Source organism: Vicia villosa, linkage group LG5 (assembly GCF_029867415.1).
Source record: "Vicia villosa cultivar HV-30 ecotype Madison, WI linkage group LG5, Vvil1.0, whole genome shotgun sequence".
Taxonomy (NCBI): Eukaryota; Viridiplantae; Streptophyta; class Magnoliopsida; order Fabales; family Fabaceae; genus Vicia; species Vicia villosa.
Window position 1 is genome coordinate 168680375 of NC_081184.1, and position 58529 is coordinate 168738903.

Below are 58529 nucleotides of genomic sequence, written 5' to 3' on the forward strand. Positions count from 1 at the left end.
GCTTTTGAATATACTCTGATGATCATGTATATGAACATATCAATGATTAATACAATCACGTATCCTCTCGATACTGTTTATCTCTAAAGCAGTGTCGTGATTGTTATTATATTAACCGTCAGATGATCTCTCATGCCGACAGTTGACATAATAACCTTTAAAGTTTGATACAAGTGATTATCAACTCACAAATCTATCTCTAGAGTTTGATTGTTGATAGATGAATACCCTTTTGGTCAAGATTTGAAACATATCTCTCAATAGTGTATCAAAACAACATATAACCATGAATACAAAGATATTCACCATATATTAATCACCAACAAGGTTCATATACAAAAGATCAAGCTAAATACATACTCTACAAGCTAACTACCTCTAATCTTGACACATGAGAAGTTTAGCTATCCATAGCTTCAACAACAAACATCAATACAAGACCTCCTAGCATAGAAATTTAAAGATGATGAAGAAAAATGCTTGAGAAATCTTGAATATGGATGGGTTTTTCTTTCTTCTCCTCTTGCCCTAGAGTGTGTGTGTTGTTGGAATGAAAAGATAACAAGATAAGATCCACAAAATATCTCTAAGTGCCTAAAAGTGGCCACTTGAAAAAGTACCGCCGCTTAGCGCCATGACGGCCGCTAAGCGGTCCTCACAAAATATCTGCTTCCACGCTGGAGGCCGCTAAGCGGGATGAGGCCGCTTAGCGGAACTTGCTGAACACAGATTTTCCTCTCGCCACTGTAAAGCGCGCTTAGTGGCCGCTGAGCGGCCCTTGCTGAACAAAACTTCTTCCCTTGGCCTCCAAACTTGCTCCAAATTGCCTCAATACCTCCTAATACTTCCCAAAATGCATAAAACCTACAAAAAGCAAAAGAAAAGCTTAAAATTAATATATTTACTACCAAACTAAATGTTATTTATTTACACGATATCACATCGTAATTAAATGGAAAGAGTTCAGAAAAATTATCAAAATACCACAAAAGTTATCAACAATTATTCACATTTTGGATTCTAACAGATTGTGATGAGTATGTTGCATATGTCTTGTTTGTCGAGTCACATTGCATATGCATACTCTGTGACGGCCTGGATTGGCAAATTAGTGACGAAGGCTTATGCCTTATGCCTCATAATTGGGCAATTGGTGACGGGGGCTGAAGCTTCGATTGGTACCACATGCATATACACGAGTCATGTCCCATATGTCTTATGTGATTCATATTTGTGACGTTTTTGTGACTATATCGTGATTGTATCTCGTGACTTGTTAAATGATGAAGTATGTGAAGATGTGAACTGATGATTTTATGAATAGTATGATGACATCAATATTTGTGAATGCGATTAACTGAATATGTCTGGTGTGACTTATATGTGATGTTTTGTGATTAGCTGTATATGTGATGTTGTGTGATTAATTGTATATGTGATGTTTTGTGACTAGATGAGTGACTTATATGCTATGATGTTTGAGACTAAAATTGTGATTTATACTCGTGATATATCATGACTTGGCTTGCAATGTAAATGACTGATATATATATATATATATATATATATATATATATATATATATATATATATATATATATATATATATAAAATTGATACGAATGTGAAATAGTATGACTTATGATGCAATGAGAAGTATGTAAGATTTGTGAGTTAGTGAAAGTATGAAGTGTATGGCAATATTAATACCTGTGATGTGATAAATATATATGTCTGAATCCTAATATACAATTTATCATACGCTCACTTATATGATTTGATATCTCACCCTTTTCTCTTGTTCGTCGTTGCCTTTATATTGGTAACGTGCAGGTATTCAAGTATGAAGATTTAGTTGCCGTTAATCGAGTCGGTTGTCGCTCTGATATGTAGCACTCGGGGGGGTGATTTATGATGTTTATGCTTTTTGTTGTTTATTGTTTATCTTAGCTGAATAAGATGTTATTGATTCAAAGATTGAGAACTATGATTCCGCCATGTTCTAATAAAAGAAATTACTCTATTTTGAATAGTATTATGTGTTGAGTATTTGTTTAATTGATTAAAGAAAGTGCTATGTATCCGCTAAATGCGATTAAGGGATTTATTTTGTGAATATGTGACGCCTCATTTGTTTATCGAGAAATTTTAAAACTCTGATTCTTAAATATTTACCGGGTAGAAATGGGGTGTTAATTTAGTGGTATCAGAGTAGGTCGGCATGTCCGGCCAACTAATTGTTGTCTATCCCTTGGTACGCGACGAGTGTGTGAACACTGTCGGTACTTGTTTGTTTTGATTTCAGGAATTGGTTTGACGATAAGTGGGGGGAAGCCTTGCTTCTCGAAGGGGTTTCTGTTGTAAGAGATATTATGGTATGCTTTCGACAAGCGTCGGTGCAAGCGTTGTTGAGAGTTTTGGAGGTTATCTGGATTTGAAGTTAAGAATTATTTTGAGAGACGGAATTTAGAGAGCTGCGATGTTCAGCGTGATGGAGGATTGTGAAGTTGTCGATTTGGGTAACCTTTGTGTGAAACGCCGATGTTTGAAAAGTGATAGAGTAATGAAGTTGCAGTGGGCTTTATGTTGGACTCGCATAAGTAACTGTCGGATGTGGTCGATGCCTGGAGTTGTGAATCGCGAGTTCGAGTTGGAAACTCGAGGACGCGCGTAGCTTGTAAAAAGAATTGTTGTCTCCGTGATATCAAGACTGGAATTTCGATGAAAGAATGCATCTCTCGAGTTATAAGGAGTTATGCTAGAGGTTGTTTGGGATGTGTTTAAGTCGAAGAAAGTGAGTTTCGGAGTAGGATCTCTGTAAGCAAGTCGCAGAAAATTCAAATTCATTGTGAAACTTTAAAAATTCATAACTTGAGTTCCGAATATCCGATTTGAGCTCCGTTTGAAGCATCGGAAAGATAATGAGATGAATTGTGAAGTACGAGTATATAAGTAATTTTGGAGATGGAAAGACGTTTGACGATTGTGTGATGCTAAGTGACTACGAAGTAGATTTTGTAATATGCTTTGACGTTGGTGTCTCATTGTAAAAACCCAAGGCGAATCATTGGATTATGACGTTGATCGGAAAAATAGCAAGTGTACTACTTTTTAACCGATGTAGTAATTAAAGTGGAGATTATCCAAGTATCGGTCTCGAGGACTGCTGTGACACTATAAGAGGAAATATGAATTCAATTGAACAAAACAATATCGGGTGTTGGTTTGGGTTGATTGTATTAACTTGAAATGCAAATAATGAAATTAAGCAAAAAGTAAATAGATTAGAAACAAGTATGAGGGAATATGCTAGGGTCGATGTATGAACCGCCTTATGAATCATGTAACCGCTATTTTACGAGAGATTCGTTAATATGCTTAAGTATCAATTCTCGATGTTAGTTTACACTAATTCCTTAGCTGTAAACCTTTTTGATATTAAAAATTCAGTTTTAATTCCTTGACCCCTAATTTGCATATCAATATCTATGTGAATATAACCAAGAAAAATTGATCACTATGGTTAAATCCTTATTCCTAAGTGGTTTACCGACAATGTTATAATTCAAAGAGGCGTTAAGGTGGTTTGTCCGACCTAACCTTAACCGTAAATCATCACAATATTTTCCAATAAAATGAAGTATGAAGAACCTTGAATAAAAACTTAATGCATAAAAACTCTCAATACGTAAATTAGCGGTAAATCAATTCATCACAACATAGTGATCCAGGGACATCTCCCTAACATAAAATTGTTTGGCTACTCATACTGATAAAGGAAATAAAACAAGTATTCGTTGACATTACAAGAATTCAGCGGTTGATATGATCTCCAATTGCGATTGCTCTTGAAGATCTTCTTCCAAAACCCTTGCTCTCTCCTTCATTCACTGTGAATTTCCTTCCAAAGATCAAAGATGCCTCCATCCTCATACGAATTAGGTTTTAGTAGTGTTGATTCAAGTTACAAACATGCGAAAAGTCCACACTACCCTTACTGAAGTCGAGGCTAAAAATTATAGAAATATTCAGAATCTGCTCGCGCCTGCCAACACGGGTCGTGTCCTGTGACACGGGCACCCGTGTTGGCCCTTTGCCCATGTTGTTTTCAGAATTTCCCCCAGGCTTCCTGACACGGGTACCCGTGTCAGGCCACTGCTTTGCATGTTTTCTTTGTTTTCTCCTGCTTCCTGACACGGGCCGTGTCAGGCAACACTGACACCCGTGTCAGGCCTCTGTATGCGCCATATCTTCATTTTTAACTTCGGCTCGCATTTGTTTGGCTCTGCATTCTTCTTACGGTCTTTACCGCTTAAACTTGAAACATAATTACTACCAAAACAAGCATCAAAGCATCTTAAATGGCATGAGTTTTTAACATCAAAGCAAAACACAAAACTTAAACGAAACATTCAAAATAACAATGAAAACTATAAAAGACTGACAATTGTGTTACCGAACTGATGAGATTGATGCCAAGAGATTGATGAAAACGCAATACAAATGGTGACCGATCAGACGTGTTAATGGAATTGAGTGAAAATTCGGAGATGACGCTATTACAAAGTAACGACGGTTTATACTCCACTATGGTTGTCGAATACTAATTGACAAATTGGGGAACTGATCACCCTCAATCCATTGTTAATGGTAGATGACAATCATATTGAATGTTATAGATTTGTCTTGCTATCTTAATAGTAGAGAAAGAGTATTGATGTTACATCGCGAAGGTAGTCGTTCACCAGTTTGTGTAACTTGATAAGAGGAGTGGTTGAGTAAGAGTCAGAAGAAATGAACAATTCGGAGTAGTGAGTTTTGTGCAAGCGAATGTCGCAAGGTGGAGGATTTGGAGGTAATAGGTGAAACAACGATGTGAAAATGAGTATTAAGGAAAGTCTGCGTTGGATTGAAAATTTGTGAACCATACAGTTGACGGAGTTTTAACAAAGCAGTGACTTAAATAAGAATTATCAGAGTTGCGCAGCGGAAGCATTGCGTTGCACTGTTGTTATACGACTTGTAAGAAGTGAAGGACGACATGTCAGAAGACTGTGAAGTAGAGTTATCTTGATGTTTGGATTGATAGACTGTTGGAATAAGTGCCATGAGCCAGGATGCTGCATTGGGTCGTAGATTATTGTGAATCTGGTAAGAATAGTAATGTGTTTGTGTTCTTGTGGAATCGTTGTTGTGCCGAAGAAGTAGTGACTGAAGTGTTACTAAACGCGATCTGGTTATTTGAGAATTGGATACGAGATTTGGTTACAATGGTGTTGTCAAGTAGATTTTCGAGGACAGAAATATTCTAAGTGGGGGAGAGTTGTAACGCCCGCAAATTCGATTATTCTTTTAATCTGGACGTTTGGAGTATTTAGTGAAGTTTTCGTATTTTGGGACGATTTAGTTTGGAGTGATATTTTGATTTAATTGGAGTTATTTATCTTATTGGGCCTAAATTGGTTTGTGGAGAATAATAAGAAGAGTTGTTATATGTTAAGCCCAATTGAAATAATAAAATTAGGGTTTTAGAGATATGAAGGGTAGTGTTATCATTTTGAAAAAAACAAGAGTAGAAGAGAAGGAGGCTATGTCTTGAAGGGGAGAGTAGAAGCTTGGAGATTTTCATCCATGGTGTCAAATTGGAGATGCAATTGGAGACCCATTGAGTTGCTTCAATTGATAAGGTAAGGGTGGGGTTCTCTTCCTATAATGGGGCTTATGAAATTTTGTATGTTGGGGATTAGGGATTTAGGTTAATGCTTCGTTGTGTTAAATTGTTACCGAAACTTGAAATTCTGCTTGTTGTTGTTTGTTGTTGTTTGTTATTGCTTGTGTATACTAAAAATGCTGAACTTGTGTTAATAAACGTGAGACTGGAAATTTATTATTCATGAGTAATGGAAATAAATAAAGGGGGCCAGGACGGTCGGTAAATGCAAGACGTTCGGCATGCTGAGCCTTTCACGGGCGACACTTCTATATACTTTCTTTTGCAACTTATTTCCATTTTGTCTCATGCTTTTCATGCTATCTCATTTATATCATGTTATTTTATTCTCTTTTATAAATGTTTGGTTTCTTGTTCATGCTGGTACTTACACCATGTTATTTCCATTTTTAAGCTACTTCAATTGGATGCTGTTAATTATTATTTGTTGTTCCATATATGTGGGCGTGACAGTTCGTTTTCATGTGCATATTGTTAATAATAAAAACATATATAATGCTACAACATCATGGAAAAGAACCATAGCTATGAGATGATATATATATATATATATATATATATATATATATATATATATATATATATATATATATATATATATATATATATATATATATATATATATATATATATATATATATATATATATAATTAAAACAGTAGAAAATAAGTATGTCACACTTGAAATTATGGAACATAATGCAAAACAGTCCCGTTTGATCGAAATAGCCGAAAGCGGTATAATTAGTTGTTCGGAATTTGATGAAAATTTACGTGATAGCTAAGTTTAATTAGTACATTAACGTGGTGGTGTTATTTTGTCGAAATTGTGATATTAATCGGTCGATTAAATTAATGGTTGAATTAATCTCAATTAGTCTAGTTAATTGAGAAACACTTAGACTTAGATTAATTATTCGGTTTGTTGATAAATAACGGTATCTTGAGAATTTAACCGAACGAATCGAATAACCGATACAGAATAGAATTGTATCCGAACTAACTAGTTGAGCTATGTTTTTGTGACTTGGGAGTATAACTCGAAAATTCGTAAAGTCGCGAATATTAAGGATTTAACCGGAAATTAGATAACCGGTAGTGACGTAGGATGTATTTGATTAATTTGAGAATATTAGGTGAATGATTTTGGTGAGTTGATAGTGGATTAGTGAGTTAATAAATTGACTAATTTATAAAGAATTATGAGACTAATGTGAATTGACTTAATGTGTTGATTTGTTGTAATATACCGAAACATGATGATGACATTGTGATGACTTTGTTAATATTTGAAGCTATATGTTTATCGTGAATTACCGAAGCATGATGATATCGTGATGATTTGGTTACTTTGTGACGATGAAAGATTATTTGTGATGTTGAATTACCTCTGATAATTGGTAATTATCAGTGATGTAGGCGTATGCCTCGCAGTGACGTATGATTGTGATGAGTATTTTGCATATGTCTTGTTTGTCGAGTCACATTGCATATGCATACTCTGTGACGGCCTGGATTGGCAAATTAGTGATGAAGGCTTATGCCTTGTGCCTCAGAATTGGGCAATTGGTGACGCGGGCTGAAGCTTCGATTGGTACCACATGCATATACATGAGTCATGTCCAATATGTCTTATGTGATTCATATTTATAATACGGTGAATTGACTTTTTATATTTAAGCAAGCAATGTTGCGGTGACCAAAAATCGCCACCGACTTTTATTTTATCCAATTTAAAGAAAGGCTAAAAGAACAGAAAAAGACCCTTTAAAGATTTTGAGTTCGGGGGATAGGTTATACAAAGAGAAAGTGTAAGCACCCTTTGTATCCATGGTTATCCATGGGCTCTTGATTGCTTAGCTCACTTTGTTTATTTGTTTGAAAAGTGTAGTGTGTGTATAGAAAAGATTTTTGAATAAGGACTTTAGCTTGTAAAATAAGTGTAGCTTTTTCGAAGGTTTTTGAAAGAGGAAAGTTGAATTTAAACCAGAGCAAGAAATTAATAGCAACTACCCTAAGTTTTTAAAAAATGTTCTTTTAGCTTTTCGGGGTTATCCATACCATAGGAGGGTAGGAAGTCCTTTTATTGGATTTAAAGGGTCATTGGAGTTATCGTTTGCCATAAGACTAACCCTGCCATAAAGAGGGCATGTAGTCTAAGGGAAGGATATAATAGTCATTTGATCTTTTTAGGCAGCAGGCGAGAATACCTTAGCAATGGGGACAAATCATCATTTACCGAGGCAACATCGAGGGACAAAATTGATGATGAATGAATTGAGAGAAACATTTGCTTTAGGTATCCTCGGAATCAAGGGACTTGACTATTTTAAAGGCATAATCAATAAGGCAACAAGGCAACAGTAATAAGGCAACAAAAGAGGCTACCCTAAAGGTGTGTGTGTGGCACAATCAAGTGATTAGATTCATATATTTATCTTATAAGTTACTTATTCTAATTCAATTCAGAGTTGCATTCCCTAGGATTACTAACCACAACAATTAATATTACGGCGAACTAAAAGGCAGAAAAAAAACAAAATCCTACTCTATTACAATAAACACCTGCGGGGAAGGGGAAAGAAAAAAGCAGAAAAATAATAAGGGCAAGAAAAATAAGAGGCAAATTAATGCAAATGCCTCGAGCCTTCATCGAATTCTTGATCAACCCTGAAAAATGAAGAAGAGAAAGGTTAGTGTATTAAAGATCGACAACCCTAATTTATCAAGATAAATCAGGGCTTAAACAATTGGCTTAAATAAATAAAATATGAAAAGTTAATAATTTAATACGACTGAATATAACAATTAAATAATTATTGGATTAAATCCTAATTATTTAATTAATTTAAAAGTATATGTGAAAATTAGTTTTTAATATTAAAAACAATTATTGATAGAATTATAAAAAGTCGAGTTTTCGATAAAAAATAAATGACTATAAAATTATTGTATAAAAAACTAATTTGTAAAAAAAAATAAAACAAAAAAAAGAAATTATAGTAAAAGAAAAAAAGAAAAGAAATAAAAAGCATTCATGTAATTAAAAATAAAAAAATTGAAAAAAAAAACTTAGCTTTTGATTCAGTGTGGCACGCTGGTGGAGGTGCATGGTACTGCTTGCTTCAGGATGCGTTGGATCTGATGGGAGACTCATCTGATGGTTGATGCGTTGAGGGAGCACCACACTAGCATGCGTCTTAAAGCACCAGATCTGCTTGTTTTGAAACCCAAACGTGCACGTAGTCCAACCAATGGAGGGGTGACGCGTGGTTATCTTCAACCTCCCAACCGTTGTTTTAGGTCTGCAAACACCTTTAGCGACGGACACTTCCATGGCTATAGACCTGTAGCTTACGAATACATGCAAATACCAACAAAAATTCTTCGCGAGGCCACTATTGATCAACCAGAAACGATCCTTACATCATAACAAACCATATAATCCAATCAAAACATGTGTATATGCTATGAATCAGAGCAATCGAGTTTGAAAATTTCATGACATACCTTGGCTTATAGGAGAGAATTCTGGGGGGGTTGATGTCGTGCAGTGATCCCAATTGCTTCAGTGATCCTCAAAGAGTGTGTTGCAATGCTTAGAACCCTTTGAATTGCCTCCAAATTCCAAAACCAATTTCAAGATTTTTTTAAAAAAAATGCTCTTGAATAGGGTTTTCCTTGGTCAGAATTTCGTCCCTTTGTCAATTGGTGATGTTGTGCTTATATAATGGAAGGGTTTAGGTCAACAAACTTGGCCAAAATCTCTTTGAATCTTTGATTTGCTCTTGAGAAAATTTGATTGGAAATATGGTTTTAAAAGCTTCCTAAATTGGCCAAATCTCAATATCTTTAAATCAATCTTGGGGAGCACAAAATTATATTGAATATGAGGTATAATTGGTGATTGGATTTATTCAATATCATATCTCTAACCAAATATTTGATTTTTATTTGATTTACATGAGTTAAAATCACTTTTAAATGATTAAAAATTCACATAAAATCAAATAAATATTACAAAATTCGTGACAATCATATTTGGGGCCTTGGATATCTTGTGGATCAAGCTTGGGCCAAGAAAGATTGGGTCCCTTTGCAAAAGATTCATTTTGGAGCCTTTTATTTCAAAATTTTCTCCTTAAAATAGTCCAACTTTGACAAGGCATATTTCCCTCAATTTTTAAGATATGGAGGAGTTCTAGGACTTTTTTGGAATTCTCAAGATGTCCTCTACAAGCCACTTTGGAAGCTTTTTTCCATTTGAGGATTTTATCATGATGATATGGGCTTTGACAAAAAATTGCTTTGGTTGACTTTCAAAAAGGACCTATAATATTTTGGCCCATATCTCTCAAATTAAGCATTTCTAGCCTTGGCATGTGAGAGACAAAGTTGTAGAAAATTCAATTTCCTTAAAAATGAGCTTTGGATGGGAAACTTCGGATATTCCATGTGAAAGTTATGGCTGGTCAAAGTTCTGTTGACTTTTAGGTCAAAAACCCTAATTTAGAAACTTTAGGTTTTGTTGATTTCTAAACTTTCCTTGATGAATCATGATCAATACTTGATCGAATGATGAATTATAATTCAAAATAAGGATGTTGACAAAAAATCAGGAATTTTGAATGTACTTTGACCACAGTTGACTTTTAGGTCAAACTAGTCGACTGTTGACTTTCTGAGCAATTGACTGGGCAATCCTTAGAATTGAAGCCTGAATTTTGTCATGGAGATAGTTTGAAACATCATAAGTCATCTGAAATCCATTGGGGACCTTGATTTATTAATTTTCTTCAGAGAAATCAAAACCCTAGTTTAGGAGGTCATTGTTTAGGAGAGTATGTCCTTATCTCTTGAACTTTGGTATGAGCTTGAAAGGTGAAATGAGATGGGAAAATTTTGGGGTATGAAAATATTTGTGACGTTTTTGTGACTATATCGTGATTGTATCTCGTGACTTGTTAAATGATGGAAGTATGTGAAGATGTGAACTGATGATTTTATGAATAGTATGATGACATCAATATTTGTGAATGCGATTAACTGAATATGTCTGGTGTGACTTATATGTGATGTTTTGTGATTAGCTGTATATGTGATGTTGTGTGATTAATTGTATATGTAATGTTTTGTGACTAATTGTATATGTGATGTTTTGTGACTAAATGAGTGACTTATATGCTGTGATGTTTTGAGACTAAAATTGTGATTTATACTCGTGATGTATCATGACTCGGCTTGCTATGTAAATGACTGATATATATATATATATATATATATATATATATATATATATATATATATATATATATATATATATATATATATATATATATATATATATATATATAATTGATACGAATGTGAAATAGTGTGACTTATGATGCGATGAGAAGTATGTGAGATTTGTGAGTTAGTGAAAGTATGAAGTGCATGGCAATATTAATACCTGTGATGTGATAACTATATATGTCTGAATCCTAATATACAATTTATCATACACTCACTTATATGATTTGATATCTCACCATTTTCTCTTGTTCGCCGTTGCCTTTATATTGGTAATGTGCAGGTATTCAAGTATGAAGATTTAGTTGCCGTTAATCGAGTCGGTTGTCGCTCTGATACGTAGCACTCGGGGGGATGATTTATGATGTTTATACTTTTTGTTGTTTATTTTTTTATCTTAGCTGAATAATATGTTATTGATTCAAAGATTGAGAACTATGATTCCGCCATGTTCTAATAAAAGAAATTACTCTATTTTGAATAGTATTATATGCTGAGTATTTGATTAATTGATTAAAGAAAGTGCTATGTATCCGCTAAATGCGATTAAGCGATTTATTTTGTGAATATGTGACGCCTCATTTGTTTGTCGAGAAATTTTGAAACTCTGATTCTAGAATATTTATCGGATAGAAATGGGGTGTTACGTTTAACCTTGAAAGAGATTCACATTCAAGACGATGCAACCTCCACTCCGATTTCTGAATATCATCAAAAGAACATCAACAACATGCCATATCAATATCATTGTTGTTCCAATAAAATTCAACTCTATAAAAAACACATTGAATCTACTTTTTCAAAAATTTGTAACATCATGATTCATGGTATAAAATACTGTACATAACTTGACATGGTGTCCCACTATACGAAAAGTCATTATGTGGTTTACCCTATAAGTTTGATCAAATGGAAGTTCATCAGTAGTCATGACTGCCGGCGTATCGGGTCCTCCTAAAAGCAGCAAAACATCTTGAACCTGCAATGTAAAATTTTATCAGCAAACATTCCTCAGTAGAAAATCCTTCAATCACTGTCTATCAATCTGCTATTAGTGATCAGACTTTTAAATAAATTTACAATGACAAACCGGTGTTATATAAACTAAAACTCGATTTGAAATCGAAACAAACCTGTACATAAATGGAGGAACGAGATATCTAAGTTCTTAAAGAACAACATCTATTGAAAAGATGAAAACCTCCAAGAGAGTCAATTCTGGTAGTCGAACATATAAAACTCCCCACACCAGCCATGGCACCATAAATCCCTGAAACAAAATAACTCATTACAAATTTTGCAGAACAAATATGGTTTTCTTATAAAAATAATAATTAAATCAACCTAAAATTAGGGTTTAAGGGAGGGTAAGTTAATAACAAAACCTAAACTAAAAAAGTCACACATAATTCATTCTGAATCTTACCACTACCATAGTCGCTGACGGAAACACGTTGTTGCCACCACAGATTGACCACCGTTAAACCGAACAACGCATATCTAACACCATAAAAAATGAATGGAAGAACACAGGGGGGATGGATACGAGACATGAGAAAAGGAAATGATAGTGATTGTAATGAGTGAGGTACGGTTTATGTAGATGAAAGAGAAGTTTGTGTAGATGGAAGAGAAAGGACGAGAAAGATTGAATGGAAAACAATAGATGAAAGAGAAGTTTGTGTAGATGGAAGAGAAAGGACGAGAGAGATTGAATGGAAAATAGTAATCGATGGAAAGAAGAAGAAAAAATTGTAATGTCAAAGGCTGATGTGTAAAATTGAGAGGAGAGATGCTGATGTGGCAGCATGAGGATTGAGAAAATGTCATACTTTTCTTATATGATAGATAAGAATAATCAAAATTTTTTGGATATGGTTTAGATTGTATAGGATAATTTAATAACTTATCTTTTAAAAATATGGCTAAATAAGTTTTTAGTCCCTGTAAATATGGCACTTTTAAGTTTTAGTCCCTACAAAAAATTTCTTCGAACTTTGGTCCCCGCAATATTTTTCGTCCCTATTGTTAGTACCTCCCGTTATATTCCACTAACGGAGGATGACATGTAATGCATACGTGGATTTTATTTTATTCGGATTCGTCAGCGTGGATATGATAAGGGTAACATTTCATACATATTATACTCACCCACAGATTCACCCATTTCGTTTTCACTCACGCTCTCCTCTTTTCAACTGCAAACCCTAGAATCAGCATCATCTTCCAACATCGTGGTCCCAACATCCCAGACAAGAAGCATCTTTGTGGTCCTAAAACGAAGCACCTTGTGGTCCCAAAATGAAGCTTAGTGGTCTCTGTTTCGTACCTTCGACTGTGCGTGGACCAGGTATGTGGGTGGTTCCTCTTTTTTCGTTTTCTTGCTATTTTCTAATGATAGTGGTTGTTAAACAAACATTAACTACTATAGGACAAAGATTTTGATTATTATATTGTATCTGTTGAGTACATCATTTCAGCATTGTTGTCGTTTTATGTTGCCCTAATTAGAAATTGTATTAAGTCTTTGTCTGGTAAATGTACAGGAAATGTATAAGTTTAAAGTAATTTTCTACACAAGGGGCAAGTTTGTAAAAGACCCTGAACTGAAATATGATGGTGGGGAAGTGTATGCTTTTAGTGGTCAAGATGTTGACTATTGGTGTTTCTTTGAGGCATGTGATTTAGTGAAGAGTATTGATCCTGAGTTTGATTTTAACATGATTAAGATGTGGTGGAAACATGAAGAAGGATCGTTTGAAGCAGATTTAAAACCATTCAGAGATGATGGAGATTCTGCTGAGTTGGCTGCTTATGCTGTTGGTCATGAAACTGAAGTTGAGATATATTGTGAGCCAAAACCAGATGAAGGAGAACTGACTTTTATGGACTTTGTTAGGCGAAAAGGGAAGGGTAAGTCTTGTGCATCCGAGAAAGAACCATTAGGTGAATGCAGTGGAGATTCAAGTGATGAGTCTATCAAGGATGTACACTTTGATGACGGTGAGGAAGAAAGGATGCATGGGTTTGAAGATGACTTTGAGGAAGTAGTTGGTGTAGGTGTTACTAGTGAAATTAGGAGTCCACCTGTTACAAACAATGATGTCCCTAATGAACCAGACAATAACATATTTATTACAGAAGAGATGGCCAAGGCACATGTAATTGAGGAGGAATACATGACATATGAATTGGATAGTGGAGCTAATGATGAAAGTGGTGATGATAGACCATGTGTTATAAGGTTCAATGCAGGGGAATCTTTCAGTAAAGATATTTTTTTAAAGTTGGAATGGAGTTTCGTTCACTTAGGCAGTTTAAAGATGCTATACTAAAGCACAATGTTCTTAATGGGAGGGAAGTTAAGTTTGAAAAGAATGATGCTAATAGATGTAGGGTTGTATGTAAGGATAAGGAGAAGTGTGACTACACTGTGCTATGTAGTAGAGTCCTAACATCCACTACTTTTAGGATTAAAATCTTGTATTCTAAGCACAAGCGTGGAAGACAATTCTTTAATAAAAGTGCTAAAGCTGATTGGGTGGTTAAGGTAATTGTGGATGGGTTGAAGAACAACACAAAGATGAAGTTGAATGATGTGGTAGCAGATGTTATGCTTAGATATGCAACAGAAATCCCAGGTTATAGGGCATTCAAGGCAAGGCAGATTGCTAGACAGATTGTGGAAGGTGACTCTAGTAAGCAATTCAACCTCCTTTGGTCTTATGGTGCTGAGTTAAGAAGGGCATCCCCAGGGAATACATTCAAACACAACACAACATGTTCTGGTGAAGGGTTAAATCCAAGATTTGAGAGGTGTTATATGTGTTTTGATGGGACTAAGATGACATTAAAAAAAGCATGCAGACTTTTCATTGGATTGGATGGATGTCACTTGAAGCACAAGTATGGTTTAATTCTGCTCATTGCTGTAGGAAGAGATCCAAATGATCAGTACTTGCAAATTGCATTTGGAGTTGTAGAAAATGAATCAAAAGACACTTGAAGCTGGTTCAAGAAGTTGTTGCTGGAAGATGTTGGTGATGGAAGATGATGTTTTATTTCTGACGAGCAAAAGGTACATTATTTATAGTGTTTACTTGTATTTGTTTTATAGTGTTTTATTTAATAGTGTATTAGACTATATCTGTGTGTGTGTATATATATATATATATATATATATATATATATATATATATATATATATATATATATATATATATATATATATATATATATATATATATATATATATATATATATATAGGGCATATCATATGAGAATGATATATTATATGAGAATGTGAGAATGAATCCGAACCATTGGATTTTAAAATAAATGGTGGAGATTATGAGTGAATCTTTTTTTTCTCTCTCCTACTTCATTTATTTCAAGATACAGGAGAGAGAAAAAAAAGACTCACTCAAAATCTCCACCATTTATTTAAAATCCAATGGTTCAGATTTATTCACATTCTCATATAAATATGTCATTCTCATATGATATGCCCTATATATATATATATATATATATATATATATATATATATATATATATATATATATATATATATATATATATATATATATATATATATATATATATATATATATATATATATATATATATATATATATATATATATATATATATATATGGAGCATATCAAGTGAGAGCATTTTAAAATGAGAGATGAGAGGAATAAATATTAACCATTGGATTCATCAAGAGAGAGAAGGTTAATGCATTAATGTGGCTATTAATTTCTCTCTCTTAATGAATTCAATGGTTAATATTTATTTCTCTCATCTCTTATTATAAAATGCTCATATGCTCCATAGAAAGTTATAATACTTCAAAAAAACTAAATAACATATAAATCTAAAAAAAATTAGAAAAACGTTTGGGAAACCCTATGTATGTATGGAACATTCTCATGCCACTCTCATCTCTTCACTATCGATCGTCGCCGTTCGCGTTCTAACCGCCATCCACTGTTCGATCGTCGCCGTTCTACAATTTTTTCACTGAAAACCTGCTCGCAGGTAGGAGATTTGAATTAGGTCAGTTGAAATCGTTTTGACATTGCAATTGTTGTTCAAAAACTAGTTTTTATGCTTCCTTTAGATATGATTTAGAGTAGATTCTGTTCATGAACTTGCTACAGAGGAATAACAGAGTTTTTATGCTTCTCCAAATTGATATTGATAGGTTCCTCCACTGTTGGGGTTATTTTACTGCTCACTTGGTTTGCTTCAACTCTACCTAGATGAGAAGGTCTTAAACAACTTTCAAGAGACAAGTTTAACCAAAACCATTTCCGTACTCACTGCAATATAGATTTAATTTATACATAAACACTATATCATGATAATCATATGATTCTCTCGTTTTAGATTAGCGGCGATGTTCTCTGAACTATACAAAGCAGGAATAGCAGACAACATTGAGCCAAACTTGTTGGATAGAACATCTAGTTTATTCTTGCTTATGTTGACCTGGGATTTTAGTAGTGTTATCAAATTTCCCCGCCATGACTGCTATGGCGGATATACATGGCTGTTTTTGGGCTGGTCGCAATGGTAAATATCGGCCGCTATTGTGGATTTTTCTGCCATAATCCACAATAACGGCGCCGCAAAGCGGCCGGTATGGCGGGATTTTGGCTCTCCGCCATTGACAATACTGCATTTTAGAAACTTAATTTTTTAAAAGAATATCAATGAGTACTTTTTTATCTTGCTTGTTTACTTGTAGTAGTTTCCATTAGAGAATTCCTATAGTTTGAGTCATAGTTTAATTTTCTATGTAGTTTTTAACAGTGGCCTCCATGCATTTTTACATGAGTACTGATAATTAGGCAATGAAATGAGGACCCTATTTCAGGAATAATTTGTTTTGAATTGTTATTTTGCACAGTTGACGTGTTAGTTTAATTTATGTTTGCTTTACTTATCATGACTCTGTAAACTATAAATCTTCACTTTTAACATATCACAGAGTCATCAACCCAATTTTATTTTGTTGCAGGTCAATTCAAGTTAGAGTCTTATGATCAATAAGGAAGTCTCCAAACATAAGCGTGTAAGCATCATTACATCAATTGTTAGTTATACACTTGCAATTGCAAATCATAATCAACTTTGGAAGACTGTTGTAATCACCAACATGCAATTGCAAATCATAATCAACTTTGGAAGACTGTTGTAATCACCAACATGCAATTGCAAATCATAATCAACTTTGGGAGACTGTTGTAATCACCAATGGAACACTGTCGTGTTTCAACGGGGTGGTAGCTAAGGCTTTTAATTGGTAATTAATGCATTTCTTATTATATACCTTCTATGAATGTATCCTAATCTTCTTTTAATGTTGCTATATACTCCCTCCGTCCCAAATTATAAGAGAAATTCACTTTTTAGATTCATTGAATAATTAATGTATTTGGTCTATATATGAACCAGGTACATTAATTATTCAATGAATCAAAAAAGAGAATTTCTCTTATAATTTGGGACAGAGGGAGTACATCATAGGAGTCCTAGGTCATTCTGGACTCATGATATTACTTATCAACTTATGAAGAAAATAGCAGTATGTGACACATTTTACTCTCCCTCAAATGTTTTGTACTCTTTATGTTGAATTGTAGAAGATTTGCATGCTTATTTTTCCCTTGTCTTTTCCGAGGCTTGATGGAACTGCTGAGCTTGTTTGGATGAAAAGTTTTGGTATCCTTGATAGGCTAAAGAGGGAAGGATAAGGTCAGGTCTTGATTTGACTTTAGAAGCTAACTGTTATTTAGATTAGTTCATCAGTTAAGCAGAGTTTGTCTCAATATTTTTTCTATACAAATGCACAAATATTTGGTTTTGTATGAAGATTAATTTATAATAATCATTGTTTATGTGCTGGTTTGTTTTTTGTGCAAGTTAAATTGAAGATGAAAAATGTATCCCAGTTTGGTTTAAATCTTAAACCGATGTAAATGAAAACCACAAACTGAATTTGTTTAACATATCAAGAGTTTATGTCTTCATAAAATAGCTTCTATTCTAGAATTTGTTCAAGTTAGTGAAACCAACCATATGTTGCTAGCTAATGTTGTTTCATAAGATTAATTGATTATAGTCTAATAATACCGGTGTTGTTTCATAAGATTATTTGATTATAGTATAATAATACCGGTATGATACCATGCTTATGCTTGAAGAGTAACCAATGGATATAAAATAAGAGGAGACATGGGGTTATAATAATATAAAATAAGAGGAGACATGGGTTAATAAAAAGAACCGAAAAGGAGTTGTGGATTGCACGTGACATTAAATTATGGAGTAGGAAAATCTCAGTACCAATTTATCAATTAAATTTAGTTTTTTTTTTTTAATTTTGAAATATATTAGCTGTGGAATTACCTGAGGATATTGATTCCTGCGGAATTTTATTCCTACCAATTTACAATTATCCCCGAAGATTTTAGTTGGGGACTAAAAGCAGCAGGAAAAACTATAGAGATCAAAGAGAGGAACAAAAGAGAGAAAACAATATTGTATTATATTCTTCAAAATGTACCATTTACGTTGCAATGTAGGTCTTATTTATAGGATCACAGAGAGATGGAAAATCATATACATTAATAGAGAATAGGTAGTTGGGGACTAAAAGCAGCAGGAAAAACTATAGAGATCAAAGAGAGGAACAAAAGAGAGAAAACAATATTGTATTATATTCTTCAAAATGTACCATTTACGTTGCAATGTAGGTCTTATTTATAGGATCACAGAGAGATGGAAAATCATATACATTAATAGAGAATAGGAAGATAAAAAATAAGAAAAATAATGGACATCCAGTATTATAAACATTTATAAAAGTTTAAGAGTTAATATATAATGGTAACAAGAATTATTAAAGTTGTAAAATACTTTAAAGAATGTTAATTGGGATATTAATTCTAAATCATTAATAACAATTAATAACATATTTATTTGAGATTTATATTTAAAATAAATATTGAATTCTATCAAATATAAAAAAATTGAAAATTTGGTTTAACTTGAGAAACTTTGTGAGATTGTCATATAAGCATGAGGCTAGGGTTTTGTTAAGGGTTGTCATCATGACAACCTTATATTTATATCAAGATATAAGGTAAAGGAAATAGAATTTCAAAAGCAAATGAAAGGTCTTCTTAATAAAAGTTATGTTCTGGACTGGGCCGACACTCGACCTAAAACACAGTCTGAGGCCCAGTCTGAGATTATTAAGCGAAAGGCCCAAAGAGCACCTACCCGACAAATAAGTCCAGCGAGGCTATCCGAACATTGGTTGTCAGACGAAGGTTCTCCCTCGTGCCATTGAGCAGTTACCTATCTCGTGCCACTCGAGTAACTACCTTCTTCTCACTCGAGCAACTACCTTCTTCTCACTCGAGCAGCTACCTCCTCGTAGGGTTTGTCCTCAACACCTCTCCGAATTTTACGGAGGCATCCTACCTCGATAAGACCGCGTCTTCTGTCTCCTGGTATTTTGGGGGCAGTTGAACCAGGTGGGAGACAACGTGTTGGTTTTCACTACACACATAGACCATGGCAGTCTCCATCTTGGGTTTGAACGTCCAGCCCAGTATGGAGACCTTGGCCCAGCGCTGGGGGCTATAAATACCCTCTTTCACTAGAGGGTCAGGTATTCATCATTCTTACTCTAAACCTCTTGTACTCGCTCTCAACTCGCTCTCTTTCTTACTTTGACATCAGAGTACCTTGCAAGTACATCCCCCATTCTCGGAAGTCCATCAAGTTGTAGGTCAAAACGATCCATTATGACCAGGTTCGATCACTGGCGTTGTCTGTGGGAATCTTTTGCCTCCCCATCTTCTCTTAGCACAAGACCTAAGCAAATTCCAATCAATATACCGATCATCATGGCTAACAATGACAATGTTGATACCAATGGTGACCCGTTCCGCCTCAGCGAACTGATTGAGAATACCACCGCAGTCACAGTCAAGACGACCAAAGGGATGGGCACTGCCTCCTCCTCGACACAAGTCTCGCTGCACATTCTCAACCAGCAAGATGAACACCGACCACCCTTGTGGACATCCCCTTGCTGGCCAACACCTATCCGACCACCGCGACTCTGATCGGCGACATCAACTGGACGAATCTCTTGCTGCACGAATAGAATCAGTGTATCGCCAGACTAGAGAAGGGACACCGGTCGTGCACTCCCCTACGGAGACACCGCCGATCCTGGTCTTACTCATGCTCACCCCGGCGAGAAGAGGCACGACCCCTAACACCTCTTCGGAGAACTCGCCGGTCCAAATCCCGCTCACTTCTCAACGGGATGAGGCACAGTCCCCAACTCCCCCGTGAAGGCATGAACGCTAGGAATCCCAAAGTTTGTCTCCATGACCTCAAGTTCGGGGCCCTCGACTAGAAAGGAAGACATCGACGACCACCAAGAAGCGAGAACGTACTCCCCCTTGTAGGGAGCGACGCTCTCCCGCCCCTAAGAAGACCAAGGTTGTCGAAGACACTGACAAATGGAGGAAACAATTGAATGACAGAAGCTGTCGTCGTTACTCATCGCCGTCCAAGTCCCCCGTTCAAAGCGACGAATATCACCCTCGTTGTCCATTGTCTCGCACAATCCTAAGGGTTCCCCTTCCCGGCGGGTTGGAAAAACCACCAACTATCAATGCCTACGATGGCACGACGGACCCTGACGTCCACATCGAGGACATTGAAGCTGCTCTCGATTACCACAATGTTGGGGGCGCCATCAGGTGCAGTGTCTTTCTAACAACACTAAAGAAGGGCGCCATGGGCTGCTACAAGAAACTTGCTCTAGAGTCCATAAACTCTTGGGCACAACTCAACGAGCAGTTTACGAGGCATTTTACCACTTCCAGACGACACCCCAAGTCGGAGGCAACACTGGAGGCAATCATGCAGGGAGCTGACGAACCCCTGCGCAAATACATAAGCATGAGGTTATCATCATGACAACCTTAGTTTTATATTAAGTAGATAGAAATGTGATTCAATTCAAAATTTCGTCCTTTAGTATATTTAGCAATTGGTAGGTTATACGAAAGTTCCATTCTAAATTTCTAGATTTCTTTAGTCAAATAGGAATTATTCAATTTATTCTCTGTGACACAATAATAACATGAATTTGAAGTTCTAAATAAAGTTGTTTTGATAAGATGATGGTGTTACGGACTCGCTCCGTTCCTTTTTTAGTGTCGTTTTAGCATAAAGTTATTCAACTAAGATAATGGATTGTTATAATTATTTTTTCTATTATATCCTCATTTATTTTCCCTTTTTAAATAAATTCAATTATCACTCTATTTTTTTCAATGACTAATTAAAGGAGTTATTGAGAAAGTAAGAGTATAATTGACAAAATATAACATAAAATTATACAAACGACACTTAAATAAAAACAAAAAAAATTCTTGACACTTGAAAAGGAACGGAGGGAGTATTAATTTTTAAATCTTAGTAATCCAAAAATCATTCTTAGCATCAAAAGAAAATGATCCAAGATGTTAACTATTCGACATGATTTTGTAAGCACGCAGAAAAACTTTACAATGTAAAAACATATAATTGATCTCTAACACTATTTGTGTAAGGATTTTGTTATCCTAGAGTGATGATATGAAGAAAAAAAAAACATAAATTAGAAGATTTGATAAAATATTGAGAGACTAATCTAATTATCAATCTTCATTGTCAGGAGGAGTATACACCTCAGGCACTAGGTTCTTTGCAATAGATTCAAAATGTTCTAGATCATTGAGCCACAAAGTTTCTGGTGTTGTATACTCTAAAATTTCAATTTTCTCTTTCATTCTTTTCCATTCATCTTTCATATTCTTCAAACTGTCATCATCATCATCAAACAAGGTGCCAATAGGCATGGATTTAACAAAATTGTATACATCTTCATGATTATGTTCTTCTTGATAAGTATGTTCTCCCTGCTCTTTCTTTTCTGATAACTTTTTCTTGAATATAGAGAGCAATTCATTTTTCTTCATAAAAATTGTCAATGGAGAGTTTTTCTTCATATTCAACAATTCTATAAACACAATTTTATAGTAGAGACTCTTTATATCACGCTCAAGTTTGGCTACCTTATCTCTCTGCATTGACAAAAATTTCAACTCAATTCATATTAATTACTAAGCAATCCGAAGTTAATAAGTGTTCTATTTAAACTTTACCTCTTAAACTCACCTTTTTTTTCTCATAAAAAGACAATTGGTTTTCTGAAAACTCTCTGAGAACTGCATAATAATAAAATAACACAATTAAATTTATATATTGCATAAAATAAGTTACATGCAAAGCAAGGAGAAAGAAGGTTACTACTTACTTGCTTCAGCAGAATCGTAATTTTTTAGTTTCATATTTTCATCCAGAAGATTCAAGTTATTGGTTGAAATGGAACTTCGAAGATGAAATTTTTTCATTAAATCTTCAATATCGCCATTTACTAGTGACTTCTTATCGTCTTTGGGAAACAAGTGAACTTTGAAGTATGCAATTTTCCCAGTTTTTTCTTTTATTTCTTCAAAAGACTGCGTTGAAGAAAATATTTTTATAAAATCATTAAAACACTATGGTGTATATCTTGTGAGTAAATATTTATTTAGATCATTTACCTTGATGCGAGGTGTTTTTCCAAGAGATCCCTTAGTTAGAGATGTAAGAAAATTCTTGTAATCTTTTGTAGACCACTGAGTAAAAGGAATATCTTTTATTAGAAAGTCATTTGAACCTGTTATAATCACTTTGCCACTCACCGAGAAAGATGTCTTTTTAGTATTGTTACTATTATTTTCAGTATTGTTACTATCATCCTTTATAATGACTCCATTAAATCCTTTGTACCATGGAGTCATTTCTGAAATTGTTCTATCCTTCAGCCAACTTTTAATATTTTCAATAATTTTCCTTGGATGATACTTTGGAACATATGAAGACCAACCTACACTCAATGCTACACATCCATTGACGAGAATCATGGGTATTATGGGTCTGTAGCTGTAGCACATAAACACACAATTTGAGTAAGTTATGGTATTTCCACTTTGAATTATAATCATTGATACTAATGTAAAGAGAGAGAAAATACCAATATGGTTCAACCGATTCTCCGTCTTCATTTAAGTAATCAAGAAACATATCATCATCTTTAAGGAAGATGTATCTAGTAATACTATTAAGTTGAGTGCGTGTGTATCTATAAGCTGCATGATCTTTACCTCGCTGAAAAGAAAAATTTAAAATTAGTACTAAGACTAGATATGATGATTATCAAATAAGATTGAATATTTTATAAAATAAAACAACAAAAGGTTAATCTTCAATCGAAAGAGATCAATCTCACCAATTTAGAACTACCAAAATGACCCAATGGTAAGAGAAGATTTATGTTATTACTATTCACATAATCTTGTGCCATTTTAATAATTACGTTGGCAATAGAAACTTCATTATGTCGGTAGGAGGTGCGCTCAGATACATAACCAATTAAATTGCCAATATATATTGGTTTTACTAGCTTCATTTCTTCACGTTGTAACAACGAAAAAAGAATCTTTCTCTGAACTTTGTTAAGGCCATCAACTAATGATGGAATCTTCCTTTGAATATTATCTATTGAATACAATATTAATTCTGAATGGATGAATTCTGCATAACTTGGAGTTTTCGTTTTTAGGTATCTCTCAGGATTCTCAGGCTAAAACAAAACAAAAGAGAATGAATTAATTTCTTTAAATTTATAAATGAAGTTCGTAAAGAATATTATCTCATTAATAAACATCACACCTTAAAACTTCTGATCCATTCTTTTCTACCAGATGTATTAGGATCAAATGGTATATCAATAGCATGATCATCTTCATTTTTCCAAATAAAATATTTTTTATAATCTTCAATGTTTTGAAAGTACTCCAATGCTTCCTCGGGAGTGTTTGTACTCAACCCCTACAAAAGAAAAAAAAACATTAAAAGGAGGATTTATTTATGTAAATCTAAATAAAAGAAAAACATTAAAAAGCAGGATTCACTTATGTAAATCTAAATTTTTCATTGGAGTAACAAACCTTATAGTAACTTATCTCCCAACTAGATGGATCTTTGCACGTTTTTTTCCATGATTCATATTCTTGATGAAAGTAAAATGATTGTTTTGTTCCAGATTTAGAAATCTGCATAAAAAATATTTTTTTTTCATAGACACAATTAACCAGAGCTACAAAATAAAACATTTAAATCACTCATATTTAATAAATAAATAAAAACAACAATGATCCTTCCGGATCCTTTTTATTCTATTCCTCGCATATTTTATTATCTTTTATGGAAATACTTATATATATTTTTAGTTTGGATCCTATTTAGTGATATAATATATGTACTCATAAATTTCAATAACTAATATATGTACTAAAATTTCATATCACTGATTCTATTTAAGTGTTGCATTTAAGAATAAAAAATTATAATAAAATGATTAATATTGCAAAATTGAAACATGAGAAAATAAAATTCATAAATCAAAATAATAATAATAATAATAATAATAATAATAATAATAATAATAAGATTTATTAGACTATTTAATGTAAAATTAACCTTGATTATTGGCGTTGGAGCATGAGACAAAAAGTTTTTACATTTGAGTAGCGAAGGCCATAGCATATATATCAAATTTATTATAAGTCCTTTAAAATGTGAACCATCGTAATCCTGTACACAAATAATTATTAAAGACACGGTAACTTTAATTGGGTAAGAAATAAAAAATAACAAATGTAGTTGTGAAAAAAAAGTCTATTACCGGATCACTAATTATCATCACTTGACCGTATCTCAAAGAACCATAGCCAAATTTATAATTATTGTCCTCTTTTTTTCTTAGTCCTAAAATAGTAACGAAACTTTGAATTTCTTCATTGTTTATCATGTCATTTAGCTTAAACCACCTTCCACGCACGTTTGGAATCTTTCCTTTTAGTGGAAATACGCCATAGATGTCTTCACTATTGATTATTGAAGACAATCCACTCATCTACAAAAAAAATAAAAAATAAAAAAAGACAGACTCTAAGTAAAAATAGTAATATTTACAACATATAATGAAATAAAATAGTGATAAACAATATGAATAAAAAGTATAATATTTATAACATATATTAAAATAACAATAAATAATAGACAAAAACTTACAACAAATTCTTTAGCAGAATCTCCCTCCGTCAATATTAGGGTGCACAAATGAGATTTATCTGTTCCAGCAAACTTTGCATCTTCAAGTTTCTCTATAGAACTTAGAGGTTTGTATTCATTATTGAAAAATATCATATATTCTTGTTTATTGGCTGGAGTTAGCTCATTAACCACTCTATTCTTGATCTTGATAATAGTATCATTAGTTTTCACCTTCAATTTGGAAATAGACCTTTTGCTTAAAGTTTTAACAAAAATCTCCTGCTCCATGTCACAGGTTTGTCTAAGTTGCTATTATTGTATTTTCTAACATGTTTATAAAACTTTAGGTAACTCAATTTATAGAGGGAAGAAAAAATCTGGCCATCAATGTAAAATATTTTTTAGATACGATGTATATAAATATTTAAAAATCTTAATATATATGTAATAGTTAATAGAGAAAAATAAAATATTTAAAGTATTAAATGACTTAAAATATTTAAGATACAAAAAAAAAAATAAGATGCTTTTATTATTTGACAAAATTTGATTAGATACATACCCAAAGATTTGATTAGATACTGTACATGTACATGATATGATTAATAATAAAAATTTAACACTAACTAAATAAAATATTTTATTTGGCAACACATACACTAAAGAAAAATATATATACTTGGTGACACATAGACTTAAAAAAAAAAATACATAGATTCTTATAAATTTTATTTTCAAGTAATCGAAATTGTTTCTCTTTGTCTATCCTCACATATCCAACCTTGCTCATCACTGTCTCGAATGTGGAAGGAAATAGTCGATTTTCTTTTTCTGAAACTTATTTTAGCTGACTAAGTTGCAATCTTTATTTTTCTGAAACTTATTTTAGCTGACAGAATTGGCGAGCCAGAGACAGAACATCAGGACATTAGTATTCTGAAATGAGATGGACATTATATGACACTTGAGGTGGATCATTCAAGTTTATCACATTGTTATGTATTTCATATTGGTTGATTTCCACTATGACATGTTAGGTATTTTCCTTATTAAGCGACTTATGTGATTTCATTATTTTTCTTCTCTTACCTTGAAAGGTGATGCTTGTCATCGACTAATAGCTTTGGTCTGACGCATGTAGAATATTTTGACGAAGTTGTGGAAGGTAAGGTATGAAAACTCTGTTTTTATAGTAAAGTAGGCCGTTTGAAAACCTATACCATTTGTTTTCACTGTTATTTTGTGCCACATATGTTTGATCAAGATCTGACCAACATTGTCTTTTGCATAAAACTCGCGGAAAGTTGTCAAGAGATCTGGAATGGAAGAGGACAAGGCTAAAAGCATAGGGCTATTAGAGCCAAACTTCCTACTCAAGGCGTCAGCCACCGAATTGGATTTGATAGAACTCTCAAAATTAAAACCTTGCAATTTGGATGTCCATTTCTGTTGTTCTAGTGTCTGGATCTCTGAAGCAGCAAATTTCTAAGACTCTTTTGATTAGTGTAAATATGGAACTTTTGACCATTAAGATTTTGACGCCATTTTTTTACAACTTCGGTGATAGCAAACATTTCACAAACGTAAATTGAAGCGACTTGCATTCTTAGACACATCTTTTTATTGAAGAAGGCAATAGGATGACCATTCTGAGACAAAACTGTATCAATAGCAACTCCAGAAGCATCTGTTTCAATAGTAAAAATCATTGTAAAATCCGGTAAAACCAGGACCGGCATTTTGGTCATTTTTTTAACTATCTAAAGGCAAACTCAGCCTCTGTACTCCATGTGAATTTAGTGGAATTCAATAAATTGGTGAGAATATATAGCAACGAGAGTGACGTAATTACGCACCAAAGCGTCTATAAAATCTGATGAGGCCCAAAAATCCGCGCAGTGTCGTGAGAGAACGAGGTGTAGTCCAGTCCAAAATGGCTTTCACTTTATTTGGATCTGGTGCAACCCCACCTAAAAAAAAGATTTGAAGATAAAGTGTTCCGTAGATGTACATACGGAACATTCTGTTATATTTTCAAATCAACTACACTTCACTCCTAAACTTCAATTTTTTTAACAAAAATAGAACATCAAATTATAGTAAATCAAAGTAATTGGAAAACCTCATTTCCACTATTTTGATTTACTATAATTTGATGTTCTATTTTTGTTATAAAAATTGAGTTTTGGAGTGAAATGTAATTGATTTAAAATTATAACACAATATTTCGTAGGTACATCTACGGAACACTCTATTTTGATTTCACTATGTTTTAACGCTTCCATAGATGCATCAATGAAAAAAAAACTATTTTTAAAAAAAAAAGAACTTCCGAAAGTACATCTATGAAAGCAGTGTGCATAAATGAAATTTCAACAGGTGGTGGTTAAGAGACTGAGAAATCCTCTTTTATTTTCTACTTTTATATAAAAAAAAAAAGGAAGAAATAATGATTTGAATTCAAAAAAGTGAAAAGTAAATTTGAAAAAATTAAAAAAAAAAAAATTTTACTCCAAATTATTAATTTAGATTAAACTAATAAAAGGATATAGGATATTTTTGTAATTTCCAAAAAAATAATTTTTCATTGTAGGTTGTTGCCTCTTGGTTAGTTAGCCGGTCATTAGCTATCTCAAATCTCAATAGAATCAATGATCTCTATAAAATATGAGCTCACACAACAAGAGCTTATATTGTTATTTTAAAAAGTTTCGTAAACTTTTCCTAAACCTTAACACTTTAAACTTTTCATGCTACATAAATAATAGATGCGAGAATAAAATTACACCATGCACCCTACAATTAAATTTAAGAAATTTTAGTCAAAACAATAAAAGTCAGAAAGTTATAACATCATCATCATATGCGACGTATAATGGTTACGAGGAAATGCATGCTATAAAAGGTATAGACATAGTAGTACTAGTATTTGTTTATTGATAAAAACTTGGTTGACTTTTTTTTATTGATAAAAACTTAGCTGACTTTTGTAAAATGTCAAACATTGTCTGTCATTTTATACAATCGTTTTGGAAACGGGTTATTCAATTGTTTTTCAATCGAAATTGGGTTGTATACGTCTTACGAAATGCGCAAGCCGGTGCAATGCGACATTAAGATGTCCAAAAATTATGTCAACCTACTTTGTACACCTACATCCTCTTATGGTCTCTCCACGAATCCAAACATATATGACAATGTGTTACCAACAAAATGTCAAGAGAATTGACAGTATTAAATTAAAAAAAGAATTTGATTTATAAAGTCACTTATTCGAGAGTCAAGCCCAATTAAATTTGAAAAAAAAGGTCCTATTACCTGTTTGAAGATTAGTCTCATATTGGACATTGTACAATTTTTTTTCTTCCCATAAAACATCTCGTTAGTTTATGTTTGAGAAACTATGTATAATTTGATAGTTTAAGTCGAATCTAAATCCAAACGTGAAAGAATCTACTCTAATTTCTAACTCGTCCAACAAGGTATGGCTAAATTAGGCCAACTAACATATCAAATCTACCAGGCCAGCCCATAACCGACATAGAGGGGTTATTTAGCATGGAGCATGAGTAAGTCAGATGGTTTAAATGGGCTAAGTCGAGTAGGTCGGCACAAGTTTAACATGTCTTTTAACTAATACCTTTTAACTAGCAAAAGCATGCAAGACTTGTAAATAGTTATAAATGGTATATCACAAACAGATAAGAATATGACTTAATTCTCATTAACTGTCTTTACGTAGACAGAGAGACAAAGATCTTAACGATAAATAAATTGGCCATTATGGACTAAAGGCATACAAAATCCTATATAAACTGAAAATCATTACCATCACAGGAGGAGGATAGATATTTTTCTATACGATATATATTCACATTTGCGACTTTGACTGACTTATAATGGGTAGAATTATCAATCAGTGTATTTAATCTATAGAGACATAAATGGTACAATATAAGCCATGGAAATATGTTGGGATGAATAAAGGAGAGAAAAGATCCTAAATGTATTAGAATAACAATCCACACTTAATAAGGTAATTTATTTTAAAGAAGCAATCCAAACAAAATCACATATTACTTTAATCTCTTGATCAGATACAACTTTTTACCTCAATTAATTTAAATGAATTAATAAACACTCTTAATACATTGGTTTTTAAAGCCCTGAATATCATGTGTAATATGGCAAACTCTCTCCTTACTTTCGGGGTCAAGTGTAACTAATGGTGAATGACTCAATTTTAACGCTAGTTACTTAAATTTCTTATTGTCATGTCATAACAGTCTACAATGCAAACACCATAGCCGAAGGATTTACTGGTGGAGGTAATTCTATATCTTCTCAGAGGAAGTATGCAAAGCAGGTATTTGCGGCAAATGTAATATCTTCCACTTTACCCAGAAGGAAAATAGGGGTCAACATCATCTTCTTCGAGGAGGACGCCCTCAGACTCAACCCTCATGATGATGATCCTCTGGTCATCACCGTGCAACAAGGGAACTAGAACCTAAATTGAGTCCTAATAAACCCTGACAGCACTACTAACATCGTGTTTTGGGACATCTTTTAGAAACAATAAGTCAACCCGAATGACATAAAAACGTTTAGTGGTTCTTTGACGGGGTTATCAGGCGAACAAATACAAATAATGGGCCACATAACCCTGGAAACCACATATGGATAGAGAGTATGACGCCTGGGCGATTGACATCAACTACCTCATTGTGGATGTTGTATTACCATATAACATCATTCTTTGGCGGTCGGTTATCAACGCCTTGGGAGTAGTTGTATCCATTATGTACCTGACCTTGAAATATTCGCTCCCCAATGGGCGAGTTGGTACAATCTGAGGGGATCAATAAGCGACTCATGTTTGCTACCTGAGTAGCCTAGTGACAGCCAGGGAAGATTTCGCCCTTATTGATGTTCCCCCTTTTAAATTTCCAAATACTGACTTCGAGTGTTGGGACCCCGATTAAGAGTGAAAGCGGGAAATTTATACCCTTATATTTCCAATGATAATAAATTAGTGTGTGGTATTTGTCACTTGGCAAAACATTTTTTTAACTTATCCTATTAATTTATCACATGCAACCACTGAATTGGAATTATTGCATTTTTATATTTGAGGGTCAATTTTCACCCCATATGTTCATGGCCACAAGTATTTCTTAACTATACTTGACGAATTTAGTAGATTCTCATGGGTCATACTTATAAAAAGCCAAATTCTAAGTTTCCTTACATGTCCACAACTTTGTCCATATGATTGAAAATAAACACTGTTGTGAAATCGATGCCAAGAACAAAATATAATAGGTTTCTTTTCTTGGCAAGAAACCCACAAGGGTAGGAAAGAGGGAAGCAAGAAGAAAACAATATTGAAATTGGTTATAAAATGATATTCTTTACTTTCCCTTTGAAACAAGATTACAAGTGTTACAGAATAATAATAACCTCTCTCACCCTAATTAGGATTTGCGATGTGCAATATGAGAGACTACTATGCTATTTATAAGAAAACTAACACACTAAATTAATGGGATTTTACACACAGACTCATTACACAAGCTTACTTAGGGAATAAAATACCTTAAACAATTGGGCTTAACAAACGAGCCCAATGCTAACAATCTTAGGATTTTGACTATTACGTACTTGAGCATATTTCGACTACAACATTGCAGGCCTTCGACTACAACATGTGAACAGACTTCGACAACATGCTAAGATTCTGTCAAATTGTCGAACCAAGAAGCTACCCTTAGACCATACTATAGTTTGATCCATTTCTCTTCCAAAAATACCACTCCTAATAATAATCGGGAGATCTATTCAAGCAATACCACTTCAAACATGCCAACATAAAGTAGTGAAAATGACTTTGTCAATGAGCCACGCAAATTAGATCATCATCCACTCCTAACACATCACCTACAAACATACATTTAATAATTAAAACACAAATCCTTCCTATATTGATATGCCACAAATTACTTTATCTTCATGTGCTAATTATATTGACTTGTTTATCTTACATACATATAATGATATTGAACTAAAATTATTTGTTGAGGCTAACATGTTTGAATTTTGGAGACAATAAATGCTAGTTGAATTTGCAACTCTTGATAGAATAGGCACTTGGAACATTATGGACTATTTTCCAAACATCAAATCAATAGGCTATAGATGGATTTTTTAAAATCAACTTTCTTTTTGATGGCTCAATGGAAATTTTTAAGGCATAATTAGTAGCCAAAGGTTACAACCAAATTGAACGATTTGACTACTTTGACACATATTCACTAGTGGCCAAACTAACAATTGTAAGACTTGTCATTTCTCTTACTTATACAAATAATTGGTTTATATATCAATTGGTTATAATAAATTTTCTCCTACATGGTGAATTTCAAGAAGATGTGTACATGGTCTTCCCACCTGGCATAAACCCTTCAAAACCAAATCAAGTGTGCAAAAATATTTATATGGTTTTAAGTAGACTATAAAGAAGTGGTATGAGAAGCTCACATCCACCCTTCTCGATCATGGTTGTGTCCAAGCCAATGATGATCATTCATTATTCATCAAGAAAGAAACCATGTCATTTAATCTATTATTGGTATATGTAGATGGCATAATAGTTGTATGAAACTCTTTAGTAGAATTCGAAAAAATCAAAAACTTTTGACAGCTTAAATACTTATTGGCTTGGAAGTAGCTCACTCCAAACAAGGAATCTCTCTTTTTCACGAAAGTAATACTTAGATCCCTTATCGAATACATAATTCACTGGTTCCAAACCAGTTAACAAACCTGCAAATCCTTCCATAAATATGTTTCATGATGATAGTCCTCTACACAATGATATCTCTTCTTATAAAGGTTGATTGGTTGCCTTCTATAATCAACCACTATCATACCAGACATTACATTCGCCACTCATTATTTAAGCTAATTTCTCACTAAACCAACCATAGTTCATTTCAATGCAAGTGCAAGAATCCTTCAATATATGAAACAATTACATGCTTAAGGTTTCTTATTCCCATGTGATTCATCTCGTCACCTTATTGATTTCTCATATGCATATTCAACATGATCTATACAGAGAAAAAGATTAATCTTAGGCCAATTCTTCTTCTTAGGAAAATTATTGATACTATGATGCATGGAGAAACAATTAGGTGCCTGTAGATCTTCATTAGAAACTAAGTATCGAGCCATGACTACAATAACATATGAGCTGCAAAGGTACACATATCTCCTTGAAGTCATCAAGATTCCATCAACAAAACTACAAGTCATCTATTGTGATAACCTCTGTTTCATCCATATTGCATTTGATCCCATGTTTCATGAATGTACCAATTATATTTTGAAACTGCTTGCCATCTTGTTCGGTTGAAGCTTCAAACTGGTTTACTTAAATTGATGCTTGTATCTACCAAATATCAAATTGTTAATTTCTATAGTAAACCACTTTTTCTTCAACCATTCAATATTCTTTTCTCTAAGTTGGAGATGATCAACATTTATCCTCCAAATTGTTAGGGAATAGCACATAATGAGATAGTTATAAGTTAGTTATTTAAAAGCTAACTTGTTACACAAGTTTTTCACTTTTAGATAGTTAGTTAGCCATACTTTCCATTAATTGGCATTTGCTTTGCTATTATTTATAAGTTATATGGAGGCTTTGATTATATGTTTACACCTCTAGGATGTAGAGTATGGACCTTTATTCATCTTTAAATATCTATTGCAATCATCTTTTACAATCAATGAAGTTGTGTTGCTTTGTTCATATTAATAAAGTTACATATGTTACTAAAATGGAGAGTGCATGGTGGTTTTCAACATTCCCAACCATTTCCCCACCTTGAGATTTATATATCATTAACCTGCATCCGCACTCGACTAAAGTTGTGCTTTTACATCAAAGGTAAACGATTTTGGGTGGAGTCATACAAATTCAGATTTTACTATACCACTCAATATGAAGTGATTTTCACATGGACAAATCTTCCGCAAAGGTCTTCACAAATCTAGAGAGTCATACGACGCTTTCATAATTTGCGAGGAGTAAGCCACTTTAAAATTTGTAGGGATGAAACCCCTACGAAAACAATCTTGTTAACTCACACATTTTTCAGTTGAATTAAAAACTCATCAATATACTACATTGGTTTTTGCAATGAACACACTCCTATAAAACAACAATATTTAAAAAAAAATTATTTTTTAAATTATTGTAAAAACTTAAAGGTTCGCATAATCGGTAACTTTAATTTCCCATTCAACATTTACACCACACGAAATGAAAAAATTCCAAAAAAAATAAAATAAAATCTTACACCCAACATTTGCAAGGAATGTACCCTTATTAGCATACATTATTCTAGCCACTAATAGAGTGCCATGTGTACAACTATATTAAATACTAATAGAGTGCCATCTGTATAGATAGTTTATGTATTCTTGTACATACATGCTTGTATATATAGCATCTTGTAAAGCAATGTAACAATATGAAAAATACAGTTACTTCCATAAAAGATTTGCAACACATTTTTACTTTCATTTGAGTTTTTCTTCTTCTCCATGCACAATCTTGTTGAATATTTTACCATTAACATGGTATCAGATCTTAAAAAGCTCTAGTAGTCATTGTTTTTATTCTTCGATTGCTTTATCCTTGATTTCATCTAAAAAATTTGTTTCTTTTTTCGTTTCGCAATCATCTGTATCTTCTTGCTTGTGTTCTTCCATTAATGGCATACCAGAGCTTCACTGACTTTTCTAGGAATTTGACAAGTTCATACTATCTGCATCCGAATGAGAATCCATCTCTTGTTCTTGTTTCACTGTTGCTTGATGATAAGAACTACCACACTTGGGCTATATCAATGCACATCGCTTTGATTTCCAATAACAACGAAAAGTTCATTGACGAAACTCTCACGAAGCCTCTGATCTCTGATCCTCTATATGCTCATTGGATTCATTGCAACACCATGATTTCGTATTGGATTCATCGTTCGATATCAAAATCCATTTCTAAATTTGTGCTTTGGATTGATAGTTCAACTTGTGAATCGGGCGAGACCACAATTTTACAGATTCTAGGAAATTTAGGTGTTTTTAGGGGAGATAGGCGGTGACAACCATTGTTGGACTGCCTTCATCCTACTCTTGGATGCCCAAGAGTCGCGGTGTTTTAACAGGGTTTAATAACCACTAACCACTCATAATCGTCGCATTTATTAGCGGTTTGTAACAAATCTGACCATTAACACTTTGTATCGGAACCCACAATTTATCTGCTCATAACGACTCTGTAGTGGACTACCCTTCAAGAACCCGACCCCTAGAAGCCGAGACGAGCCTAGAAGTTGTCACCCGATCTTATAAAAATCTCTAGATGTTCACCGATATACTTATTAATTATCCACCAGATAGCTTCTTGTCAATTTAACCATTCTTATAATTATTACATATTTTTTATACCTTTTCATTTTTAATAAATATTACATTATTTTCTTAAGGAAAGTTACAAAATAATAAACACTCATTTTTTTACAACTTAGACATATCTTTAATCACATTAAAATTTAACGATTAAATCAAGTTAATTTAACTAATATTCTATCTGTCTCACAATAGGTGTTCTCTTTCTTATTTTTATTTGTCTCAAATTAATTAATTTATTTTTCCACTAACTTACCCTTATTTATTGTATTTTAATTCATTTAAGTACTCTACTACTTATTATTAATAAGATTATTTTAGGAAATAAGACTTATTTTATTATTGAAATCCACGGAATTAATTATTTTTAAAAGGTGTGAAAATTTTTAGAGGATAACTATTGAATCAAATAGATTGTATTAACTATATAATCTATTTGATTAAATTAATCATAATTTTATTAATCATTAACCAGATCCCACAAAAAAAAATTCGATGTACATTAAATGTATTCTTAGCACAAATTACAAAACACTATTAAACTTTAAACATTACACCATCAGCAATAGCATGGGTGTTAATCTTCATCAACCGTCAAGTCTGAGTAACAATATCAGTCAACAACGGTTTCTGGCCGTACATCACTCCATCATCTTTATGCTTTCCATTCTCCACACAATCAACAGAAGTAAGCATGTGGGCCCTCACAGCCTCAAATTCCCAATCGGTGACCCCAATCACATACAACATCAACCCCGCACAACAAACTTGGGCCGCAAGTAGGCCCAACCAAAGCCCACGAAACCCAACATCCAACCAAAACGCTAACACAACCGCCACCGGCATCCCCACCATGTAAAATGCACCAAGATTCACATTAGCCGCCACACACGGCCGCGCTGTTCCCCTAATGACACCGCATCCCACCGTCTGAGGACAGTTACCAAGCTCACATAGTCCAAGAATCGGAAGTGCCAGTGATGTCAACTTTAGAATATTTTCATCTGAAGTAAAAATTCTTCCCCAGCTAAACCTCATGGTCGTGGCAAAAACCGTTGCTGAGAAACCTATTATCACAGCGACGAAAATTGCTACGATGGATGATAGTTTCGCTCGAGAAGGACGGTTAGCTCCAAGCTCGTTTCCGACACGCGCGGAAACTGCAAATCCAAGAGAAGATGGAAATACGTAAATGAACGAAGTTGTTTGAATGAGAATCCCCATGGATGCGACGGTTACAGTGGGGTCCACTAGCAAACCACACAAAACGATCATTACTTCATACCACCACCATTCTAAACAAACGGAAACGCAGCTTGGAGCCGCGAAATGAAGCAACGGCTTCCACCCGGTGAGAATCTCTCGGCTCGGGGCTATCCATGTGGCGCGGTGTAAGCCGGTTAACCGAATGTAAACGACGAGGAAGAGTAAGATGAAGAGGTTTGAAGTTGCGGAAGCGGCTGGGACTCCGGCGAAGCCGAAGTGTAGGAAGAGGAAGTAACTGAGAGGGATATGGAGGAGAGTTCCGGCGAGTGAAGCTATAGTGACAGGGTGAGTGATTCCCTGTGCGCGAAGGTAGATACGTATAGGGTGGATGAATGAGTTTGTGATGAGATCAGGGAGAGAGAAGATGAGATAGGTTTGAGCCATGGTTGTGATGTTTGGTTGTTGGTGTAACGAAACGAGGATTTGCGACATGTTGAGCCAGAGAAGTGAAACGGGTAAGGAACATAGTACGAGGAAGAGGATACAACGTTGGAGAGTTATGGAAAGGAGTTTAGGGTTGTTTGCTCCGAAGGCTTGTGAACAGAGAGGCTCCATGCCGAGGGAGAGACCGGAGAGGACGGAGTAGCCGGTGATGTTGGCGAAGGCGATGGCGAGTGAACCGGCGGCGAGTTCGAGTTGTCCTAGGTAACCGAGGAACATCATGGATATCATGGAACGGGAGTAGAAAATGAGAGCTGTTAGGGCGATTGGGAAAGCTAAGGTCATAAGAGATTTTGTTTCTTCCATGATGATGGTTGAAAAGGAACATGTTTTTTCTTTGGTAGGTAAAAGATGATGGAGTTGCTCTGTTTTTGTTTCCATAATTACTGTGTGTCTTGTCAGAGGAAGACAAGGGGGTGAAATGAATGATAAGGGGGGTACGTACTAGTGAGTTTAGATGAAGGACTGTGGAAGTGGCAAACTACTGCATAGGTACTTTCTCTTTATTTATATGAGAGAGAGTGAAGATGGAGAAGGAGAGTTGGTGTATATATAGAGTGAAAAATATTATATTGTGAATAAAAAATTATTTTCTTTAAATGAAGATATCAAGACTCTATTTGTTTAAAAATAAAGAAATAAAAAGTACATTTTAAACCTATTTTACTATTTAAAAATTATGCTAATTGTTTATGAATAAATCTTACATAAATATTTTTTATTAAAATTCAAAATAAAAATAATACGATATAGAAGACAATGAATATCAAAGTTGAAGTACCTCACCCACTACCCATTTCTTCTTTTAAATGCATCTTTCATTTATAATTTAAATTTTAATATTTCGCATTGTAAAAGTCTAATTATCTCCGCAATGAACCGTATATTTATTATGAAATATTTTTTTTTTAAATTAATTGATATAGTAAACAAATGCGTATGTATTTTTGTGAAAAATATATTCTTTTATTTTAACTTTGGATATGCATCATAATTGATAATATTTGATGATCATTTTACTTTTTCTCTGTCTCAATAACTCATTTAAAAGATTTCTCATCTTTTTATTATATACTTAATATAAGCATATATATTAAAAAATAAAATATCACATGAAATATTCTTGGTCAATTTATTCTTTCAGATTAGTTAAATAGAAAATTAATTCCTAAAAGTAAGAAAATGTCATTGAATTTAGTCATCAATCAAAATATCTATAAAGAAACATCAATCAAATTTTTTAAGTTAACAATTAAAAAAATCAATAAAACATATGCATTAACTTATATAACTTTTAGCTATATAAAACATACCGATAATTTTCACCAAAAAAAAAACATACCGATAATTATTTCCATTTTAAAGGATTTGACTTCCAAATTTAACAGTTTTAAAAACCTGGTCAAAGAATTGACCAATGAGACATTTTAAACATGGTTTAATTGTTTCAATCATAATTAAAAAAATAAGTAAATTAATAAATACAGTGGTCATTTTATAATTAATAGAAATATTTTAATTTATAAAATTCAATTTATAAAACTTACAACCTGTAAAGATTCACCTCTAGAAATCGCGACAAAGGTTTGTGATCTCTAACTAAAACTTGTTTAAACTTACTAAAATGATTTTTGGTTTTGTACTCTCAGTAGGCAAATGGATTCACATAAAAGCCAACTTCAAAAGCCGATTTCGTGTAGAAGGGAGAAGAATGAGGAAGCGACTGTGAGGCTTCTCATTCACAAATACTGACCTGCATTTCTTCGGAAATGCATATCCGAAAACACTTTAAAAAAAACTGTTTTCAGAAATGTATCTTCGAAATAACTCATTTTTTGGTGTTTTGGAAATGTATTTCCGAAATATAGAGATATTTTGGGATTTTCGCCGCAGATGACCAAGAAGGTAGGGGTCTATAAAAAAATTCTCATTTTATAATACTATTTTTTTTACGATTAATATTTGGATTGGATTCTATGCATGTTACCTGTTGTACCATTAGTATTTTTATTTGTTTTGAGGTTCTTGATTCTAAATAAAAAAATTTAGGTATTTAAAATTTTTAATAAAGTGAAACTAACCGATAAATTTTGTCAATCTTAGTTCATGACAATTGAATTTTGACAATTAATAATCCAAACACTAAAAAAACAATTAAATATTTGTTTCTTTTATCAAAATTGGATGAAAAAGGATCAATTGGGTGTATGCCTTTTATGAGAATCTAAATAATAATCATTTTGCTGGTGCGATTTCGTGTAGTATTGGGAACGGGGCTGAAATTCCCTTTTGGTATGCGAGTTAGACGGGTACGTAGTCGCTCATGGAAGCTTTCCTTGAGCTGTTTCAATTTGTGGAAAATCACTTGGTTGCTGTCAAGAATGCATGTTCTTTCATAGATGGCATTTGGAGATGGGATGTTGCGGCTCTGGTATGTGCAAGCAGCGCTGCTCATGTTGTTCAGACGTAGGATTTCCTGATGCAAGAGCTGCTAGCGGTTCTGCAGCAGCAGTGTTTAAGGGAAAACGACGAGGACAGCTTCGCGTGGAGGCCAACAACGTGTGGAGTGTTCTCGGTCAAATCTTGATACGACCGTTTCAAAGACAAGCTCTCGGGGCCGCCTCTTAATCATGTTACGGTAATGGCTTTATCTCATCTTTGGAAGATAAAAGCTCCTTCTAAAATTCTATTTTTTGGTTGGCGGTTTATCCTAAATAAAATAGCCACTAAAGATCAGTTGATTAAAAGGGGAACATTGGTAGAGGGTAATGATTCTATTTGTGGTTTCTGTTTAACGGAGGAAGAATCGTTATCGCATTTGTTTAGGAGTTGTGAGGTAACTATGTGTATTTGGCGGAGAGTGTTTGTGTGGTTAGGAGCTTACACGAATTTGTCTTTAGAGGAGTTTGTGAATTTCTTTCATAATTGTGTCAAATTGAAATGCTTGACCAAGAGGACTATTGGGGCGGTGATTTGGCTAGCTACGATTTGGAGTTTATGGCTCAAACGTAATGCGGTGATATTAAAAAAATGAGTCTTTTAGTTTCACCGAATGTATGTCGGAGATAGTGTTTACCTCTTAGAGTTGGCTTTGTTCTTTTTACAAGCGGTGGATCCTTGTAATTTTTATAGTTGGAATATTCTACCGTTCTCTTGTTTTGAGATGTAGGAGCTTTCTATTTGTTTCAATGGGAGGAGTATCTCTTATACTCCCTTATAATTCCATTGCTTATTAAAAAAAACTGTATAGCTTGCATGTTGGAATGTTTGTCATCTCCTCAAGAATCTATTTAATTTGTAGGTAGTTACTTCGCATATATTTTTGCTTACTCACAATCTTTAAGGAACTTTAGGATTAGGCGCTTTAAAAACTTGAATTTGAATAAATCGTCTTTATTTTCTTTTTTATAAACTAAAATCGGATGAAAAGGGATCAATTGGACGTATGTCCCTCTGAGCCCCAATCTTTTAGATACAAGTCGTATAGCTTGCGTGTTCAAGTGCTTGTCATCTCTTTAAGAAATATTAATTAATATTGTTTTGAGTCTGTTACCTTAATCAGACTAAAAAGGATTAGTTTAATGTATATCCCTTTGATCACGGGCATTTAGACACAAGCCATATAGCTTGCTCGTTTGAATGTTTGTCTTCCTTTCAGGTGTCATGGCTCGACTTGTCTAAGATATTTTCTATACAAAAATGGATTAAAAATGATCAGTTGGATGTATATTCCTCTGACCCGAGCATTGGATTACAAGTCGTTTAGCTTACTAGTTCGAATACTTGTCTTCCTTCTAAAAGCAAATACAACCAATCAAACTTTCTTTCCGTCATAGCACGAATAAATCCTTTTTTCTTTCAACCGACAAACAATCTTTTTTTGCCATAGTGCGAGCAAATCTTTTTTTATTATTGACCAATGAATTTTTTTTACTTCCATAACACGATTAAATTTTGTATATAAAATCAACCAACCCGCAAGATTTTTCTAGCCCGAAACTATGTAGCTTTGAATTCCCCATCGCACATGGGCATACATAGGAACAAGATTCGCATCTTGTCAATCACCCTAATTAAAAACCCAGTTTTTCCTCTTGTAAATATGTCCTAATAATTAGGATAAATCAAACATTTTAAGGTTAACACTATCATTTGCAAAGCTAATTAAAGGTAGTAGTTATTTTAATAGATGTTGGGGGTGCTAATACATTTCTCCATGCATAATTGACTCCCGAACCTGAATTTGGTTACGATGACCATATTTTAGTTCTTTTAGGGTTTTATCAACATTTCCCCCTTTAAAAATAAACTTCGTTGGCGACTTCATTGTCATTCGAGCATTTTCTCGTTCGGGTTTTTTCCTGCCGTGACACTTAACAATCACAAATCTCCAACGATGAGACTTATATCCATGCCAACAATGCAACAAGAATGAGTTAATCCATGAGCTCTCTGTAATTCTAATTCAAGTCATATAGTAATGTGCTTCGAATTACACCTCTAGAATCTTAATTTTTACAAAATTTAAAGTATTTTTGAAATTCTAACATTGTCATGACTTGAACTATTCTGATACATATTTCTTGATTCAAAAATTCAATAAATTTGCTCAAAACATATTACTTAAACTATAACCAACACTTTGATTTATGCATACGAAAAAACTGATTTAAAAATCAACTCTGATATGCGCAATTAGTAAGGAGACTCAATAATGATATAAACAAAACCAAAAGAAAAAGACAAGCAATCAAAAAATTAAACCCATGAAGCAAAGACATTGCAGTTTCAAGCTGGTTGAGGACCAAAAAATTATGCCTGTGAAAGGGACTAAAAATGTGAAAGTTACATTCTTTATGCAGATGACATCATGCTCTTCTACAAAGGTAATTCTAAAGCAATTAAGTAAGTTATGATGCTCCTTAAAATATATGTATTTTGCTCATGTAAATCTTGCAATGCTTCAAAATCTTCCATTTTCGTTGGAGCTATGACTATAAACAAACAATTGAATTTGGCCCATGTCCCTTGTTTGGGCATTGGAACTTTTCCTTTTCATTATCTAGGTGTCCCTATTTTGATAGGGTTTAAGCATTGGCTCAAATCCCGCATTGGTTGGAGATAGAGCCTTGAAAGAGATCATATAGAGTAGTACCCCTCATCTTACAAGTCAAATTTTGTCGGGATGAGCTAGGCCAAACTCTAATATGGTATAAAAGCCACCATAGATTAGTGTGAAAAAGATTAATTTCACTAGTAGATCGATGTTGATGACATTCTACTAACTGGTACTGCTTCTACATTAATTCATGACCTAATTACCAAGTTACATGAAAATTTATCCTTGAAGAAGCTTGGCGTCCTGAAATATTTCCTAGATATAGAAATTCATAATCAATCAAATGCCTCAATGCTACTTATGCAATCAAAGTATATCAAGGACTTACTTTGCAAATTCAACATGTCAGGTGCAAATGGAGTGACCACTCACATGTTCAATCACTGCAAGTTAAGAAAACATGGTACATATATGCTACTTGATCCGGCCTTGTACAGATAAACAGTAGGAGCTCTACAATATATGATCCTCACACAACCAAATGTTACCTTTTGTGTAAACAAAACATGTTAATTCATGTCTACCCCACTTGAGTCGTATTGGAGTTTGGTTAAATGCATACTGAGGTATTTAAGTGGGACTATTACGCATTGGTTGTTGCTATCACCTGATAATCCACTGCATCAAATATCATTGCGATCATAGTGATTATGATTGGGAAAGAAATCGGGACGATAGAAGATCAACATTCAGTTCATGTGTATATTTTAGCCCTAACCTTCATGGAGTTCGAAGGAGCAATCAATTGTAGCACGTTCAAGTATAGAAGCTGAATATCACGCCCTAGCACACACAATTTTGGAACTCTTGTAACTTGAACTATTCTCTCAGAACTTCAAGATCAACTATCTCACTCTCACTTTGCTTTGTGATAATCTCAATACGGTTTAGTTGTCTCACAATCCTATTTTACATACATGTACCAAGCATATAGAACTTGACACTTATTTTGTTTGAAAGAGTATAGTAACATGAAAGTTGCACACATTCATTTAGTGACGTCTCCTCTTTATTGAATAATATATATAAAATGGGGTTTGCATTATATATGATTTTTACTTTGCAAGTGAAATTAGTTCTTATAGATTTTGTATTAAAAATTTAAGGTTATTAATACTATTTCACCGGTCATATGAGCGACTTCTATTTTATCTTATAAAATTTAGAATTTTTTTGAATCCAACTCAACCAGGGGCGGATCCAGACAATATATATTGGTGTGGCTAAATATAAACGAAAGTACGAACTAAATCACATTAAAAATGAATAATAATATTTAATGCAATACATTACAATGAAAATCGTCTATCATTCATTTCTTGAAAATGAGCTAAAATAACATCATTGTTAATTGTTCCAAGAACATCTTTTTCTACAAAAGTTACAAGACGATCATTTAACCACTGATCACTCATTTTGTTACATAATTGACTCTTCACAAACTTCATAGCTGAAAAAACATGTTCCACACTTGCAGTTGCTACCGGCAAGACTAAAGCCAATTTCAGAAGCTTATAAACCATATCAAATGTGTTGCACTTATTTGTTTCCACAAATTTTGCACAAAGATCTGAAAGTCCTTTTAAATTTGCAAATTTTGGATCACATCGAACATTTCTAACATAATTTTGAAGTTGATGTCGCATCACCACTTCCGGCACATCCACAAAATCATTTGGATAAAGTTCAACCATCCTTAATAACTTTTTCACATCAAAAGCTGTAAATGACGATGAAGGACTCAAACATGAAACACATTCTAAAAGTTCAGTATTCTCTTCATCAAACCTAGCATTGAGCTCGTGAAACTGCAAATCTAAAACATTAAACAAACAATCATGCTTATAATGATGCAAATTAGAAACACTAGAAGTTGTAGCATGTCGCCTAGGTTTCTTCCCTTGCACATATGATGCATCCATGTCAGGCACATCAATGTCAAGCTTATTGCAAATTTCCATAACCTTAGATATAAGCTCTTCCCATCCATCATTCCTCATTTCTTGTAATTCTTGTTTGGTAGCATTGACAAGTGACAAAGCATTCAAAAGATCTTGATCACGCTTTTGTAACGCTACACTCAAATCATTTGTAAATCCTAAAATCTCAACCATCATATATAACATGAAGATAAAATCAAATGATTGAAGCACATCTAACAAAAGCATAGTTTCACCATATTTTTCAAATGACGTATCATTTCCAACTTCTTCAAGTACCCCAATAATGGCACCATACAAAGTCATCAAACTAGTGAGAGTCCTAAAGTGGGAACCCCAACGAGTGTCACCCGCTCTAGCAATAGATGATTCTTGGTTTAACCCACTACCACTTTCTATTTGGCCCTCTTCAATCAATTTAGCAAACTGAGCTACTTGTTTGTCCCGAAGTAATTCTTGTCTCTTATTAGAAGATCGAATGAAATTAACAAGCATATTGACCTTACCGAAAAACCCACTAACATCTTTGTGAGTCTTAGCACATGCAACAAGTGCCAATTGAAGTTGATGGGCGAAACAATGCACATAATAAGCAGATGGATTCTCATTTTGGATTAAAGTTCTCAAACCACCAAACTTACCTCTCATATTGCTAGCTCCGTCATACCCTTGCCCCCTAATGCTAGATATACTCAAGCCATTAATAGACAACAACTTCTCAAGTGCCTCCTTAAGTGACTTAGCACTTGTTTCTTTAACACTTACAATGCCAAGAAACCTTTCTTTTACCAAACCTTCATTATTAACATAGCGAATAAAAACAGCCATTTGTTCTTTACCAGTAACATCACCAGATTCATCAATCAAAACACAAAACACATCATCCGCAATATCACATATAATTTGTTGAGTTATTTCACATGCACAAGCAGCGGCAAGATCCTTTTGAATCTTAGGGGAAGTCATAAGGTTATTTCCCGGAGCACAATTAATTACACTAGCTATCTCCGAGTTGATTTCCTTTAAAGTATCCACCAACTCAAGAAATGGCCCCTTAAATAAAGAGTTAAGAGACTCATCACTCCCTCTAAATGGCATGCCACACCTCAAAAGAAACTTAGTAGCTACAAGGGATGTGTTTACACGAACACGATATTCGGCATTCATTTGCTTAGTTTGATTAACAAAACCGTCTCCCACAAAGTGATCCCCCCCATACTTAGAAACATTTTTAAACAAAAAACATGGCAAACAAAACACTAGGTCCTTAGATTCACTATAATCAATCCAATCATACAAATCAAACCAATTTTTGCAAAATCGACGCTTTTGTTTACCTTGAATAGACCAAGGGTAAACGAAATTGTGAGGAGGTTGATGACGACCTATTTTTAAATAAGCTTTCCTTACCTCATTTTGGATGTCGGGATGATAGCTTGAAATTGGAGGCCTAATTCCCGGATCCATTTCCAACAATTCATAATTAACAACTTTGATACTTTCCGATGCTTCTACATTAGTCGAAGAAGTAGCTTTGTCTCTAGAGAGTACCGGAAAAAATTTCTTCATCCTATAAAGAGAACAATAAAACCAAATGATTAGAAAGAAAATAATTCATGAGAAATTAAGAAAGTTGGTATTTTTAATAAATTGGGGGTTTAGGGTTCAACTCAAAAAGGAGAAAAGAATGAGAGAAATTTGAAATACCCACTTTACCTTTGATTTTCAATCACACACAAATAAATGCAACCAAGTCAAGTGAACAAATTGGAGAAGAAAATAATGAAATTTTGGATTAAAAAATATGAGAATAAGAGACAAATATGAGAGATGGTGGGGTTTGAGAAGAAGAGAAAAAGAAGTTATGGTGTGAGAGAGAGAAAGAAAGAAAATATAGATATTAAGAGAGAGAAAAGTGAATTGCTGTATTATAGTATTTTTTAATTTACAAATTAACTTAATTTTAGTTTAACTAAATATTATATATACTATATAAAAAAAAAAGTAAAAAAACTGGTGTGGCTAAAGCCACACCCTGCCTCATAATGGTTCCGCCCCTGAACTCAACAAACACCCATAACTGGCATGCTGATTAAGTATATATTTTTGTTTTTCATTTTTTTTATTGCCATCTAAACTGATGTGATTGTCCGTATGTTATTTTATTTTTATTTGTTATTATTTTAAATTTACAAAATTACTATTACTAAAATAATAAACACAAATATAATTGGCCTAAACATGGTTCAATCCAAAAACCTTTAGAAGGGTTAAGGTAGAGCTGTTAAATAGGCTACCCGACTCTAAACGGGACGGTTCTGGCGGACCTTGACTTAATAGGGTTAGGCCAAAAAAATTTATTGTAATATGATTTAGAGAATTAACCCGAAACCAGTTTTAGATTGGCTTCGGGCTACCCGACCCTAAACATACTTTTTTATTTAAAAAAATTAAAATAAAATCCCATAATATTGATCATAAATAAAATTAATAATTATATTATTTTTAACATAATACATTTTAAAGTACAATATAATCTTTTATAAATACCATAATGTGTTTTAAATACAATACATGACTAAATTGTATTAAATGATACCCGAATATTTAACATAAGAGAAAAACTAATAGAATGCGGTAAAAAGTATTGATTATATTAATGTAATATTTAAAAGGGAAAGACGGAATAGAAATAAATTTTAGTGAGGTGGGAAAAATCAATTTTTTAGTAAGACAATATAAATATTAATATATTTCTTTTTAATTATAGCTATGCGGGTCTAACGTGTGTCGACGATGCATATGGACCAGCCGTAATGCGTAGTGGACTTTTCAGGGCTAGATTTTTTAAAAAAAAAAACCTAAAAAAGATGGCTCTATTTTAAGACCCAAGTCTTGTGATTTTCTAGGCTAGACGGATCGAACCATATGGACTAGTCCATTTTGCCAGCTCTAATTGAAGGAATGACCACACCAAGTCAATACAAAATTCAGTTTATTAAGTTTAGTATTAACAAATTAATTTTCTCTTTTTAATATATTGATGACTATTGAGACAATTTAAGAAAATATTAACAAATAAAATTATTTAATAACAAACTAAAATTATTTAAATTTTTAAATAATATCAAACACTTTTAATTTTTTAATTATTTAAAATATTATTTATTCACATTTAATAATTTCATAAATAAGATAAAGTATGGAAGATTTTGATTTTTTGAAATGTTTTATATTTTGTTGCCATCTAAACTGATGTAACTGTCCGTATGTTATTTTATTTTCATTGGTTATTATTTTAAATTTAAATATAATTGGCCTAAACACGGTTCAATCCAAAAACCTTTAGAAGGGTTAAAGGTAGAGCTGTTAAATGGGCTGCCCGGCTCTAAACGGGGTGGTTCTGGCGAACCTTGAGCTTAATAGGGTTAGGCCAAAAAAATTTGTTGTAACATTAGTGTCATACCCTAATTTTTGACCCCCCTGAGATGGCATATCTTCAGGATTTTTCATCAGGTCAAGACAAGTTCCCAGAGCAGTCACTTCTCCATCTGGTATCCAATCGAGGATGCTCAAAGACAAGAAAGCTCAGGCAAAGGATCAATCAATACAAGGATTAGTCCCTAATACAATCATGAGGCTCAAAGACTTCCCTTTTCTCATCTATGATTGATTAGACATCCAGTCATATGAGTACAGGTTTACTCAGGTCACCAGACTAGGGTTTTGAGCCTATCAAGGACTAAAATCAGGGATCACTTTTGGGAAACCCTAAAAAGCCTCAGGGAACCATTCAAAGACATCAATCATCTTCAAATAACTCATATTACAAGATCTACTGGACATCACACTTCAATTCAAAGTCTACAGTCATTATTTTCACATGGTCGACAAATTAGGGTTTTGACCTAATTCACCAAGATAGTTGACTTTTAATCAGGGCATGAATCCAAAACTCAAGACATGATTCAAGAATCTCTACTACCTCAATATAATCCATTTACATCATTCATTTGAGGAAAAGATCTTGTTTCTACACAAAAGCCCAAAAATTCACTTTGTCAGGAAAAAGTCAACTGTGAAGGATCATCATTGACTTTTAAGGTTTTTGGTCAAAAAATGACTTTCAAAGATCAATATCATCAATATATGGATGTCAAAGTCATTTGACCAAAGAAATTCAAAGAAATTCATCAAGGAGCGAAAAGTCGGGAATTAGGGTTTTTGAAGGCATGGTGAGAACTCAAAATTTCACCTACACAACTCAAAAAACTTCCAACATGAAAGTTGTAGATCTTGCAAAATAAAACAACATCTTACAAAGAAACTTTTTTCAAAAGATCAACCATTTATGAAGTTTTGGAAATTTTGAAGTTTAGGTCATAAACACTTAGAAATTTTTCTAAGTGTTTTAACCTAGTTTTCATCCAACTTTGGGCTCATTTTTCACAAATTTCCCAAATGATTCTGAAGAAGACATAAACTAATGATTTGAAGTAGATGTTTAGGGCTTTCCAAATTGTGTTCAACCTTCTCCAAATTCAATTTGAGCTAGGAGTTATGCTTGTTCAAAGTTGGCCTCATGAAGTGAAATTATAGGTCATGTGCAATTTGAAACTTTGCAATTTTGTGCATTTTGCTTCACTAAATGATGCTACACGACCTCTAATACATCTGAAGACATGCCATACATTCAAATTCATCATTGCATAAGGATTAGAGAAGATTCCCAAAAACAAAGGCATGTGATTATGTAATGATTGCATTTTTGAATTTATGGCAAATGGTGAATCATCAAGGAATCTTGCTCTAAGCCAATTAGAACTCTCCTCTGAATCAGAAATGTTCCCTAAGATCATGCAAGATCAATGGTTGGGGAAGCTAGCCCGAAAATGCATCATTGCATTTGGGATATTTTCAAACTTTCTTCATGGCTAAGAAACCAAACTCACCTCATTAAGCAAGCTTACTATGATCAATTACTCTGAACCAATTCCCTATAAATAGAGGCCTCATTCTCATTCAGAAAACACACCAAAGCAACTCAATTCCTTGCTTTCTCTTTCTCTTCTCATGCTTATTGTTTTTCAAAGTTCTTTGGCAAGAAGAATCGTTTTCTTCAAACCAGAGCTCATCTTTGGAAAGTAAGCATTCTAACATCTCAAGGGAGGTCATTTGAGGTGATCCAAGCACCTGGATCACTTCTGTAAGTGGAGGAACACCATTGTTGCTCTCACTTTGGAGCATTTGCAGTTGGAGGTCCATGGAGTAATTCAGGAGGTTCTGAGCCAAGCCAATCATCCAGGCACATTCCTCAGGTCATAGTGAAGCTAACCAGATGGCTGCAGCTCATCTGTAACTCAAGAATCAACACCCTCCATGTTCACTTGAAGCTGAAATCGAGGGAGGACCATAGAGCAATTCAGGAGGATTCAAGCTCCAACAAGCATTCAGTTAGCATCATTGAGTCTCAGGGAAGCTATTGAGATCATTCATTCAAGCCCAGGTGCTCTCAATCATCCTCACGACCTCCATTTTCAGAGGTAAGTTCCTGAACCTCACTTCTCTAATTTAAGTACTCTTTGTGAAATAGCTCGATTCTATCTTGTTCAGCATCATCAGAGGATTGAAAACCCTCTATCATCATCCATTTATCTTGCAGTATAGTAATTTAATTTGATTTTGAAATTTTAGGGTTCTTCACGATTTCTGGTAAATTAGTTAGATGTAGTTAATATTAATTCATGTTAGTTACATATTTAGAATCGTGAGTGAATTTAGAGCAAGTTTCATGTTTACATCATTGCAAATGGTTGAGAGTTGAGAGAGTTCAGAAATTTGAATTGATGGAGCTTGAGGTTGAAGACGAAGATGGAGGGTGGCGCCATTTTTCAAATCTCTGAGCAAAGTTTGTTTTATTTTTAATGATAGGCATTCCCTTAACGACTGAACAAACTTGCCCTAGTGGCCTCCCATACGCCCTTAGTATCATCATGCCTCAAGTCTGGGGTTCGAATCCCCCTCGCCCCAGACTTTTTGATTCTTTTATTTTTCAAGGATTTGCAACTTGTTTTGAAACATAACCAAATGAAGGCAAGTCACTATCACCACACGCGCGTTGGCTCAGTGGTGTTTGTTTTGAGTGTGTGGCCTAGAGGGCGTGGGTTCAAACCCTCCAAGGGCCAAAACTATTTTTTTTACACACAATTTCTTTCATTTTCTCACAAAACTTCACATATTTATTTAACCTATCAAATTAATTTATTTTCACTTCATTTTTCACACACTTATCATTTAATATACCTATTTTGTGAATAATCAAAAAAATCATAAAAATATTATGTATTTCTTGAATTTTAATTAGGTTTAAAATAGTATGTTTTAAGTGTTTTCTTAAATACTTTAATACATATTTTCACTTTGTTTTAACCTAAATCATTTTGTAAATAAAGTTCATGATAAAACCCTAATTGTTTAGGTCTTAATTAAGTAAAAATCTTTATTTTTACTTTAATTAAGTTGACTTTTGTCAATTCTCAAAACTGTTTTCAATCTCCAAATAAATCAAATGATTAGGGTTTTCAAACAACAAAACCTTGTATCATTCAAAATCATTTTCAATTGCTTTTACACCAGTACTGTAAAGTACTGGGCCTCTAATAGAGTGTAAGTCCCAAAAACCTTCTCTTCTTAGCTTGTTTTCAAAACTGTATTTTCAAAATCTTCTTTCTATTTTCAAAACATTCTTCTGGTATTTGAAGGGCATTATTCCCGGTGAAACTCTTCAGATACCTATGTGACCTTTGTCCATCTTCACTTCTTCTGTTTTCAAAAAAAACATTAACTGTTTATCCTATATATTCAACTGTTATCCATCAATTACTGGTAAGGCTCTGTACATACTTCTTCAATGGCCTCCACTCCATCCAGGTTAGGCTTTACAAGCTTTCAATTTACAGTCTTTATTTAAATTACTGTCAAATATAAACTGTGCATATATTAGTTTAGAACTACGTTCGAGTATAAACCTTAGGACAGTTAAACTATATATATATTATAGGAATATGGCCTAGGATTGAGAATGTCTTCCCGGTGAAGGCTCTTTCCTAATTAGAGATCTGTAGTTCAAACCCCCAAGATGAATTATTCCCGGTGAAACATCTTGGTAAAAACCTTAGAATCCAAATAATAGGACACATCCACCCAAAGAGGAATTATTCCCGGTGAAACCTCTTACCCATTTGCTTAGAGCCAAAATAAGTTCAAAACTACATAGCTTTCTCTTGTGCTATAACAAGGACCCTCGATGACCCTCGATTAGCCTCCTCTTGGGCTTTGTACAAGGACCCACAGGCTTCTTAAAAGCATTTCCAGCTTCCTCTTGAGCTTGTATACAAGGACCCATCAGGTTTCTTATAAACATAGGAACAGGTCTTTAGTCACCTTTTAGCCTACCCTGGTGAGTTTCTTCCAATTTAAACCAGACTTTAAACAAGCTAAGTTTGTCTCAATTTTGCATTGAGTACACCTTTTGGAATGAGAGACATGGATAGTCTCTGTCACCCTTACCTTCATCAATCTTCCTTAGCAGAGTCTAGGATCCATGTTTGATCATCCTCAGCATTGAGTCAGCCTTCATCTTGGGCTTTAAACAAGAAGTCTCCACTAGATAATCTTTCTGCCATTCATTTTAACAAAATCCCCTGGAAAGGGTTAGCCTCCAACATCTGTCTAAAATAAATCCCCTGGAAAGGGTTAGCCTCCAACATCTGTCTAAAATAAAATCCCTGGAAAGGGTTAGCTTCCACACATTCCTTCATTTTAATAAAAAACCCCTGGAAAGGGTTAGCCTCCAAAGTCAATTAATAAAAAGTCAAAAAAATAAGGATTCATTTCTCTTAGGAGATAATTTCCCCAAAAGAGTCAAAACCCCTGGAAAGGGTCAGCCTCCAAAAACATGATAAAAATCAGTCTTTCAATAGACAAATTCACCAGCTGAGTCAAAATCCCTGGAAAGGGTTAGCTTCCAAAGAAAAACAGTCTTTTTAATCTCCAGTAGAGTTAAAACCAACAAAAACAGTTAGCCTCAACCTTGGGCTTCATACAAGGCACCAAACAATAAAACTCCCCTGTCAAGAGTCAGCCTCAACCTTGGGCATTGTACAAGGCAGATAATAGAGTCTCCCCAGTGAGTTCTTCATTATTCAGTAGCCACAACCTTGGGCTTTGTACAAGGCAGATAAACCATACTTTCATGTGTCAAAGATTCCTAACACTTAGGATCTTTCCCCATATAGTCATCCATACTCAATTCATTTATTTAAGAGTCCGCCACAACCTTGGGCTTTGTACAAGGCAGAAAATAATGTTTCATAGCTAGAGTCAGCCACAACCTTGGGCTTTGTACAAGGCACATAAATAGAGTCTCCCTCAGTAGAGTCAGCCTCAATTCTGGGCTTTGTACAGAACATTAAAATACCCTGTAATTAATCCTCAATGGAGTCATCTCCCAGAGTCAATAATATTAATTAATCAATCAAAAAGCCTCAAGCTTGGGCCTCATACAAGCCAGCTAAATTCAAATCTTTTATACAGTAGATAGACATAGCTTATCTCTATAGAGAGATATTTTTACTACTCTACCACATTCAAACAAACAAACATTTCAATTTCAAATTCAATCAAAGTCTCCCATTTAGGACTCTGAAAGACATGCTCTGGCACATCCCCAGACTTGTACACTTTCCCTAATTTGGACGAGCATCTTTCTTTCATTTAAGAGGCATCTGACTGGCATACTTGCACACACACAAGTAAGGTCCCCCTCTTGAATGAAATGAATTCAGTTATTCTGTCACTCTTTCAAAATGTTTGTGGTAGAATAGTACAAATACCTCTCTGTAGAGATGATTTCATGTCTCTTTACTGTAAACAGAGATTTAATTCCAAGCTTCAACCTTGAGCTTCAAGCAAGGCACCCAAAAACAATTATTTTCCCTAGTTAGTTCCCCGAACTACATTAAGCTCTGACTTCCACTAGGGATATGTAGGCATGAGGTTCACAAGGAATCTCAGCGAGCTAATAAAATACCAAAAATAGTCTGTCTGTCTGTCTTTTCAAATCAAATCAATTCCTTCTCCTAACACAAAGGAGAAACTTTCCCAATCATTAGCAGCAAACACAATCACGATGACACAGAGAAGGTTCCTGTAGAGTACTACAGATATGTAGGGTGTTTAAACACTTCCCTATGTATAACCGACCTCCCGGACTCCAGAATTTCTAGTCTAGGTGAAATCCCCACACTTAGCAAACTCCTAGGGTTTAGTTGAGATCTTTTTTCCCCTTTCCTACTCGTAGGACAATAAGAAAGTTCGTGTGATATCGTAGGAAGAACTGAAATAAAATTCATCCCGCCACGGGCGCATTCTCCTTCCAAATTTCGCGTGAAGGGTCTAGCGTGCCGTCCTCCCAAGTGAAACGGGGAGGTAAAAGAAAACGACACCACAATTAGTTCTAAAATTACAACCCGAATCCAGTTCTACATTGGCTTCGGACTACACGAACCTAAACAGACTTTTTTATTTAAAAAAATTAAAATAAAATCCCATAATATTTATCATAAATAAAAATAATAATTATATTATTTTAAACATAATACATTTTAAAGTACTATATAATCTTTTATAAATACCATAATGTGTTTTAAATGCAATACATGGCTAAATTGTATAAAATGATACTCGGATATTTAACATAAGAGAAAAACTAATAGAATGTAGTAAAAAGTATTGATTATATTAATGTAAAATTTAAAAGAGAAAGACGGATGGGATGAGATAAGAACATTTTTTATTATGCTCGACAAGACGTCGCATCTTGTGCCTACATACCCCTTTTGTGAAATAGAGAAGTTAGAGCATTTGTAGTTCCGCTTAAAAAGAAAACAACATAAGTTTGTTGATTAATTTTTATGAAGAGACATGTTGTGTTATCCGAGTGGGAAACACATCATACTTTCTACAATTTTGGGAAAATTGGTATTTACATCATCTTGAATATGGAGAGTTTACAGCTTGGACTAGATCCACATAGCATATCTCAACATATTAGTGGAAAATGTCTCTGTTTTTCCAGGTTGGTAGAAGTAGGATGGTTTGCAAGCACTTCTAAAGCAAAACTAATATCTAATCTTTAAAAATGAAAAGCCAAGTGGCAAAATATATGAATGAGATTTTGATGTTTTTCTATGATTTTTGATATGCTAAAGTGTTTTGAAGCATTTATTAAGAAAAAAGGTTTTTACGGTCACTTGATAAAATCAATGTTTATCGTAAAAGATTTTAGGTTTGAAAGAGGGAGAAGATTTTGAAAATTGAAGAAGATTGGCAAGATATGAAGGGACTATCCTAAAACATTGAGTAAAAGCTAAGGAATAGAAAGATCTAACCAAGCAATTAGAAAAAATTTGACAATAAGTCAAAATGAGCATTCCCCTTCCTTTGGATTAAGCATTAAAGAAAACCAACCATAAGCAGATGAAAGTCCAATTGCATCTGATAAACCTCAAGCCTTAGATGAATCTACATAGCTTCAAAATATCAAGCTAAGCCATATATATGATGAAATCCCAAGCATCTCAGATGAAGTATGAAAATTATCATGCATCAGATGAAATCTCAAAGTCACAGCTAACAATCCTTGCATCAGATAAAAACACAAAACAGACATATAAAATCCAAGGTATCAGATGAATCTCTTAAGGTCTCAACTAAAAGTCTCTAGCTCAAATGGATAGTCCAAATGAATCTTAGGTCTTAGATGAAAGTCCCAAAAAAAAAAAAAGGATCTAACTTAAGTTCAAAAGTCCAAGTCTCCATAGCAAAGGATAATAATCATAGTCCAATTGAAAAGTTTTTAGTTTTTCCTTTATTAATGTTTTTAAAAGAAAAAGAAATGCCCAAGGGGCAAAATGAAAACTCATAAAGATAAATTATATAAAATAAAATGACATGAATGATAAAATGCTAAAAGTAAATTATATAAAAGTAAATTGCAAGAATCTAAATGATAAGAAATTAAATAGCAATAAAGTAAAGTTAGTATAATATTAATGTTAGTATTAGTATTAATGATTCGATTTTGGACAAATTTAGCGCTATGTTAAGTAATCGTTGATGTACTTATATAGAAGTATCATCTATGAGGTCGGTCAATAAAAATTTATGTATCATACTTGTTAGAGAAATGATGAAATTCATTCTACTAAAACAAGTAGCACAAGTAAAAACCAAAGAGGGGTCAAGCACAAAGGCAAGGAGATTGGTCCATTACTTCAATCAATCTTCATGATAACTTATTAGTACAAACTTATCATCAATCCAAAGTATCTCAAATGATTTGATGATCAATGGAAGGTAGATTTAAAATGATGAAAGTTCATCAATCATTAATCCAAACTTCATGAACAAGATGAACTACTAATCATCCAATTGATCAAAAATAAAAAGAAGAAAAAGATACTGATAGAGAGAGAAAACCAAATTGGATCACAACATTGATCAAGTCATCATCAAGATCAATCACCTTTCTTGGTGGATTAAGGTTATAAACTAAATCAACACCCAAAGTCCATTGATATTGATGAGACCTATAATCAAAGAAATCATAATCCAAAGTAACCAACAATTAAACAAAAATAAAATGCATGAAAATGATTTTTAAAATGCAAATGAAAAAGAAAACAACAAAGTAATATCAAATTATCAAATAAATGTCAAATAAAAGTATAGAAAAACTAGAAATGATGCAGATAATTTTTAGAAATATTTTGGATTTTTTTAGAATCAGAAAACTATTTTAAAACCAATTAAAACAAGTCAAATATGAGAAAATTAAAAGAAAATAAAAAATAAAAACAAAAAGCTCAAAAAATTACACAAAGTGTAAAATGAGGTAAAATATTTTTTTGAATTTTTTTCAGAACTTTTGGAGTTAAAATGGATTTAACATCAATTTTAGAAGTAAAATCAAATTAAATTAAAAGAAGAAAATAAAATCCGAAAAAAGCATAAGCGTTGGATCTGGATCATTTTAATGCGCTGGAAAATCTGATGGCTGAGACATGGAAGCGCACCATGGAATTTAATTGAAAAAACACATCAGATTCATTTTAAATCAACTAGTATAATTAAAACAATTGGCATCCTGATTGGCTTAGACATCTGAAACAAACTCAGATCACAAAATGCACCCTCCAGTGAGTTGCTCACTGGAGTTCAGCATTTGGTAGTTTAAGATCATGAAACCAATGTCATTAGACTTGTTTCATCATTGCAATCTCAACCAATACCTCCATATAAATTTTTTCAAACTTTGTTAAGAGAATTTTGAATACACAAAGCATTTTTAGAAACAAAATTTAAAATTAAATGATGAAAACAAGTGATCAATGCAAAGTAAGTTGGGGGAAAGAATCAGGGAACCAAGAGCTACACAATGGTATCGAGTTTGAGTCAAAATAATGCCTCTAACTAACTTTTCCAAGTGGTGACCAAAGTAGTTGAAATGGTGACTAGGTTAAAACATTCAGAGTCTCTCAAGGCTAGGAAATTGTTGCAGAAGCTTCAGAGAGTGATGATGGAACTTAAGGAAATGAGAAATGGCTTTGAAAGTGTCTGAAAAAAGAATACTATCTTAGAGAATTCTGGTGAAAATTTAAAGTTCAAGCAGGGGTTTTAGGGGCTTTCAAAGCTTGAAAATGAAGGCAATAGCTTCCTTTATTTTTAGCTGAGGTGTGAGCGCTCCATATGTGTGAAATTGAGTGTCAAGCATGTGAATCAAGGGTGCATGAAATGTGTCATTACTCTTCACCATGAAGTCATCAAAACACGACAATTTTAGGTCCTTTTCAATGCTATGAGTTACGTCTTACCACTTAGAGAAAGTTTGCACAAGTTTTATGGGTCCCATTTGAATTTTAATGTATTTCCATTTCTGGATTTGAGATAAAAAATCAATCCATGAGGTCATCTTCTACCCTATGTGAAATCTTGTACATTGCACCTTTATTGTTCATTCCTTTTGCAAAATGTTCACATCATCACAAAGAGTTCAATATGCAAAGAAAGTATTGATTTGAATGCCTGAGCAAAAATTTATGAGCTTGTGAAATTGGCATGATGACCTGAAACTACAAGTCAAAATAATTCTAAGTCTAAAATGACCTATAATGTCATCCAACTTTTCATGGTTTTCTAAACATAATTGGCCTTTGATCATTGAAGCAATCTTGTGAAGGACATTAAGAATGATATTTTACAAAAATAAGCGCTAAAAATGTTGAATATTGATGAAGTTATGATCTTGAAAAGTTAGGCAAAATACACTAGAAATTAGGTCAAATTTCACTAAGTCCACATAATGACCTCTAATATTTTCAAACTTTTGATGATCCTCTAGACATAATTGGCTCTTTACTTGTAAAAAGAAGTTATTGAGGATAACAAGAAGAGTAATTTTCTCAAAGATTTACTAAAAAAATGTTGAACCATGAGAGAGTTATGATATTTTGAACTTGAAATGTTGACTTGTTGGTTAAACCACCTTGATCAAACTTGAATCCTTTGAGATTTTCTTGCAATTCAAGGCATATTGATATACATATGAACTCCTCATGATGTATTCTTGATTGAAATTTACTTGAATGAGGACAAATATTGAGGTTACTTAATGAAGAAGGCATAAAAATAAACACATGAACCTTGAACTTTTCTTGAGGAATAAGCCACCAAATATTGAGCAATCGATGATCAATTGATATTGAATAATGATTGAAGAGATCATGCCTAAGATTATAAGTCAAGCCTTTATGAATAAGCCTTTGAGAATCAATGATTGATCAATCTTTGAGCTTGCAATCAAAAACCCTAACTGATGAATCCATGCTTGATGTTCTTGATCCAATCCATACCTTGCAAATCAAATGAGAGAAACAAAGCATATTTTTGGATTTTTGTTAAGGTTAGTAAAGTATAAAGGCATATAAACACAAATCAAAAGATACACAAGAGGGTGATTGGTAATCTATGTATGGCAAGCAAGAGAGAGAGAGAGAGAGAGAGAGATAAGCAACCAAACTTGTGATCTTGATGCATTGATGTAAATGGGGTGGGATCTTAGGAGTAAAAATTAGGGTATGAAAGTTTGTCTATATGTTCCCTCCCACGATCGCTTTGAGTTTTTTTGGCTTTTTTCCCGAAATTTCACAATGTGACTAAGGCTATGTTTGAATATAGTAATATGAACGGAGCATAATGGAGTGGAACGGAGCGGAACGTAATGGAATAAAGATAGCATTCCATTGTTTGGGTATTTTATGATAGAATAGAGAGATTTTTTCATTCCGTCCATATCGAATGGTATAAAAAATGATGGAAAGTGATGGAATAAAATGGAATGCATTACATATGATTTTTCTCCATTCCATCCGGTTTTAATCAATCCAAACAATGAAACATAAATTTATATCATTCTATTCCGTTCCATTCCACTCTCTTCCATCAATCCAAACATACTATAAAGTTTCCCTCAAATTAACTATTTATTTAACCTAGTTATCCTCATTCTTCTCTCACCCCTAAATTCCCCTAACACCCTTATTCTTTATATTTTTCTAAAAAATTTATTTTCTATTATTTTATTATTTAAATTAAATATTACTCTAATTTTATTAAAATAATACCAATATTTAATTTTCTCTATTATTTCTAATATTAAATAATTCAATAAATTCACTAAAACCACTAAGTAAACAACTTAAATTTTAACTTAATAATAACCCTAATTTTCCACTTCTATACAAATTTTAATACTATAAAACTCTACTCAAAATTCCTCAATTTACTTAACTAAACTAAAACACTTTAAAATTATATTAAAATAAAATATTAAAATTGGGGTGTTACAGTTCTCCTTGTCGTAACGTGGCTTCGCTACTACCTGGTAGAT

At 33.5% G+C, this 58529-nt stretch overlaps 4 protein-coding genes and 1 long non-coding RNA gene across 6 annotated transcripts; 2 read left to right on the forward strand and 3 right to left on the reverse strand.

Moving 5' to 3' along the window:
- Positions 1 to 13572: 13572 nt before the first annotated feature.
- Positions 13573 to 15029, forward strand: LOC131605982 (uncharacterized). The gene is made up of 2 exons (XM_058878271.1): positions 13573 to 14267; positions 14336 to 15029. The coding sequence occupies exons 1-2, from the start codon at positions 13573 to 13575 to the stop codon at positions 15027 to 15029; spliced, it is 1389 nt and encodes a 462-aa protein (XP_058734254.1).
- Positions 15030 to 15911: 882 nt separating this feature from the next.
- Positions 15912 to 17934, forward strand: LOC131608168 (uncharacterized). Of its 2 annotated transcripts, none has more exons than XR_009285519.1 (3): positions 15912 to 16087; positions 17055 to 17339; positions 17492 to 17934. It is a non-coding gene; the product is annotated as an uncharacterized LOC131608168 (long non-coding RNA). The 2 variants fall into 2 exon arrangements; XR_009285520.1 differs by having other exon boundaries at positions 17564 to 17934.
- A 3834-nt stretch (positions 17935 to 21768) lies between these two features.
- On the reverse strand, positions 21769 to 25561 carry LOC131605983 (DNA topoisomerase 2-like). The gene is made up of 7 exons (XM_058878272.1): positions 25292 to 25561; positions 24903 to 25133; positions 24166 to 24270; positions 23445 to 23798; positions 23190 to 23323; positions 22717 to 23098; positions 21769 to 22194 (listed from the first exon to the last, which is right to left on the reverse strand). Exons 1-7 carry the CDS (start codon positions 25559 to 25561, stop codon positions 21769 to 21771), a joined length of 1902 nt encoding a protein of 633 aa, XP_058734255.1.
- Positions 25562 to 35347: 9786 nt separating this feature from the next.
- LOC131605984 (protein DETOXIFICATION 51-like) lies at positions 35348 to 36841 on the reverse strand. Its single transcript, XM_058878273.1, has one exon. It carries the CDS (start codon positions 36839 to 36841, stop codon positions 35348 to 35350), a length of 1494 nt encoding a protein of 497 aa, XP_058734256.1.
- Positions 36842 to 42868: 6027 nt separating this feature from the next.
- LOC131608170 (uncharacterized) lies at positions 42869 to 45088 on the reverse strand. Its single transcript, XM_058880096.1, has one exon. The coding sequence runs from the start codon at positions 45086 to 45088 to the stop codon at positions 42869 to 42871; it is 2220 nt and encodes a 739-aa protein (XP_058736079.1).
- Positions 45089 to 58529: the final 13441 nt, after the last annotated feature.

What these genes read in the sequence shown, in the direction of transcription:
- LOC131605982 (XM_058878271.1), top strand. Translation starts at nt 13,573, where the DNA reads ATGTATAAGTTTAAAGTAATTTTCTACACAAGGGGCAAGTTTGTAAAA. An exon ending in GATAGACCATGTGTTATAAG is followed by an intron (nt 14,268 to 14,335) that starts GTTCAATGCAGG and finishes TCGTTCACTTAG; the next exon opens with GCAGTTTAAAGATGCTATAC.
- LOC131605983 (XM_058878272.1), bottom strand. Translation starts at nt 25,561, where the DNA reads ATGGAGCAGGAGATTTTTGTTAAAACTTTAAGCAAAAGGTCTATTTCC. An exon ending in GGGAGATAAGTTACTATAAG is followed by an intron (nt 23,799 to 24,165) that starts GTTTGTTACTCC and finishes GTTTTGTTTTAG; the next exon opens with CCTGAGAATCCTGAGAGATA. An exon ending in GAAAAACACCTCGCATCAAG is followed by an intron (nt 22,195 to 22,716) that starts GTAAATGATCTA and finishes TTGTCAATGCAG; the next exon opens with AGAGATAAGGTAGCCAAACT.
- LOC131605984 (XM_058878273.1), bottom strand. Translation starts at nt 36,841, where the DNA reads ATGGAAACAAAAACAGAGCAACTCCATCATCTTTTACCTACCAAAGAA.
- LOC131608170 (XM_058880096.1), bottom strand. Translation starts at nt 45,088, where the DNA reads ATGAAGAAATTTTTTCCGGTACTCTCTAGAGACAAAGCTACTTCTTCG.